A 72,089-nucleotide genomic window follows, 5' to 3' on the forward strand; every position below is an offset into this window, starting at 1 on the left:
AGATACACGAAACACAGATGTAACTCTGTGAGATGAATTAACAGAACACTAAGCAGTTTCTCAGAAAGCTTCTTTCCAGTTTTCATCTGAGGATATTTCCTTTTTCACCATAGCCCTCTAAGGGCTTCCAAATATCACTTTGCCAAGTCCACAAGAACTGTGTTAGCGAAAGTCTTCTTGAGGGGAAAGCTGTAACTCTGTGAGATGATTTAACAGAACACAAAGAAGTTTCTCAGAAAGCTTCTTTCTCTTTGTTATCGGAGGATATTTCCTTCGGCCCAATAGTCTTCAAAGGGATCCGAAATATCTGTTCTCAGATTCCACAGAAATAAGGCTAGCAAAGAGATCCACGAAATACAGATGTAACTCTTTGAGATGAATTAACAGAACACTAAGCAGCTTCTCAGAAAGCTTCTTTCCAGATTTCATCTGAGGATATTTCCTTTTTCACCATAGCCCACTAAGGGCTTCCAAATATCACTTTGACAAGTCCACAAGAACTGTGTTAGCGAAAGGCTTCTTGAGGGGAAAGCTGTAACTCTGTGAGATGATTTCACAGAACACAAAGAAGTTTCTCAGAACGCTTCTTTCTCTTTGTTATCGGAGGATATTTCCTTCGGCCCTATAGTCTTCAAAGGGATCCGAAATATCTGTTCTCAGATTCCACAGAAATAAGGCTAGCAAAGAGATCCACGAAATACAGATGTAACTCTTTGAGATGAATTAACAGAACAGTAAGCAGTTTCTCAGAAAGCTTCTTTCCAGATTTCATCTGAGGATATTTCCTTTTTCACCATAGCCCTATTTGGGCTTCCAAATATCACTTTTCCAATTCCACAAAAACTGTCTTAGCAAAAGGCTTCTTTAGGGGAAAGCTGTAACTCTGTGAGATGATTTCACAGAGCACAAAGAAGTTTCTCAGAAAGCTTCGTTCTCTTTTTTATCGGAGGATATTTCCTTTGGCCCTATAGTCTTCTAAGGCATCCGAAATATCTGTTCTCCGATCCCACAGAAATAAGGCTAGCAAAGAGATCTACCAAATACAGATGTAACTCTGTGAGATGAAATAACAGAACGCCAAGTAGTTTCTCAGAAAGCTTCTTTACAGATTTCATCTGAGGATATTTCCTTTTTCACCATAGCCCTCTATGGGCTTCCAAATATCACTTTGCCAATTCACAAGAACAGTCTTAGACAAAGGCTTCTTGACGGGAAAGCTGTAACTCTGTGAGGTGATATCAAAGAACACAAAGAAGTTTCTCAGAAAGCTTCTTTCTCTTTGTTATCGGAGGATATTTCCTTTGGCCCTATAGTCTTCTTTGGGATGGGAAATATCTGTTCTCAGATTCCACAGAAATAAGGCTAGCAAAGAGATCCACAAAATACAGATTTAACTCTGTGAGATGAATTAACAGAACACTAAACAGTTTCTCAGAAATCTTCTTTCCAGATTTCATCTGAGGATATTTCCTTTTTCACAATAGCCCTCTATGGGCTTCCAAATATCACTTTGCCAATTCCACCAGAACTGTCTTAGCGAAAGGCTTCTTGAGGGGAAAGCTGTAACTCTGTGAGATGATTTCACAGAACACAAAGAAGTTTCTCAGAAACCTTTCTCTTTGTTAACGGAGGATATTTCCTTTGGCCCTATAGTCTTGAAAGGGATCCGAAATATCTGTTCTCAGATTACACAGAAATAAGGCTAGCAAAGAGATCCACGAAATAAAGATGTAACTCTGTGAGATGAATTAACAGAACACTAAGCAGTTTCTCAGAAGGCTTCTTTCCAGATTTCATCTGAGGATATTTCCTTTTTGACCTTAGCCCTCTATGCGCTTCCAAATATCACTTTGCCAATTCCACAAGAACTGTCTTAGCGATTGGCTTCTTGAGAGGAAAGCTGTATCTCTGTGAGATGATTTCACAGAACACAAAGAAGTTTCTCAGAAACCTTTCTCTTTGTTAACGGAGGATATTTCCTTCGGCCCTACAGTCTTCTAAGGGATCCGAAATATCTGTTTTCAGATTCCACAGAAATAAGGCTAGCCAAGAGATACACGAAACACAGATGTAACTCTGTGAGATGAATTAACAGAACACTAAGCAGTTTCTCAGAAAGCTTCTTTCCAGTTTTCATCTGAGGATATTTCCTTTTTCACCATAGCCCTCTAAGGGCTTCCAAATATCACTTTGCCAATTCCACAAGAACTGTGTTAGCGAAAGGCTTCTTGAGGGGAAAGCTGTAATTCTGTGAGATGATTTCACAGAACCCAAAGAAGTTTCTCAGAAAGCTTCTTTCCCTTTGTTATCGGAGGATATTTCCTTTGGCCCTAGAGTCTTCTAAGAGATCCGAAATATCTGTTCCCCGATTCCACAGAAATAAGGCTAGCAAAGAGATCCACGAAATACAGATGTAACTCTGTGAGATGAATTAACAGAACACTAAGCAGTGTCTCAGAAAGCTTCTTTCCAGATTTCATCTGAGGATATTTACTTTTTCACCATAGCCCTCTAAGGGCTTCCAAATATCACTTTGCCAATTCCACAAGAACTGCGTTAGCGAAAGGCTTCTTGAGAGTAAAGCTGTAACTCTGTGAAATGATTTCACAGAACACAAAGAAGTTTCTCAGAAAGCTTCTTTCTCTTTTTTATCGGAGGATATTTCCTTTGGCCCTAGAGTCTTCTAAGGGATTCGAAATATCTGTTCTCCGATTCCACAGAAATAAGGCTAGCAAAGAGATCCACGAAGTACAGATGTAACTCTGTGAGATGAATAAACAGAACACTAAGCAGTTTCTCAGAAAGCTTCTTTCCAGATTTCATCTGAGGATATTTCCTTTTTCACCATAGCCCACTAAGGGCTTCCAAATATCACTTTGACAAGTCCAGAAGAACTGTGTTAGCGAAAGGCTTCTTGAGGGGAAAGCTGTAACTCTGTGAGATGATTTCACAGAACACAAAGAAGTTTCTCAGAACGCTTCTTTCTCTTTGTTATCGGAGGATATTTCCTTAGGCCCTATAGTCTTCAAAGGGATCCGAAATATCTGTTCTCAGATTCCACAGAAATAAGGCTAGCAAAGAGATCCACGAAATACAGATGTAACTCTGTGAGATGAATTAACAGAACAGTAAGCGGTTTTCAGAAAGCTTCTTTCCAGATTTCATCTGAGGATATTTCCTTTTTCACCATAGCCCTCTATGGGCTTCCAAATATCACTTTGCCAATTCACAAGAACAGTCTTAGCGAAAGGCTTCTTGAGGGGAAAGCTGTAACTCTGTGAGATGATTTCACAGAACACAAAGAAGTTTCTCAGAAAGCTTCTTTCTCTTTGTTATCGGAGGATATTTCCTTTGGCCCTATAGTCTTCTTAGTGATGCGAAATATCTGTTCTCAGATTCCACAGAAATAAGGCTAGCAAAGAGATCCACGAAATACAGATGTAACTCTGTGAGATGAATTAACAGAACACTAAGCAGTGTCTCAGAAAGCTTCTTTCCAGAATTCATCTGAAGATATTTCCTTTTTCACCATAGCCCTCTAAGGGCTTCCAAATATCACTTTGCCAATTCCACAAGAACTGTGTTAGCGAAAGGCTTCATGAGGGGGAAGCTGTAACTTTGTGAAATGATTTCACAGAACACAAAGAAGTTTCTCAGAAAGCTTCTTTCTCTTTGTTATCGGAGGATATTTCCTTTGGCCCTATAGTCTTCTAAGGGATCCGAAATATCTGTTCTCCGATCCCACAGAAATAAGGCTAGCAAAGAGATCTACCAAATACAGATGTAACTCTGTGAGATGAAATAACAGAACGTTAAGCAGTTTCTCAGAAAGCTTCTTTACAGATTTCATCTGAGGATATTTCCTTTTTCACCATAGCCCTCTATGGGCTTCCAAATATCACTTTGCCAATTCACAAGAACAGTCTTAGAGAAAGGCTTCTTGACGGGAAAGCTGTAACTCTGTGAGGTGATGTCAAAGAACACAAAGAAGTTTCTCAGAAACCTTTCTCTTTGTTAACGGAGGATATTTCCTTTGGCCCTGTAGTCTTGAAAGGGATCCGAAATATCTGTTCTCAGATTACACAGAAATAAGGCTAGCAAAGAGATCCACGAAATAAAGACGTAACTCTGTGAGATGAATTAACAGAACACTAAGCAGTTTCTCAGAAGGCTTCTTTCCAGATTTCATCGGAGGATATTTCCTTTTTCACCTTAGCCCTCTATGCGCTTCCAAATATCACTTTGCCAATTCCACAAGAACTGTCTTAGCGAAAGGCTTCTTGAGGGGAAAGCTGTATCTCTGTGAGATGATTTCACAGAACACAAAGTAGTTTCTCAGAAACCTTTCTCTTTGTTAACGGAGGATATTTCCTTCGGAACTACAGTCTTCTAAGGGATCCGAAATATCTGTTTTCAGATTCCATAGAAATAAGGCTAGCAAAGAGATCCACGAAATACAGATGTAACTCTATGAGATGAATTAACAGAACAGTAAGCAGTTTTCAGAAAGCTTCTTTCCAGATTTCATCTGAGGATATTTCCTTTTTCACCATAGCCCTCTATGCGCTTCCAAATATCACTTTGCCAATTCCACAAGAACTGTGTTAGCGAAAGGCTTCTTGAGGGGAAAGCTGTAATTCTGTGAGATGATTTCACAGAACCCAAAGAAGTTTCTCAGAAAGCTTCTTTCCCTTTGTTATCGGAGTATATTTCCTTTGGCCCTAGAGTCTTCTAAGAGATCCGAAATATCTGTTTCCCGATTCCACAGAAATAAGGCTAGCAAAGAGATCCACGAAATATAGATGTAACTCAGTGAGATGAATTAACATAACACTAAGCAGTGTCTCAGAAAGCTTCTTTCCAGATTTCATCTGAGGATATTTCCTTTTTCACCATAGCCCTCTATGGGCATCCAAATATCACTTTGCCAATTCCACAAGAACTGTCTTAGCGAAAGGCTTCTTGAGGTGAAAGCTGTAACTCTGTGAGATGATTTCACAGAACACAAAGAAGTTTCTCAGAAACCTTTCTCTTTGTTAACGGAGGATATTTCCTTTGGCCCTATAGTCTTCTAAGGGATCCGAAATATCTTTTCTCAGACACCACAGAAATAAGGCTAGCAAAGAGATCCACGAAATACAGATGTAACTCTGTGAGGGGAATTAACAGAACACTAAGAAGTTTCTCAGAAAGCTACTTTCCAGATTTCCTCTGAGGATATTTCCTTTTTCACCATAGCCCTCTATGGGCATCCAAATATCACTTTGCCAATTCCACAAGAACTCTCTTAGCGAAAGTCTTCTTGAGGGGAAAGCTGTAACTCTGTGAGATGATTTCACAGAACACAAAGAAGATTCTCAGAAAGCTTCTTTCTCTTTGTTATCAGAGGATATTTCCTTTGGCCCTATAGTCTTGAAAGGGATGCGAAATATCTGATCTCAGATTCCACAGAAATAAGGCTAGCAAAGAGATCCACGAAATACAGATGTAACTCTGTGAGATGAATTAACAGAACACTAAGCAGTTTCTCAGAAAGCTTCTTTCCAGATTTAATCTGAGTATATTTCCTTTTTCACCATAGCCCTCTATGGGCTTCCAAATATCACCGTTCCAATTCCACAAAAACTGTCTTAGCGAAAGGCTTCTTGAGGGGAAAGCTGTAACTCTGTGAGGTGATTTCACAGAACACAAAGAGGTTTCTCAGAAAGCTTCTTTCTCTTTGTTATCGGAGGATATTTCCTTTGGCCCTATAGTCTTCTAAGGGATCCGAAATATCTGTTCTCAGATTCCACAGAAATAAGGCTAGCAAAGAGATCCGCGAAATACAGATGTAACTCTGTGAGATGAATTAACAGAACACTAAACAGTTTCTCAGAAAGCTTCTTACCAGATTTCTTCTGAGGATATTTCCTTTTTCACCATAGCCCTCTATGGGCTTCCAAATATCACTTTGCCAATTCCACAAGAACTGTCTTAGCGAAAGGCTTCTTGAGGGGAAAGCTGTAACTCTGTGAGATGATTTCACAGAACACAAAGAAGTTTCTCAGAAAGCTTCTTTCTCTTTGATATCGGAGGATATTTCCTTTGGCCCTATAGTCTTCAAAGGGATCCGAAATATCTGTTCTCAGATTCCACAGAAAAAAGGCTAGCAAAGAGATCCACGAAATACAGATGTAACTCTGTGAGACGAATTAACAGAGCACTAAGCAGTTTCTCAGAAAGCTTCTTTCCAGATTTCATCTGAGAATATTTCCTTTTTCACCATAGCCCTCTATGGGCTTCCAAATATCACTTTGCCAATTCCACAAGAACTGTCTTAGCGAAAGGCTACTTGAGGGGAAAGCTGTAACTCTGTGAGGTGATTTCACAGAACACAAAGATGTTTCTCAGAAAGCTTCTTTCTCTTTGTTTTAGGAGGATATTTCCTTTGGCCCTATAGACTTCTAAGGGATCCGAAATATCAGTTCTCAGACTCCACAGAAATAAGGCTAGCAAAGAGATCCACGAAATACAGATGTAACACTGTGAGATGAATTAACAGAACACTAAGCAGTTTCTCAGAAAGCTACTTTCCAGATTTCACCTGAGGATATTTCCTTTTTCACCATAGCCCTCTATGGGCATCCAAATATCCCTTTGACAATTCCACAAGAACTGTCCTAGCGAAAGGCTTCTTGAGGGGAAAGCTGTAACTCTGTGAGATGATTTCACAGAACACAAAGAAGTTTCTCAGAAAGCTTCTTTCTCTTTGTTATCGGAGGATATTTCCTTTGGCCTTATAGACTTCTAAGGGATCCGAAATATCCGTTCTCAGATTCCACAGAAAAAAGGCTAGCAAAGAGATCCACGAAATACAGATGTAACTCTGTGAGATGAATTAACAGAGCACTAAGCAGTTTCTCACAAAGCTTCTTTCCAGATTTCATCTGAGAATATTTCCTTTTTCACCATAGCCCTCTATGGGCTTCCAAATATCACTTTGTCAATTCCACAAGAACTGTCTTAGCGAAAGGCTTCCTTAGGGGAAAGCTGTAACTCTGTGAAATGATTTCACAGAACGCAAAGAAGTTAATCAGAAAGCTTCTTTCCCTTTGTTATCGGAGGATATTTACTTTGGCCATATAGTCTTCAAAGGGATTCGAATTATCTGTTCTCAGATTCCACAGAAATAAGGCTAGCAAAGAGATCCACGAAATACAGATGCAACTGTGTGAGATGAATTAACAGAACACTAAGAAGTTTCTCAGAAAGCTTCTTTCCAGATTTCATCTGAGGATATTTCCTTTTTCACCATAGCCCTCTACGGGCTTCCAAATATCACTTTGCCAATTCCACAAGAACTGTCTTAGTGAAAGGCTTCTTGAGGGGAAAGCTGTATCTCTGTGAGATGATTTCACAGAACACAAAGAAGTTTCTCAGAAACCTTTCTCTTTGTTAACGGAGGATATTTCCTTCGGACCTACAGTCTTCTAAGGGATCCGAAATATCTGTTTTCAGATTCCATAGAAATAAGGCTAGCAAAGAGATCCACGAAATACAGATGTAACTCTATGAGATGAATTAACAGAACAGTAAGCAGTTTTCAGAAAGCTTCTTTCCAGATTTCATCTGAGGATATTTCCTTTTTCACCATAGCCCTCTATGCGCTTCCAAATATCACTTTGCCAATTCCACAAGAACTGTGTTAGCGAAAGGCTTCTTGAGGGGAAAGCTGTAATTCTGTGAGATGATTTCTCAGAACCCAAAGAAGTTTCTCAGAAAGCTTCTTTCCCTTTGTTATCGGAGTATATTTCCTTTGGCCCTAGAGTCTTCTAAGAGATCCGAAATATCTGTTCCCCGATTCCACAGAAATAAGGCTAGCAAAGAGATCCACGAAATATAGATGTAACTCAGTGAGATGAATTAACATAACACTAAGCAGTGTCTCAGAAAGCTTCTTTCCAGATTTCATCTGAGGATATTTCCTTTTTCACCATAGCCCTCTATGGGCATCCAAATATCACTTTGCCAATTCCACAAGAACTGTCTTAGCGAAAGGCTTCTTGAGGGGAAAGCTGTAACTCTGTGAGATGATTTCACAGAACACAAAGAAGTTTCTCAGAAACCTTTCTCTTTTTTAACGGAGGATATTTCCTTTGGCCCTATAGTCTTCTAAGGGATCCGAAATATCTTTTCTCAGACACCACAGAAATAAGGCTAGCAAAGAGATCCACGAAATACAGATGTAACACTGTGAGGGGAATTAACAGAACACTAAGAAGTTTCTCAGAAAGCTACTTTCCAGATTTCCTCTGAGGATATTTCCTTTTTCACCATAGCCCTCTATGGGCATCCAAATATCACTTTGCCAATTCCACAAGAACTCTCTTAGCGAAAGTCTTCTTGAGAGGAAAGCTGTAACTCTGTGAGATGATTTCACAGAACACAAAGAAGATTCTCAGAAAGCTTCTTTCTCTTTGTTATCAGAGGATATTTCCTTTGGCCCTATAGTCTTGAAAGGGATGCGAAATATCTGATCTCAGATTCCACAGAAATAAGGCTAGCAAAGAGATCCACGAAATACAGATATAACTCTGTGAGATGAATTAACAGAACACTAAGCAGTTTCTCAGAAAGCTTCTTTCCAGATTTAATCTGAGTATATTTCCTTTTTCACCATAGCCCTCTATGGGCTTCCAAATATCACCGTTCCAATTCCACAAAAACTGTCTTAGCGAAAGGCTTCTTGAGGGGACAGCTGTAACTCTGTGAGGTGATTTCACAGAACACAAAGAGGTTTCTCAGAAAGCTTCTTTCTCTTTGTTATCGGAGGATATTTCCTTTGGCCCTATAGTCTTCTAAGGGATCCGAAATATCTGTTCTCAGATTCCACAGAAATAAGGCTAGCAAAGAGATCCACGAAATACAGATGTAACTCTGTGAGATGAATTAACAGAACACTAAACAGTTTCTCAGAAAGCTTCTTACCAGATTTCTTCTGAGGATATTTCCTTTTTCACCATAGCCCTCTATGGGCTTCCAAATACCACTTTGCCAATTCCACAAGAACTGTCTTAGCGAAAGGCTTCTTGAGGGGAAAGCTGTAACTCTGTGAGATGATTTCACAGAACACAAAGAAGTTTCTCAGAAAGCTTCTTTCTCTTTGATATCGGAGGATATTTCCTTTGGCCCTATAGTCTTCAAAGGGATCCGAAATATCTGTTCTCAGATTCCACAGAAAAAAGGCTAGCAAAGAGATCCACGAAATACAGATGTAACTCTGTAAGACGAATTAAGATAGCACTAAGCAGTTTCTCAGAAAGCTTCTTTCCAGATTTCATCTTAGAATATTTCCTTTTTCACCATAGCCCTCTATGGGCTTCCAAATATAACTTTGCCAATTCCAAAAGAACTGTCTTAGCGAAAGGCTACTTGAGGGGAAAGCTGTAACTCTGTGAGGTGATTTCACAGAACACAAAGATGTTTCTCAGAAAGCTTCTTTCTCTTTGTTTTCGGAGGATATTTCCTTTGGCCCTATAGACTTCTAAGGGATCCGAAATATCTGTTCTCAGACTCCACAGAAATAAGGCTAGCAAAGAGATCCACGAAATACAGATGTAACACTGTGAGATGTATTAACAGAACACTAAGCAGTTTCTCAGAAAGCTACTTTCCAGATTTCACCTGAGGATATTTCCTTTTTCACCATAGCCCTCTAAGGGCATCCAAATATCACTTTGGCAATTCCACAAGAACTGTCTTAGCGAAAGGCTTCTTGAGGGGAAAGCTGTAACTCTTTGAGATGATTTCACAGAACACAAAGAAGATTCTCAGAAAGCTTCTTTCTCTTTGTTATCGGAGGATATTTCCTTTGGCCCTATAGTCTTGAAAGGGATCCGAAATATCTGTTCTCAGATTCCACAGAAATAAGGCTAGCAAAGAGATCCACGAAATACAGATGTAACTCTGTGAGATGAATTAACAGAACACTAAGCAGTTTCTCAGAAAGCTTCTTTCCAGATTTCATCTGAGGATATTTCCTTTTTCACCATAGCCCTCTATGGGCTTCCAAATATCACTTTTCCAATTCCACAAAAACTGTCCTAGCGAAAGGCTTCTTGAGGGGAAAGCTGTAACTCTGTGAGATGATTTCACAGAACACAAAGAAGTTTCTCAGAAAGCTTCTTTCTCTTTGTTATCGGAGGATATTTTCTTTGGCCTTATAGACTTCTAAGGGATCCGAAATATCCGTTCTCAGATTCCACAGAAAAAAGGCTAGCAAAGAGATCCACGAAATACAGATGTAACTCTGTGAGATGAATTAACAGAGCACTAAGCAGTTTCTCACAAAGCTTCTTTCCAGATTTCATCTGAGAATATTTCCTTTTTCACCATAGCCCTCTATGGGCTTCCAAATATCACTTTGCCAATTCCACAAGAACTGTCTTAGCGAAAGGCTTCCTTAGGGGAAAGCTGTAACTCTGAGAAATGATTTCACAGAACGCAAAGAAGTTAATCAGAAAGCTTCTTTCCCTTTGTTATCAGAGGATATTTACTTTGGCCATATAGTCTTCAAAGGGATTCGAATTATCTGTTCTCAGATTCCACAGAAATAAGGCTGGCAAAGAGATCCACGAAATACAGATGCAACTGTGTGAGATGAATTAACAGAACACTAAGCAGTTTCTCAGAAAGCTTCTTTCCAGATTTCATCTGAGGATATTTCCTTTTTCACCATAGCCCTCTACGGGCTTCCAAATATCACTTTGCCAATTCCACAAGAACTGTCTTAGTGAAAGTCTTCTTGAGTGGAAAGCTGTAACTCTGTGAGATGATTTCACAGAACACGTAGAAGTTTCTCAGAAACCTTTCTCTTTGTTATCGGAGGATATTTCCTTTGGCCTTATGTTCTTCTAAGGAATCCGAAATATCTGTTCTCAGATTCCACAGAAATAAGGCTAGCAAAGAGATCTGCCAAATACAGATGTAACTCTGTGTGATGAATTAACAGAACACTAAGCAGTTTCTCAGAAAGCTTCTTTCCAGTTTTCATCTGAGGATATTTCCTTTTTCACCATAGCCCTCTATGGGCTTCCAAATATCACTTTCCCAATTCCACAAGAACTGTCTTAGTGAAAGTCTTCTTGAGCGGAAAGCTGTAACTCTGTGAGATGATTTCATGGAACACAAAGAAGTTTCTCAGAAAGCTTCTTTCTTTTTGTTATCGGAGGATATTTCCTTTGGCCCTATAGTCTTCTAAGTGATCCGATATATCTGTTCTCAGATGCCACAGAAATAAGGCTAGCAAACAGATCCACGAAATACAGATGTAACACTGTGAGATGAATTAAAACAACTCTAAGTAGTTTCTCAGAAAGCTACTTTCCAGATTTCATCTGAGGATATTTCCTTTTTCACCATAGCCCTCTAAGGGCTTCCAAATATCACTTTGCCAATTCCACAAGAACTGTGTTAGTGAATGTCTTCTTGAGGGGAAAGCTGTATATCTGTGAGATGATTTCACAGAACACAAAGAAGTTTCTCAGAAAGCTTTTTTCTCTTTTTGTTATCGAAGGATATTGCCTTTGGCCCTATAGTCTTGAAAGGGATCCGAAATATCTGTTCTCAGATTCCACAGAAATAAGGCTAGCAAAGAGATCCACGAAATACAGATGTAACTCTGTGAGATGAATTAACAGAACAGTAAGCAGTTTCTCAGAAAGCTTCTTTCCAGATTTCTTCTGAGGATATTTCCTTTTTCACCATAGCTCTCTATGGGCTTCCAAATATCACTTTGCCAATTCCACAAGAACTGTGTTAGCGAAAGGCTTCTTGAGGGGAAAGCTGTAACTCTGTGAGATCATTTCACAGAACACAAAAAAAGGTTCTCAGAAAGCTTCTTTCTCTTTATTATCGGAGGATATTTCCTTTGGCCCTAGAGTCTTCTAAGGGATCCGAAATATCTGTTCTCCGATTCCACAGAAATAAGGCTAGCAAAGAGATCCACGAAATACAGATGTAACTCTGTGAGATGAATTAACAGAACACTAAGCAGTTTCTCAGAAAGCTACTTTCCAGATTTCATCTGAGGATATTTCCTTTTACACCATAGCCCTCTAAGGGCTTCCAAATATCACTTTGCCAATTCCACAAGAACTGTCTTAGCGAAAGGCTTCTTGAGGGGAAAGCTGTAACTCTGGTAGATGATTTCTCAGAACACAAAGAAGTTTCTCAGAAAGCTTCTTTCTCTTTGATATCGGAGGATATTTCCTTTCGCCCTATAGTTTTCTAAGGGATCCGAAATATCTGTTCTCAGATTCCACAGAAATAAGGCTAGCAAAGAGATCCACGAAATACAGATGGAACACTGTGAGATGAATTAACAGAACGTTAAGCAGTTTCTCAGAAAGATTCTTTCCAGATTTCATCTGAGGATATTTCCTTTTTCACCGCAGCCCACTAGGCGCTTCCAAATATCACTTTGCCAATTCCACTAGAACTGTGTTAGGGAAAGGCTTCTTGAGGGGAAAGCTGTATCTCTGTGAGATGATTTCACAGAACACAAAGAAGTTTCTCAGAAAGCTTCTTTCTCTTTGTTATCAGAGGATATTTCCTTTGGCCCTATAGTCTTCTAAGGGATCCAAAATATCTGTTCTCAGATTCCACAGAATAAAGGCTAGCAAAAAGATCCACGAAATACAGATGTAACTCTGTGAGATGAATTAACAGAGCACTAAGCAGTTTCTCAGAAAGCTTCTTTCCAGATTTCATCTGAGAATATTTCCTTTTTCACCATAGCCCTCTATGGGCTTCCAAATATCACTTTGCCAATTCCACAAGAACAGTCTTACCGAAAGGCTTCTTGAGGGGAAAGCTGTAACTCTCTGAGATGATTTCACAGAACACAAAGAAGTTTCTCAGAAAGCTTCTTTCTCTTTGTTATCGGAGGATATTTCCTTTGGCCCTAGAGTCTTCAAAGGGATCCGAAATATCTGTTCTCCGATTCCACAGCAATAAGGCTAGCAAAGAGATCCACGAAATACAGATGTAACTCTGTGAGATGTATTAACAGAACACTAAGCAGTTTCTCAGAAAGCTTCTTTCCAGATTTCATCTGAGGATATTTCCTTTTTCACCATAGCCCTCTATGGGCTTCCAAATATCACTTTCCCAATTCCACAAGAACTGTCTTAGTGAAAGTCTTCTTGAGCGGAAAGCTGTAACTCTGTGAGATGATTTCACGGAACACAAAGAGGTTTCTCAGAAAGCTTCTTTCTTTTTGTTATCGGAGGATATTTCCTTTGGCCCTATAGTCTTCTAAGTGATCCGATATATCTGTTCTCAGATGCCACAGAAATAAGGCTAGCAAACAGATCCACGAAATACAGATGTAACACTGTGGGATGAATTAACACAACTCTAAGGAGTTTCTCAGAAAGCTACTTTCCAGATTTCATCTGAGGATATTTCCTTTTTCACCATAGCCCTCTTAGCGATTCCAAATATCACTTTGACAATTCCACAAGAACTGTCTTAGCCAAAGCCTTCTTGAGGTTAAAGCTGTAACTCTGTGAAAAGATTTCACAGAACACAAAGAAGTTTCTCTGAAAGCTTCTTTCTCTTTGTTATTGGAGGATATTTCCTTTGGCCCTATAGAGTTCTAAGGGTTGTGAAATATCTGTTCTTCGATTCCACAGAAAGAAGGCAAGCAAAGAGATCCACAAAATACAGAAGTAACTCTGTGAGATGAATTAACAGAACACTAAGCAGTTTCTCAGAAAGCTTCTTTCCAGATTTCTTCTGAGGATATTTCCTTTTTCACCATAGCCCTCTATGGGCTTCCAAATATCACTTTGCCAATTCCACAAGAAGTGTCTTAGCGAAAGGCTTCTTGAGGGAAAGCTGTAACTCTGTGAGATGATTTCACAGAACACATAGAAGTTTCTCAGAAACCTTTCTCTTTGTTATCGGAGGATATTTCCTTTGGCCTTATGTTCTTCTAAGGGATCCGAAATATCTGTTCTCAGATTCCACAGAAATAAGGCTAGCAAGCAGATCTGCCAAATACAGATGTAACTCTGTGAGATGAATTAACAGAACGCTAAGCAGTTTCTCAGAAAGCTTCTTTCCAGTTGTCATCTGAGGATATTTCCTTTTTCACCATAGCCCTCTATGGGCTTCCAAATATAACTTTGCCAATTCCAAAAGAACTGTCTTAGCGAAAGGCTTCTTGAGGGGAATGCTGTAACTCAGTGAGATGATTTCTCAGAACACAAAGAAGTTTCTCAGAAAGCTTCTTTCTCTTTGATATCGGAGGATATTTCCTATCGCCCTATAGTTTTCTAAGGGATCCGAAATATCTGTTCTCAGATTCCAGAGAAATAAGGCTAGCAAAGAGATCCACGAAATACAGATGGAACACTGTGAGTTGAATTAACAGAACATTAAGCAGTTTCTCAGAGAGCTTCTTTCCAGATTTCATCTGAGGATATTTCCTTTTTCACCATAGCTCTCTATGGGCTTCCAAATATCACTTTGCCAATTCCAAAAGAACTGTCTTAGCGAAAGTCTTCTTGAGGGGAAAGCTGTAACTCTGTGAGATGATTTCACAGAACACAAAGAAGTTTCTCAGAAAGCTTCTTTCTCTTTGTTAGCGGAGGATATTTCCTTTGGCCCTATAGTCCTGAAAGGGATCCGAAATATCTGTTCTCAGATTCCACAGAAATAAGGCTAGCAAAGAGATCCATGAAATACAGTTGTAACTCTGTGAGATGAATTAACAGAACACTAAGCAGTTTCTCAGAAGGCTTCTTTCCAGATTTCATCTGAGGATATTTCCTTTTTCACCATAGCCCTCTGTGGGCTTCCAAATATCACTTTTCCAATTCCACAAAAAGTGTCTTAGCGAAAGGCTTCTCGAGGGGAAAGCTGTAACTCTGTGAGATGATTTCACAGAACACAAAGAAGTTTCTCAGAAAGCTTCTTTCTCTTTGTTATCGGAGGATATTTCCTTTGGCCCTATAGTCTTCTAAGGGGTCCTAAATATCTGTTCTCCGATTCCACAGAAATAAGGCTAGCAAAGAGATCCACGAAATACAGATGTAACTCTGTGAGATGAATTAACAGAACACTAAGGAGTTTCTCAGAAAGTTTCTTTCCAGATTTCATCTGAGGAAATTTCCTTTTTCACCATAGTCCTCTAAGGGCTTCCAAATATCACTTTGCCAATTCCACAAGAACTGTCTTAGAGAAAGTCTTCTTGAGGGGAAAGCTGTAACTCTGTGAGATGATTTCTCAGAACACAAAGAAGTTTCTCAGAAAGCTTATTTCTCTTTGATATCGTAGGATATGTCCTTTCTCCCTATAGTTTTCTAAGGGTTCCGAAATATCTGTTCTCAGATTCCAGAGAAATAAGGCTAGCAAAGAGATCCACGAAATACAGATGGAACACTGTGAGATGAATTAACAGAACATTAAGCAGTTTCTCAGAAAGCTTCTTTCCAGATTTCATCTGAGGATATTTCCTTTTTCACCGCAGCCCACTATGCGCTTCCAAATATCACTTTGCGAATTCCACTAGAACTGTGTTAGTGAAAGGCTTCTTGAGGGGAAAGCTCTATCTCTGTGAGATGATTTCACAGAACACAAAGAAGTTTCTCAGAAAGCTTCTTTCTCTTTGTAATCAGACGATATTTCCTTTGGCCCTATAGTCTTCTAAGGGATCCGAAATATCTGTTCTCAGATTCCACAGAATAAAGGCTAGCAAAAAGATCCACGAAATACAGATGTAACTCTTTGAGATGAATTAACACAGCACTAAGCAGTTTCTCAGAAAGCTTCTTTCCAGATTTCATCTGAGAATATTTCCTTTTTCACCATAGCCCTCTATGGGCTTCCAAATATCACTTTGCCAATTGCACAAGAACTGTGTTAGTGAAAGTCTTCATGAGGGGAAAGCTGTATCTCTGTGAGATGATTTCACAGAACACAAAGAAGTTTCTCAGAAAGCTTCTTTCTCTTTGTTATCGGAGGATATTTCCTTTGGCCCTATATTCTTGAAAGGGATCCGAAATATCTGTTCTCAGATTCCACAGAAATAAGGCTAGCAAAGAGATCCACGAAATACAGATGTAACTCTGTGAGATGAATTAAGAGAACACTAAACAGTTTCTCAGAAAGCTTCTTTCCAGATTTCTTCTGAGGATATTTCCTTTTTCACCATAGCCCTCTATGGGCTTCCAAATATCACTTTGCCAATTCCAAAAGAACTGTCTTAGCGAAAGGCTTCTTGAGGAGAAAGCTGTAACTCTGTGAGATGTTTTCACAGAACACAAAGAAGTTTCTCAGAAAGCTTCATTCTCTTTGCTATCGGAGGATATTTCCTTTGGCCCTAGAGTCGTCTAAGTGATCCGAAATATCTGTTCTCCGATTCCACAGAAATAAGGCTAGCAAAGAGATCCACGAAATACAGATGTAACTCTGTGAGATGAATTAACAGAGCACTAAGCAGTTTCTCAGAAAGCTTCTTTCCAGATTTCATCTGAGAATATTTCCTTTTTCACCATAGCCCTCTAAGGGCTTCCAAATATCACTTTGCCAATTCCACAAGAACAGTCTTACCGAAAGCCTTCTTGAGGGGAAAGCTGTAACTCTGTGAGATGATTTCACAGAACACAAAGAAGATTCTCAGAAACCTTCCTTCTCTTTGTTATCGGAGGATATTTCCTTTGGCCCTAGAATCTTCAAAGGGATCCGAAATATCTGTTCTCCGATTCCACAGCAATAAGGCTAGCAAAGAGATCCACGAAATACAGATGTAACTCTGTGAGATGTATTAACAGAACACTAAGCAGTTTCTCAGAAAGCTTCTTTCCAGATTTCATCTGAGGATATTTCCTTTTTCAAAATAGCCCTCTATGGGCTTCCAAATATCACTTTTCCAATTCCACAAAAACTGTCCTAGCGAAAGGCTTCTTGAGGGGAAAGCTGTAACTCTGTGAGATGATTTCACAGAACACAAAGAAGTTTCTCAGAAAGCTTCTTTCTCTTTGTTATCGGAGGATATTTCCTTTGGCCTTATAGACTTCTAAGGGATCCGAAATATCCGTTCTCAGATTCCACAGAAAAAAGGCTAGCAAAGAGATCCACGAAATACAGATGTAACTCTGTGAGATGAATTAACAGAGCACTAAGCAGTTTCTCACAAAGCTTCTTTCCAGATTTCATCTGAGAATATTTCCTTTTTCACCATAGCCCTCTATGGGCTTCCAAATATCACTTTGCCAATTCCACAAGAACTGTCTTAGCGAAAGGCTTCCTTAGGGGAAAGCTGTAACTCTGAGAAATGATTTCACAGAACGCAAAGAAGTTAATCAGAAAGCTTCTTTCCCTTTGTTATCAGAGGATATTTACTTTGGCCATATAGTCTTCAAAGGGATTCGAATTATCTGTTCTCAGATTCCACAGAAATAAGGCTGGCAAAGAGATCCACGAAATACAGATGCAACTGTGTGAGATGAATTAACAGAACACTAAGCAGTTTCTCAGAAAGCTTCTTTCCAGATTTCATCTGAGGATATTTCCTTTTTCACCATAGCCCTCTACGGGCTTCCAAATATCACTTTGCCAATTCCACAAGAACTGTCTTAGTGAAAGTCTTCTTGAGTGGAAAGCTGTAACTCTGTGAGATGATTTCACAGAACACGTAGAAGTTTCTCAGAAACCTTTCTCTTTGTTATCGGAGGATATTTCCTTTGGCCTTATGTTCTTCTAAGGAATCCGAAATATCTGTTCTCAGATTCCACAGAAATAAGGCTAGCAAAGAGATCTGCCAAATACAGATGTAACTCTGTGTGATGAATTAACAGAACACTAAGCAGTTTCTCAGAAAGCTTCTTTCCAGTTTTCATCTGAGGATATTTCCTTTTTCACCATAGCCCTCTATGGGCTTCCAAATATCACTTTCCCAATTCCACAAGAACTGTCTTAGTGAAAGTCTTCTTGAGCGGAAAGCTGTAACTCTGTGAGATGATTTCATGGAACACAAAGAAGTTTCTCAGAAAGCTTCTTTCTTTTTGTTATCGGAGGATATTTCCTTTGGCCCTATAGTCTTCTAAGTGATCCGATATATCTGTTCTCAGATGCCACAGAAATAAGGCTAGCAAACAGATCCACGAAATACAGATGTAACACTGTGAGATGAATTAAAACAACTCTAAGTAGTTTCTCAGAAAGCTACTTTCCAGATTTCATCTGAGGATATTTCCTTTTTCACCATAGCCCTCTAAGGGCTTCCAAATATCACTTTGCCAATTCCACAAGAACTGTGTTAGTGAATGTCTTCTTGAGGGGAAAGCTGTATATCTGTGAGATGATTTCACAGAACACAAAGAAGTTTCTCAGAAAGCTTTTTTCTCTTTTTGTTATCGAAGGATATTGCCTTTGGCCCTATAGTCTTGAAAGGGATCCGAAATATCTGTTCTCAGATTCCACAGAAATAAGGCTAGCAAAGAGATCCACGAAATACAGATGTAACTCTGTGAGATGAATTAACAGAACAGTAAGCAGTTTCTCAGAAAGCTTCTTTCCAGATTTCTTCTGAGGATATTTCCTTTTTCACCATAGCTCTCTATGGGCTTCCAAATATCACTTTGCCAATTCCACAAGAACTGTGTTAGCGAAAGGCTTCTTGAGGGGAAAGCTGTAACTCTGTGAGATCATTTCACAGAACACAAAAAAAGGTTCTCAGAAAGCTTCTTTCTCTTTATTATCGGAGGATATTTCCTTTGGCCCTAGAGTCTTCTAAGGGATCCGAAATATCTGTTCTCCGATTCCACAGAAATAAGGCTAGCAAAGAGATCCACGAAATACAGATGTAACTCTGTGAGATGAATTAACAGAACACTAAGCAGTTTCTCAGAAAGCTACTTTCCAGATTTCATCTGAGGATATTTCCTTTTACACCATAGCCCTCTAAGGGCTTCCAAATATCACTTTGCCAATTCCACAAGAACTGTCTTAGCGAAAGGCTTCTTGAGGGGAAAGCTGTAACTCTGGTAGATGATTTCTCAGAACACAAAGAATTTTCTCAGAAAGCTTCTTTCTCTTTGATATCGGAGGATATTTCCTTTCGCCCTATAGTTTTCTAAGGGATCCGAAATATCTGTTCTCAGATTCCACAGAAATAAGGCTAGCAAAGAGATCCACGAAATACAGATGGAACACTGTGAGATGAATTAACAGAACGTTAAGCAGTTTCTCAGAAAGATTCTTTCCAGATTTCATCTGAGGATATTTCCTTTTTCACCGCAGCCCACTAGGCGCTTCCAAATATCACTTTGCCAATTCCACTAGAACTGTGTTAGGGAAAGGCTTCTTGAGGGGAAAGCTGTATCTCTGTGAGATGATTTCACAGAACACAAAGAAGTTTCTCAGAAAGCTTCTTTCTCTTTGTTATCAGAGGATATTTCCTTTGGCCCTATAGTCTTCTAAGGGATCCAAAATATCTGTTCTCAGATTCCACAGAATAAAGGCTAGCAAAAAGATCCACGAAATACAGATGTAACTCTGTGAGATGAATTAACAGAGCACTAAGCAGTTTCTCAGAAAGCTTCTTTCCAGATTTCATCTGAGAATATTTCCTTTTTCACCATAGCCCTCTATGGGCTTCCAAATATCACTTTGCCAATTCCACAAGAACAGTCTTACCGAAAGGCTTCTTGAGGGGAAAGCTGTAACTCTCTGAGATGATTTCACAGAACACAAAGAAGTTTCTCAGAAAGCTTCTTTCTCTTTGTTATCGGAGGATATTTCCTTTGGCCCTAGAGTCTTCAAAGGGATCCGAAATATCTGTTCTCCGATTCCACAGCAATAAGGCTAGCAAAGAGATCCACGAAATACAGATGTAACTCTGTGAGATGTATTAACAGAACACTAAGCAGTTTCTCAGAAAGCTTCTTTCCAGATTTCATCTGAGGATATTTCCTTTTTCACCATAGCCCTCTATGGGCTTCCAAATATCACTTTCCCAATTCCACAAGAACTGTCTTAGTGAAAGTCTTCTTGAGCGGAAAGCTGTAACTCTGTGAGATGATTTCACGGAACACAAAGAGGTTTCTCAGAAAGCTTCTTTCTTTTTGTTATCGGAGGATATTTCCTTTGGCCCTATAGTCTTCTAAGTGATCCGATATATCTGTTCTCAGATGCCACAGAAATAAGGCTAGCAAACAGATCCACGAAATACAGATGTAACACTGTGGGATGAATTAACACAACTCTAAGGAGTTTCTCAGAAAGCTACTTTCCAGATTTCATCTGAGGATATTTCCTTTTTCACCATAGCCCTCTTAGCGATTCCAAATATCACTTTGACAATTCCACAAGAACTGTCTTAGCCAAAGCCTTCTTGAGGTTAAAGCTGTAACTCTGTGAAAAGATTTCACAGAACACAAAGAAGTTTCTCTGAAAGCTTCTTTCTCTTTGTTATTGGAGGATATTTCCTTTGGCCCTATAGAGTTCTAAGGGTTGTGAAATATCTGTTCTTCGATTCCACAGAAAGAAGGCAAGCAAAGAGATCCACAAAATACAGAAGTAACTCTGTGAGATGAATTAACAGAACACTAAGCAGTTTCTCAGAAAGCTTCTTTCCAGATTTCTTCTGAGGATATTTCCTTTTTCACCATAGCCCTCTATGGGCTTCCAAATATCACTTTGCCAATTCCACAAGAAGTGTCTTAGCGAAAGGCTTCTTGAGGGAAAGCTGTAACTCTGTGAGATGATTTCACAGAACACATAGAAGTTTCTCAGAAACCTTTCTCTTTGTTATCGGAGGATATTTCCTTTGGCCTTATGTTCTTCTAAGGGATCCGAAATATCTGTTCTCAGATTCCACAGAAATAAGGCTAGCAAGCAGATCTGCCAAATACAGATGTAACTCTGTGAGATGAATTAACAGAACGCTAAGCAGTTTCTCAGAAAGCTTCTTTCCAGTTGTCATCTGAGGATATTTCCTTTTTCACCATAGCCCTCTATGGGCTTCCAAATATAACTTTGCCAATTCCAAAAGAACTGTCTTAGCGAAAGGCTTCTTGAGGGGAATGCTGTAACTCAGTGAGATGATTTCTCAGAACACAAAGAAGTTTCTCAGAAAGCTTCTTTCTCTTTGATATCGGAGGATATTTCCTATCGCCCTATAGTTTTCTAAGGGATCCGAAATATCTGTTCTCAGATTCCAGAGAAATAAGGCTAGCAAAGAGATCCACGAAATACAGATGGAACACTGTGAGTTGAATTAACAGAACATTAAGCAGTTTCTCAGAGAGCTTCTTTCCAGATTTCATCTGAGGATATTTCCTTTTTCACCATAGTTCTCTATGGGCTTCCAAATATCACTTTGCCAATTCCAAAAGAACTGTCTTAGCGAAAGTCTTCTTGAGGGGAAAGCTGTAACTCTGTGAGATGATTTCACAGAACACAAAGAAGTTTCTCAGAAAGCTTCTTTCTCTTTGTTAGCGGAGGATATTTCCTTTGGCCCTATAGTCCTGAAAGGGATCCGAAATATCTGTTCTCAGATTCCACAGAAATAAGGCTAGCAAAGAGATCCATGAAATACAGTTGTAACTCTGTGAGATGAATTAACAGAACACTAAGCAGTTTCTCAGAAGGCTTCTTTCCAGATTTCATCTGAGGATATTTCCTTTTTCACCATAGCCCTCTGTGGGCTTCCAAATATCACTTTTCCAATTCCACAAAAAGTGTCTTAGCGAAAGGCTTCTCGAGGGGAAAGCTGTAACTCTGTGAGATGATTTCACAGAACACAAAGAAGTTTCTCAGAAAGCTTCTTTCTCTTTGTTATCGGACGATATTTCCTTTGGCCCTATAGTCTTCTAAGGGGTCCTAAATATCTGTTCTCCGATTCCACAGAAATAAGGCTAGCAAAGAGATCCACGAAATACAGATGTAACTCTGTGAGATGAATTAACAGAACACTAAGGAGTTTCTCAGAAAGTTTCTTTCCAGATTTCATCTGAGGAAATTTCCTTTTTCACCATAGTCCTCTAAGGGCTTCCAAATATCACTTTGCCAATTCCACAAGAACTGTCTTAGAGAAAGTCTTCTTGAGGGGAAAGCTGTAACTCTGTGAGATGATTTCTCAGAACACAAAGAAGTTTCTCAGAAAGCTTATTTCTCTTTGATATCGTAGGATATGTCCTTTCTCCCTATAGTTTTCTAAGGGTTCCGAAATATCTGTTCTCAGATTCCAGAGAAATAAGGCTAGCAAAGAGATCCACGAAATACAGATGGAACACTGTGAGATGAATTAACAGAACATTAAGCAGTTTCTCAGAAAGCTTCTTTCCAGATTTCATCTGAGGATATTTCCTTTTTCACCGCAGCCCACTATGCGCTTCCAAATATCACTTTGCGAATTCCACTAGAACTGTGTTAGTGAAAGGCTTCTTGAGGGGAAAGCTCTATCTCTGTGAGATGATTTCACAGAACACAAAGAAGTTTCTCAGAAAGCTTCTTTCTCTTTGTAATCAGACGATATTTCCTTTGGCCCTATAGTCTTCTAAGGGATCCGAAATATCTGTTCTCAGATTCCACAGAATAAAGGCTAGCAAAAAGATCCACGAAATACAGATGTAACTCTTTGAGATGAATTAACACAGCACTAAGCAGTTTCTCAGAAAGCTTCTTTCCAGATTTCATCTGAGAATATTTCCTTTTTCACCATAGCCCTCTATGGGCTTCCAAATATCACTTTGCCAATTGCACAAGAACTGTGTTAGTGAAAGTCTTCATGAGGGGAAAGCTGTATCTCTGTGAGATGATTTCACAGAACACAAAGAAGTTTCTCAGAAAGCTTCTTTCTCTTTGTTATCGGAGGATATTTCCTTTGGCCCTATATTCTTGAAAGGGATCCGAAATATCTGTTCTCAGATTCCACAGAAATAAGGCTAGCAAAGAGATCCACGAAATACAGATGTAACTCTGTGAGATGAATTAAGAGAACACTAAACAGTTTCTCAGAAAGCTTCTTTCCAGATTTCTTCTGAGGATATTTCCTTTTTCACCATAGCCCTCTATGGGCTTCCAAATATCACTTTGCCAATTCCAAAAGAACTGTCTTAGCGAAAGGCTTCTTGAGGAGAAAGCTGTAACTCTGTGAGATGTTTTCACAGAACACAAAGAAGTTTCTCAGAAAGCTTCATTCTCTTTGCTATCGGAGGATATTTCCTTTGGCCCTAGAGTCGTCTAAGTGATCCGAAATATCTGTTCTCCGATTCCACAGAAATAAGGCTAGCAAAGAGATCCACGAAATACAGATGTAACTCTGTGAGATGAATTAACAGAGCACTAAGCAGTTTCTCAGAAAGCTTCTTTCCAGATTTCATCTGAGAATATTTCCTTTTTCACCATAGCCCTCTAAGGGCTTCCAAATATCACTTTGCCAATTCCACAAGAACAGTCTTACCGAAAGCCTTCTTGAGGGGAAAGCTGTAACTCTGTGAGATGATTTCACAGAACACAAAGAAGATTCTCAGAAACCTTCCTTCTCTTTGTTATCGGAGGATATTTCCTTTGGCCCTAGAATCTTCAAAGGGATCCGAAATATCTGTTCTCCGATTCCACAGCAATAAGGCTAGCAAAGAGATCCACGAAATACAGATGTAACTCTGTGAGATGTATTAACAGAACACTAAGCAGTTTCTCAGAAAGCTTCTTTCCAGATTTCATCTGAGGATATTTCCTTTTTCAAAATAGCCCTCTATGGGCTTCCAAATATCACTTTCCCAATTCCACAAGAACTGTCTTAGTGAAAGTCTTCTTGAGCGGAAAGCTGTAACTCTGTGAGATGATTTCACGGAACACAAAGAAGTTTCTCAGAAAGCTTCTTTCTTTTTGTTATCGGAGGATATTTCCTTTGGCCCTATAGTCTTCTAAGTGATCCGATATATCTGTTCTCAGATGCCACAGAAATAAGGCTAGCAAACAGATCCACGAAATACAGATGTAACACTGTGGGATGAATTAACACAACTCTAAGGAGTTTCTCAGAAAGCTACTTTCCAGATTTCATCTGAGGATATTTCCTTTTTCACCATAGCCCTCTTAGCGATTGCAAATATCACTTTGACAATTCCAGAATAACTGTCTTAGCCAAAGCCTTCTTGAGATTAAAGCTGTAACTCTGTGAAAAGATTTCACAGAACACAAAGAAGTTTCCTGAAAGCTTCTTTCTCTTTGTTATTGGAGGATATTTCCTTTGGCCCTATAGAGTTCTAAGGGTTGTGAAATATCTGTTCTTCGATTCCACAGTAAGAAGGCTAGGAAAGAGATCCACAAAATACACATGTAACTCTGTGAGATGAATTAACAGAACACTAAGCAGTTTCTCAGAAAGCTTCTTTCCAGATTTCTTCTGAGGATATTTCCTTTTTCACCATAGCCCTCTATGGGCTTCCAAATATCACTTTGCCAATTACACAAGAACTGTCTTAGCGAAAGGCTTCTTGAGGGGAAAGCTGTAACTCTGTGAGATGATTTAACAGAACACAAAGAAGTTTCTCAGAAACCTTTCTCTTTGTTAACGGAGGATATTTCCTTTGGCCCTATAGTCTTCTAAGGGATCCGAAATATCTGTTCTCCGATTCCACAGAAATAAGGCTAGCAAAGAGATCCACGAAATACAGATGTAACTCTGTGAGATGAATTAACAGAACACTAAGCAGTTTCTCAGCAAGCTACTTTCCAGATTTCATCTGAGGATATTTCCTTTTTCATCATAGCCCTCTAAGGGCTTCCAAATATCACTTTGCCAATTCCACAAAAACTGTGTTAGCGAAAGGCTTCTTGAGGGGAAAGCTGTAATGCTGTGAGATGATTTCACAGAACACAAAGAAGTTTCTCAGAAAGCTTCTTTCTCTTTGTTATCCTAGGATATTTCCTTTGGCTCTATAGTCTTCTAAGGGATCGGAAATATCAGTTCTCAGATTCCACAGAAAAAAGGCTAGCAAAGAGATCCACGAAATACAGATGTAACTCTGTGAGATGAATTATCAGAACACTAAGCAGTTTCTCAGAAAGCTTCTTTCCAGATTTCATCTGAGAATATTTCCTTTTTCACCATAGCCCTCTATGGGCTTCCAAATATCACTTTGCCAATTCCACAAGAAGTGTCTTAGCGAAAGGCTTCTTGAGGGAAAGCTGTAATTCTGTGAGATGATTTCACCGAACACATAGAAGTTTCTCAGAAACCTTTCTCTTTGTTATCGGAGGATATTTCCTTTGGCCTTATGTTCTTCTAAGGGATCCGAAATATCTGTTCTCAGATTCCACAGAAATAAGGCTAGCAAAGAGATCTGCCTAATACAGATGTAACTCTGTGAGATGAATTAACAGAACGCTAAGCAGTTTCTCAGAAAGCTTCTTTCCAGTTGTCATTTGAGGATGTTTCCTTTTTCACCATAGCCCTCTATGGGCTTCCAAATATCACTTTGCCAATTACACAAGAACTGTCTTAGCGAAAGGCTTCTTGAGGGGAATGCTGTAACTCTGTGAGATGATTTAACAGAACACAAAGAAGTTTCTCAGAAACCTTTCTCTTTGTTAACGGAGGATATTTCCTTTGGCCCTATAGTCTTCTAAGGGATCCGAAATATATGTTCTCAGATTCCACAGAAATAAGGCTATCAAAGAGATCTACCAAATACACATGTAACTCTGTGAGATGAATTAACAGATCACTAAGCAGTTTCTCAGAAAGCTTCTTTCCAGATTTCATCTGAGAATATTTCCTTTTTCACCATAGCCCTCTATGGGCTTCCAAATATCACTTTGCCAATTCCAAAAGAACTGTCTTAGCGAAAGGCTTCTTGATGGGAAAGCTGTAACTCTGTGAGATGATTTCAAATAACGCAAAGAAGTTAATCAGAAAGCTTCTTTCTCTTTGTTATCGGAGGATATTTCCGTTGGCCCTAGAGTCTTCTAAGGGATCCGAAATATCTGTTCTCCGATTCCACAGAAATAAGGCTAGCAAAGAGATCCACGAAATACAGATGTAACTCTGTGAGATGAATTAACAGAACACTAAGCAGTTTCTCAGCAAGCTACTTTCCAGATTTCATCTGAGTATATTTCCTTTTTCATCATAGCCCTCTAAGGGCTTCCAAATATCACTTTGCCAATTCCACAAAAACTGTGTTAGCGAAAGGCTTCTTGAGGGGAAAGCTGTAATGCTGTGAGATGATTTCACAGAACACAAAGAAGTTTCTCAGAAAGCTTCTTTCTCTTTGTTATCCTAGGATATTTCCTTTGGCTCTATAGTCTTCTAAGGGATCGGAAATATCAGTTCTCAGATTCCACAGAAAAAAGGCTAGCAAAGAGATCCACGAAATACAGATGTAACTCTGTGAGATGAATTATCAGAACACTAAGCAGTTTCTCAGAAAGCTTCTTTCCAGATTTCATCTGAGAATATTTCCTTTTTCACCATAGCCCTCTATGGGCTTCCAAATATCACTTTGCCAATTCCACAAGAAGTGTCTTAGCGAAAGGCTTCTTGAGGGAAAGCTGTAACTCTGTGAGATGATTTCACAGAACACATAGAAGTTTCTCAGAAACCTTTCTCTTTGTTATCGGAGGATATTTCCTTTGGCCTTATGTTCTTCTAAGGGATCCGAAATATCTGTTCTCAGATTCCACAGAAATAAGGCTAGCAAAGAGATCTGCCTAATACAGATGTAACTCTGTGAGATGAATTAACAGAACGCTAAGCAGTTTCTCAGAAAGCTTCTTTCCAGTTGTCATCTGAGGATATTTCCTTTTTCACCATAGCCCTCTATGGGCTTCCAAATATAACTTTGCCAATTCCAAAAGAACTGTCTTAGCGAAAGGCTTCTTGAGGGGAATGCTGTAACTCTGTGAGATGATTTCTCAGAACACAAAGAAGTTTCTCAGAAAGCTTCTTTCTCTTTGATATCGGAGGATATTTCCTATCGCCCTATAGTTTTCTAAGGGATCCGAAATATCTGTTCTCAGATTCCAGAGAAATAAGGCTAGCAAAGAGATCCACGAAATACAGATGGAACACTGTGAGATGAATTAACAGAACATTAAGCAGTTTCTCAGAGAGCTTCTTTCCAGATTTCATCTGAGGATATTTCCTTTTTCACCATAGCCCTCTATGGGCTTCCAAATATCACTTTGCCAATTCCAAAGAACTGTCTTAGCGAAAGGCTTCTTCAGGGGAAAGCTGTAACTCTGTGAGATGATTTCACAGAACACAAAGAAGTTTCTCAGAAAGCTTCTTTCTCTTTGTTATCGGAGGATATTTCCTTTGGCCCTATAGTCCTGAAAGGGATCCGAAATATCTGTTCTCAGATTCCACAAAAATAAGGCTAGCAAAGAGATCCATGAAATACAGTTGTAACTCTGTGAGATGAATTAACAGAACACTAAGCAGTTTCTCAGAAGACTTCTTTCCAGATTTCATCTGAGGATATTTCCTTTTTCACCATAGCCCTCTGTGGGCTTCCAAATATCACTTTTCCAATTCCACAAAAAGTGTCTTAGCGAAAGGCTTCTCGAGGGGAAAGCTGTAACTCTGTGAGATGATTTCACAGAACACAAAGAAGTTTCTCAGAAAGCTTCTTTCTCTTTGTTATCGGAGGATATTTCCTTTGGCCCTATAGTCTTCTAAGGGGTCCTAAATATCTGTTCTCCGATTCCACAGAAATAAGGCTAGCAAAGAGATCCACGAAATACAGATGTAACTCTGTGAGATGAATTAACAGAACACTAAGGAGATTCTCAGAAAGTTTCTTTCCAGATTTCATCTGAGGAAATTTCCTTTTTCACCATAGCCCTCTAAGGGCTTCCAAATATCACTTTGCCAATTCCACAAGAACTGTCTTAGAGAAAGTCTTCTTGAGGGGAAAGCTGTAACTCTGTGAGATGATTTCTCAGAACACAAAGAAGTTTCTCAGAAAGCTTATTTCTCTTTGATATCGGAGGATATGTCCTTTCGCCCTATAGTTTCTTAAGGGTTCCGAAATATCTGTTCTCAGATTCCAGAGAAATAAGGCTAGCAAAGAGACCCACGAAATACAGATGGAACACTGTGAGATGAATTAACAGAACATTAAGCAGTTTCTCAGAAATCTTCTTTCCAGATTTCATCTGAGGATATTTCCTTTTTCACCGCAGCCCACTATGCGCTTCCAAATATCACTTTGCGAATTCCACTAGAACTGTGTTAGTGAAAGGCTTCTTGAGGGGAAAGCTCTATCTCTGTGAGATGATTTCACAGAACACAAAGAAGTTTCTCAGAAAGCTTCTTTCTCTTTGTAATCAGACGATATTTCCTTTGGCCCTATAGTCTTCTAAGGGATCTGAAATATCTGTTCTCAGATTCCACAGAATAAAGGCTAGCAAAAAGATCCACGAAATACAGATGTAACTCTTTGAGATGAATTAACACAGCACTAAGCAGTTTCTCAGAAAGCTTCTTTCCAGATTTCATCTGAGAATATTTCCTTTTTCACCATAGCCCTCTATGGGCTTCCAAATATCACTTTGCCAATTCCACAAGAACTGTGTTAGTGAAAGTCTTCATGAGGGGAAAGCTGTATCTCTGTGAGATGATTTCACAGAACACAAAGAAGTTTCTCAGAAAGCTTCTTTCTCTTTGTTATCGGAGGATATTTCCTTTGGCCCTATATTCTTGAAAGGGATCCGAAATATCTGTTCTCAGATTCCACAGAAATAAGGCTAGCAAAGAGATCCACGAAATACAGATGTAACTCTGTGAGATGAATTAACAGAACACTAAGCAGTTTCTCAGAAAGCTTCTTTCCAGATTTCTTCTGAGGATATTTCCTTTTTCACCATAGCCCTCTATGGGCTTCCAAATATCACTTTGCCAATTCCAAAAGAACTGTCTTAGCGAAAGGCTTCTTGAGGTGAAAGCTGTAACTCTGTGAGATGATTTCACAGAACACAAAGAAGTTTCTCAGAAAGCTTCTTTCTCTTTGTTATCGGAGGGTATTTCCTTTGGCCCTATAATCTTCTAAGGGATCCGAAATATCTGTTCTCAGATTCCACAGAAATAAGGCTAGCAAAGAGATCCACGAAATACAGATGTAACTCTGTGAGATGAATTAACAGAACACTAAGGAGTTTCTCAGAAAGCTTCTTTCCAGATTTCTTCTGAGGATATTTCCTTTTTCACCATAGCCCTCTATGGGCTTCCAAATATCACTTTACCAATTACACAAGAACTGTCTTAGCCAAAGGCTTTTTGAGGGGAAAGCTGTAACTCTGTGAGGTGATTTCACAGAACACAAAGAAGTTTCTCAGAAAGCTTCTTTCTCTTTATTATCGGAGGATATTTCCTTTGGCCCTATATTCTTCTAAGGGATCCGAAATATCGTTTCTCAGATTCCACAGAAAAAAGGTAAGCAAAGAGATACACGAAATACAAATGCAACTCTGTGAGATGAATTAACAGAGCACTAAGCAGTTTCTCAGAAAGCTTCTTTCCAGATTTCATCTGAGAATATTTCCTTTTTCAAAATAGCCCTCTATGGGCTTCCAAATATCACTTTCCCAATTCCACAAGAACTGTCTTAGTGAAAGTCTTCTTGAGCGGAAAGCTGTAACTCTGTGAGATGAATTAACAGAGCACTAAGCAGTTTCTCAGAAAGCTTCTTTCCAGATTTCATCTGAGAATATTTCCTTTTTCACCATAGCCCTCTATGGGCTTCCAAATATCACTTTGCCAATTCCACAAGAACTGTCTTAGCGAAAGGCTTCTTGAGGGGAAAGCTGTAACTCTGTGAGATGATTTCACAGAACACAAAGAAGTTTCTCAGAAAGCTTCTTTCTGTTTGTTATCGGAGGATACTTCCTTTGACCCTAGAGTCTTCTAAGGGATCCGAAATATCTGTTCTCCGATTCCACAGCAATTAGGCTAGCAAAGAGATCCACGAAATACAGATGTAACTCTGTGAGATGTATTAACAGAACACTAAGCAGTTTCTCAGAAAGCTTCTTTCCAGATTTCATCTGAGGATATTTCCTTTTTCACCATAGCCCTCTAAGGGCTTCCAAATATCACTTTGCCAATTCCACAAGAACTGTGTTAGTGAAAGTCTTCTTGAGGGGAAAGCTGTATCTCCGTGAGATGATTTCACAGAACACAAAGAAGTTTCTCAGAAAGCTTCTTTCTCTTTTTGTTATCGAAGGATATTGCCTTTGGCCCTATAGTCTTGAAAGGGATCCGAAATATCTGTTCTCAGATTCCACAGAAATAAGGCTAGCAAAGAGATCCACGAAATACAGATGTAACTCTGTGAGATGAATTAACAGAACACTAAGCAGTTTCTCAGAAAGCTTCTTTCCAGATTTCTTCTGAGGATATTTCCTTTTTCACCATAGCCCTCTATGGGCTTCCAAATATCACTATGCAAATTCCACAAGAACTGTGTTAGCGAAAGGCTTCTTGAGGGGAAAGCTGTAACTCTGTGAGATCATTTCACAGAACACAAAGAAGGTTCTCAGAAAGCTTCTTTCTCTTTGTTATCAGAGGATATTTCCTTTGGCCCTAGAGTCTTCTAAGGGATCCGAAATATCTGTTCTCCTATTCCACAGAAATAAGGCTAGCAAAGAGATCCACGAAATACAGATGTAACTCTGTGAGATGAATTAACAGAACACTAAGCAGTTTCTCAGAAAGCTTCTTTCCAGATTTCTTCTGAGGATATTTCCTTTTTCACCATAGCCCTCTATGGGCTTCCAAATATCACTTTGCCAATTCCACAAGAACTGTGTTAGCGAAAGGCTTCTTGAGGGGAAAGCTGTAACTCTGTGAGATCATTTCACAGAACACAAATAAGGTTCTCAGAAAGCTTCTTTCCTTTGTTATCAGAGGATATTTCCTTTGGCCCTAGAGTCTTCTAAGGGATCCGAAATATCTGTTCTCCTATTCCACAGAAATAAGGCTAGCAAAGAGATCCACGAAATACAGATGTAACTCTGTGAGATGAATTAACAGAACACTAAGCAGTTTCTCAGAAAGCTACTTTCCAGATTTCATCTGAGGATATTTCCTTTTTCACCATAGCCCTCTAAGGGCTTCCAAATATCACTTTGCCAATTCCACAAGAACTGTCTTAGCGAAAGGCTTCTTGAGGGGAAAGCTGTAACTCTGGTAGATGATTTCTCAGAACACAAAGAAGTTTCTCAGAAAGCTTCTTTCTCTTTGATATCGGAGGATATTTCCTTTCGCCCTATAGTTTTCTAAGGGATCCGAAATATCTGTTCTCAGATTCCACAGAAATAAGGCTAGCAAAGAGATCCACGAAATACAGATGGAACACTGTGAGATGAATTAACAGAACATTAAGCAGTTTCTCAGAAAGCCTCTTTCCAGATTTCATCTGAGGATATTTCCTTTTTCACCGCAGCCCACTATGCGCTTCCAAATATCACTTTGCGAATTCCACTAGAACTGTGTTAGTGAAAGGCTTCTTGAGGGGAAAGCTGTATCTCTGTGAGATGATTTCAGAGAACACAAAGAAGTTTCTCAGAAAGCTTCTTTCTCTTTGTTATCGGAGGATATTTCCTTTGGCCCTATAGTCTTCTAAGGGATCCAAAATATCTGTTCTCAGATTCCACAGAATAAAGGCTAGCAAAAAGATCCACGAAATACAGATGTAACTCTGTGAGATGAATTAACAGAGCACTAAGCAGTTTCTCAGAAAGCTTCTTTCCAGATTTCATCTGAGAATATTTCCTTTTTCACCATAGCCCTCTATGGGCTTCCAAATATCTCTTTGCCAATTCCACAAGAACAGTCTTACCGAAAGGCTTCTTGAGGGGAAAGCTGTAACTCTGTGAGATGATTTCACAGAACACAAAGGAGATTCTCAGAAACCTTCCTTCTCTTTGTTATCGGAGGATATTTCCTTTGGCCCTAGAGTCTTCAAAGAGATCCGAAATATCTGTTCTCCGATTCCACAGCAATAAGGCTAACAAAGAGATCCACGAAATACAGATGTAACTCTGTGAGATGTATTAACAGAACACTAAGCAGTTTCTCAGAAAGCTTCTTTCCAGATTTCATCTGAGGATATTTCCTTTTTCAAAATAGCCCTCTATGGGCTTCCAAATATCACTTTTCCAATTCCACAAGAACTGTCTTAGTGAAAGTCTTCTTGAGCGGAAAGCTGTAACTCTGTGAGATGATTTCACGGAACACAAAGAAGTTTCTCAGAAAGCTTCTTTCTTTTTGTTATCGGAGGATATTTCCTTTGGCCCTATAGTCTTCTAAGTGATCCGATATATCTGTTCTCAGATGCCACAGAAATAAGGCTAGCAAACAGATCCACGAAATACAGATGTAACACTGTGGGATGAATTAACACAACTCTAAGGAGTTTCTCAGAAAGCTACTTTCCAGATTTCATCTGAGGATATTTCTTTTTTCACCATAGCCCTCTTAGCGATTGCAAATATCACTTTGACAATTCCACAAGAACTGTCTTAGCCAAAGCCTTCTTGAGATTAAAGCTGTAACTCTGTGAAAAGATTTCACAGAACACAAAGAAGTTTCCTGAAAGCTTCTTTCTCTTTGTTATTGGAGGATATTTCCTTTGGCCCTATAGAGTTCTAAGGGTTGTGAAATATCTGTTCTTCGATTCCACAGAAAGAAGGCTAGCAAAGAGATCCACAAAATACAGATGTAACTCTGTGAGATGAATTAACAGAACACTAAGCAGTTCCTCAGAAAGCTTCTTTCCAGATTTCTTCTGAGGATATTTCCTTTTTCACCATAGCCCTCTATGGGCTTCCAAATATCACTTTGCCAATTACACAAGAACTGTCTTAGCGAAAGGCTTCTTGAGGGGAAAGCTGTAACTCTGTGAGATGATTTAACAGAACACAAAGAAGTTTCTCAGAAACCTTTCTCTTTGTTAACGGAGGATATTACCTTTGGCCCTATAGTCTTCTAAGGGATCCGAAATATCTGTTCTCAGATTCCACAGAAATAAGGCTAACAAAGAGATCTACCAAATACACATGTAACTCTGTGAGATGAATTAACAGATCACTAAGCAGTTTCTCAGAAAGCTTCTTTCCAGATTTCATCTGAGAATATTTCCGTTTTCACCATAGCCCTCTGTGGGCTTCCAAATATCACTTTGCCAATTCCAAAAGAACTGTCTTAGCGAAAGGCTTCTTGATGGGAAAGCTGTAACTCTGTGAGATGATTTCAAAGAACGCAAAGAAGTTAATCAGAAAGCTTCTTTCTCTTTGTTATCGGAGGATATTTCCGTTGGCCCTAGAGTCTTCTAAGGGATCCGAAATATCTGTTCTCCCATTCCACAGAAATAAGGCTAGCAAAGAGATCCACGAAATACAGATGTAACTCTGTGAGATGAATTAACAGAACACTAAGCAGTTTCTCAGCAAGCTACTTTTCAGATTTCATCTGAGGATATTTCCTTTTTCATCATAGCCCTCTAAGGGCTTCCAAATATCACTTTGCCAATTCCACAAAAACTGTGTTAGCGAAAGGCTTCTTGAGGGGAAAGCTGTAATGCTGTGAGATGATTTCACAGAACACAAAGAAGTTTCTCAGAAAGCTTCTTTCTCTTTGTTATCCTAGGATATTTCCTTTGGCTCTATAGTCTTCTAAGGGATCGGAAATATCAGTTCTCAGATTCCACAGAAAAAAGGCTAGCAAAGAGATCCACGAAATACAGATGTAACTCTGTGAGATGAATTATCAGAACACTAAGCAGTTTCTCAGAAAGCTTCTTTCCAGATTTCATCTGAGAATATTTCCTTTTTCACCATAGCCCTCTAGGGGCTTCCAAATATCACTTTGCCAATTCCACAAGAAGTGTCTTAGCGAAAGGCTTCTTGAGGGAAAGCTGTAACTCTGTGAGATGATTTCACAGAACACATAGAAGTTTCTCAGAAACCTTTCTCTTTGTTATCGGAGGATATTTCCTTTGGCCTTATGTTCTTCTAAGGGAACCGAAATATCTGTTCTCAGATTCCACAGAAATAAGGCTAGCAAAGAGATCTGCCTAATACAGATGTAACTCTGTGAGATGAATTAACAGAACGCTAAGGAGTTTCTCAGAAAGCTTCTTTCCAGTTGTCATCTGAGGATATTTCCTTTTTCACCATAGCCCTCTATGGGCTTCCAAATATAACTTTGCCAATTCCAAAAGAACTGTCTTAGCGAAAGGCTTCTTGAGGGGAATGCTGTAACTCTGTGAGATGATTTCTCAGAACACAAAGAAGTTTCTCAGAAAGCTTCTTTCTCTTTGATATCGGAGGATATTTCCTATCGCCCTATAGTTTTCTAAGGGATCCGAAATATCTGTTCTCAGATTCCAGAGAAATAAGGCTAGCAAAGAGATCCACGAAATACAGATGGAACACTGTGAGATGAATTAACAGAACATTAAGCAGTTTCTCAGAGAGCTTCTTTCCAGATTTCATCTGAGGATATTTCCTTTTTCACCATAGCCCTCTATGGGCTTCCAAATATCACTTTGCCAATTCCAAAGAACTGTCTTAGCGAAAGGCTTCTTCAGGGGAAAGCTGTAACTCTGTGAGATGATTTCACAGAACACAAAGAAGTTTCTCAGAAAGCTTCTTTCTCTTTGTTATCGGAGGATATTTCCTTTGGCCCTATAGTCCTGAAAGGGATCCGAAATATCTGTTCTCAGATTCCACAGAAATAAGGCTAGCAAAGAGATCCATGAAATACAGTTGTAACTCTGTGAGATGAATTAACAGAACACTAAGCAGTTTCTCAGAAGGCTTCTTTCCAGATTTCATCTGAGGATATTTCCTTTTTCACCATAGCCCTCTGTGGGCTTCCAAATATCACTTTTCCAATTCCACAAAAAGTGTCTTAGCGAAAGGCTTCTCGAGGGGAAAGCTGTAACTCTGTGAGATGATTTCACAGAACACCAAGAAGTTTCTCAGATAGCTTCTTTCTCTTTGTTATCGGAGGATATTTCCTTTGGCCCTATAGTCTTCTAAGGGGTCCTAAATATCTGTTCTCCGATTCCACAGAAATAAGGCTAGCAAAGAGATCCACGAAATACAGATGTAACTCTGTGAGATGAATTAACAGAACACTAAAGAGATTCTCAGAAAGTTTCTTTCCAGATTTCATCTGAGGAAATTTCCTTTTTCACCATAGCCCTCTAAGGGCTTCCAAATATCACTTTGCCAATTCCACAAGAACTGTCTTAGAGAAAGTCTTCTTGAGGGGAAAGCTGTAACTCTGTGAGATGATTTCTCAGAACACAAAGAAGTTTCTCAGAAAGCTTATTTCTCTTTGTTATCGGAGGGTATTTCCTTTCACCCTATAGTTTTCTAAGGGTTCCGAAATATCTGTTCTCAGATTCCAGAGAAATAAGGCTAGCAAAGAGACCCACGAAATACAGATGGAACACTGTGAGATGAATTAACAGAACATTAAGCAGTTTCTCAGAAAGCTTCTTTCCAGATTTCATCTGAGGATATTTCCTTTTTCACCGCAGCCCACTATGCGTTTCCAAATATCACTTTGCCAATTCCACTAGAACTGTGTTAGTGAAAGGCTTCTTGAGGGGAAAGCTCTATCTCTGTGAGATGATTTCACAGAACACAAAGAAGTTTCTCAGAAAGCTTCTTTCTCTTTGTAATCAGACGATATTTCCTTTGGCCCTGTAGTCTTCTAAGGGATCTGAAATATCTGTTCTCAGATTCCACAGAATAAAGGCTAGCAAAAAGATCCACGAAATACAGATGTAACTCTTTGAGATGAATTAACACAGCACTAAGCAGTTTCTCAGAAAGCTTCTTTCCAGATTTCATCTGAGAATATTTCCTTTTTCACCATAGCCCTCTAGGGGCTTCCAAATATCACTTTGCCAATTCCACAAGAACTGTGTTAGTGAAAGTCTTCATGAGGGGAAAGCTGTATCTCTGTGAGATGATTTCACAGAACACAAAGAATTTTCTCAGAAAGCTTCTTTCTCTTTGTTATCGGAGGATATTTCCTTTGGCCCTATAGTCTACAAAGGGATCCGAAATATCTGTTCTCAGATTCCACAGAAATAAGGCTAGCAAAGAGATCCACGAAATACAGATGTAACTCTGTGAGATGAATTAACAGAACACTAAGCAGTTTCTCAGAAAGCTTCTTTCCAGATTTCTTCTGAGGATATTTCCTTTTTCACCATAGCCCTCTATGGGCTTCCAAATATCACTTTGCCAATTCCAAAAGAACTGTCTTAGCGAAAGGCTTCTTGAGGTGAAAGCTGTAACTCTGTGAGATGATTTCACAGAACACAAAGAAGTTTCTCAGAAAGCTTCTTTCTCTTTGTTATCGGAGGGTATTTCCTTTGGCCCTATAGTCTTCTAAGGGATCCGAAATATCTGTTCTCAGATTCCACAGAAATAAGGCTAGCAAAGAGATCCACGAAATACAGATGTAACTCTGTGAGATGAATTAACAGAACACTAAGGAGTTTCTCAGAAAGCTTCTTTCCAGATTTCTTCTGAGGATATTTCCTTTTTCACCATAGCCCTCTATGGGCTTCCAAATATCACTTTACCAATTACACAAGAACTGTCTTAGCCAAAGGCTTTTTGAGGGGAAAGCTGTAACTCTGTGAGGTGATTTCACAGAACACAAAGAAGTTTCTCAGAAAGCTTCTTTCTCTTTATTATCGGAGGATATTTCCTTTGGCCCTATATTCTTCTAAGGGATCCGAAATATCGTTTCTCAGATTCCACAGAAAAAAGGTAAGCAAAGAGATACACGAAATACAAATGCAACTCTGTGAGATGAATTAACAGAGCACTAAGCAGTTTCTCAGAAAGCTTCTTTCCAGATTTCATCTGAGAATATTTCCTTTTTCAAAATAGCCCTCTATGGGCTTCCAAATATCACTTTCCCAATTCCACAAGAACTGTCTTAGTGAAAGTCTTCTTGAGCGGAAAGCTGTAACTCTGTGAGATGAATTAACAGAGCACTAAGCAGTTTCTCAGAAAGCTTCTTTCCAGATTTCATCTGAGAATATTTCCTTTTTCACCATAGCCCTCTATGGGCTTCCAAATATCACTTTGCCAATTCCACAAGAACTGTCTTAGCGAAAGGCTTCTTGAGGGGAAAGCTGTAACTCTGTGAGATGATTTCACAGAACACAAAGAAGTTTCTCAGAAAGCTTCTTTCTCTTTGTTATCGGAGGATACTTCCTTTGACCCTAGAGTCTTCTAAGGGATCCGAAATATCTGTTCTCCGATTCCACAGCAATTAGGCTAGCAAAGAGATCCACGAAATACAGATGTAACTCTGTGAGATGTATTAACAGAACACTAAGCAGTTTCTCAGAAAGCTTCTTTCCAGATTTCATCTGAGGATATTTCCTTTTTCACCATAGCCCTCTAAGGGCTTCCAAATATCACTTTGCCAATTCCACAAGAACTGTGTTAGTGAAAGTCTTCTTGAGGGGAAAGCTGTATCTCCGTGAGATGATTTCACAGAACACAAAGAAGTTTCTCAGAAAGCTTCTTTCTCTTTTTGTTATCGAAGGATATTGCCTTTGGCCCTATAGTCTTGAAAGGGATCCGAAATATCTGTTCTCAGATTCCACAGAAATAAGGCTAGCAAAGAGATCCACGAAATACAGATGTAACTCTGTGAGATGAATTAACAGAACACTAAGCAGTTTCTCAGAAAGCTTCTTTCCAGATTTCTTCTGAGGATATTTCCTTTTTCACCATAGCCCTCTATGGGCTTCCAAATATCACTTTGCCAATTCCACAAGAACTGTGTTAGCGAAAGGCTTCTTGAGGGGAAAGCTGTAACTCTGTGAGATCATTTCACAGAACACAAAGAAGGTTCTCAGAAAGCTTCTTTCTCTTTGTTATCAGAGGATATTTCCTTTGGCCCTAGAGTCTTCTAAGGGATCCGAAATATCTGTTCTCCTATTCCACAGAAATAAGGCTAGCAAAGAGATCCACGAAATACAGATGTAACTCTGTGAGATGAATTAACAGAACACTAAGCAGTTTCTCAGAAAGCTACTTTCCAGATTTCATCTGAGGATATTTCCTTTTTCACCATAGCCCTCTAAGGGCTTCCAAATATCACTTTGCCAATTCCACAAGAACTGTCTCAGCGAAAGGCTTCTTGAGGGGAAAGCTGTAACTCTGGTAGATGATTTCTCAGAACACAAAGAAGTTTCTCAGAAAGCTTCTTTCTCTTTGATATCGGAGGATATTTCCTTTCGCCCTATAGTTTTCTAAGGGATCCGAAATATCTGTTCTCAGATTCCACAGAAATAAGGCTACCAAAGAGATCCACGAAATACAGATGTAACTCTGTGAGATGAATTAACAGAACACTAAGCAGTTTCTCAGAAAGCTTCTTTCCAGATTTCATCTGAGGATATTTCCTTTTTCACCATAGCCCTCTAAGGGCTTCCAAATATCACTTTGCCAATTCCACAAGAACTGTCTTAGAGAAAGTCTTCTTGAGGGGAAAGCTGTAACTCTGTGAGATGATTTCTCAGAACACAAAGAAGTTTCTCAGAAAGCTTATTTCTCTTTGTTATCGGAGGGTATTTCCTTTCACCCTATAGTTTTCTAAGGGTTCCGAAATATCTGTTCTCAGATTCCAGAGAAATAAGGCTAGCAAAGAGACCCACGAAATACAGATGGAACACTGTGAGATGAATTAACAGAACATTAAGCAGTTTCTCAGAAAGCTTCTTTCCAGATTTCATCTGAGGATATTTCCTTTTTCACCGCAGCCCACTATGCGTTTCCAAATATCACTTTGCCAATTCCACTAGAACTGTGTTAGTGAAAGGCTTCTTGAGGGGAAAGCTCTATCTCTGTGAGATGATTTCACAGAACACAAAGAAGTTTCTCAGAAAGCTTCTTTCTCTTTGTAATCAGACGATATTTCCTTTGGCCCTATAGTCTTCTAAGGGATCTGAAATATCTGTTCTCAGATTCCACAGAATAAAGGCTAGCAAAAAGATCCACGAAATACAGATGTAACTCTTTGAGATGAATTAACACAGCACTAAGCAGTTTCTCAGAAAGCTTCTTTCCAGATTTCATCTGAGAATATTTCCTTTTTCACCATAGCCCTCTAGGGGCTTCCAAATATCACTTTGCCAATTCCACAAGAACTGTGTTAGTGAAAGTCTTCATGAGGGGAAAGCTGTATCTCTGTGAGATGATTTCACAGAACACAAAGAATTTTCTCAGAAAGCTTCTTTCTCTTTGTTATCGGAATATATTTCCTTTGGCCCTATAGTCTACAAAGGGATCCGAAATATCTGTTCTCAGATTCCACAGAAATAAGGCTAGCAAAGAGATCCACGAAATACAGATGTAACTCTGTGAGATGAATTAACAGAACACTAAGCAGTTTCTCAGAAAGCTTCTTTCCAGATTTCTTCTGAGGATATTTCCTTTTTCACCATAGCCCTCTATGGGCTTCCAAATATCACTTTGCCAATTCCAAAAGAACTGTCTTAGCGAAAGGCTTCTTGAGGTGAAAGCTGTAACTCTGTGAGATGATTTCACAGAACACAAAGAAGTTTCTCAGAAAGCTTCTTTCTCTTTGTTATCGGAGGGTATTTCCTTTGGCCCTATAGTCTTCTAAGGGATCCGAAATATCTGTTCTCAGATTCCACAGAAATAAGGCTAGCAAAGAGATCCACGAAATACAGATGTAACTCTGTGAGATGAATTAACAGAACACTAAGGAGTTTCTCAGAAAGCTTCTTTCCAGATTTCTTCTGAGGATATTTCCTTTTTCACCATAGCCCTCTATGGGCTTCCAAATATCACTTTACCAATTACACAAGAACTGTCTTAGCCAAAGGCTTTTTGAGGGGAAAGCTGTAACTCTGTGAGGTGATTTCACAGAACACAAAGAAGTTTCTCAGAAAGCTTCTTTCTCTTTATTATCGGAGGATATTTCCTTTGGCCCTATATTCTTCTAAGGGATCCGAAATATCGTTTCTCAGATTCCACAGAAAAAAGGTAAGCAAAGAGATACACGAAATACAAATGCAACTCTGTGAGATGAATTAACAGAGCACTAAGCAGTTTCTCAGAAAGCTTCTTTCCAGATTTCATCTGAGAATATTTCCTTTTTCAAAATAGCCCTCTATGGGCTTCCAAATATCACTTTCCCAATTCCACAAGAACTGTCTTAGTGAAAGTCTTCTTGAGCGGAAAGCTGTAACTCTGTGAGATGAATTAACAGAGCACTAAGCAGTTTCTCAGAAAGCTTCTTTCCAGATTTCATCTGAGAATATTTCCTTTTTCACCATAGCCCTCTATGGGCTTCCAAATATCACTTTGCCAATTCCACAAGAACTGTCTTAGCGAAAGGCTTCTTGAGGGGAAAGCTGTAACTCTGTGAGATGATTTCACAGAACACAAAGAAGTTTCTCAGAAAGCTTCTTTCTCTTTGTTATCGGAGGATACTTCCTTTGACCCTAGAGTCTTCTAAGGGATCCGAAATATCTGTTCTCCGATTCCACAGCAATTAGGCTAGCAAAGAGATCCACGAAATACAGATGTAACTCTGTGAGATGTATTAACAGAACACTAAGCAGTTTCTCAGAAAGCTTCTTTCCAGATTTCATCTGAGGATATTTCCTTTTTCACCATAGCCCTCTAAGGGCTTCCAAATATCACTTTGCCAATTCCACAAGAACTGTGTTAGTGAAAGTCTTCTTGAGGGGAAAGCTGTATCTCCGTGAGATGATTTCACAGAACACAAAGAAGTTTCTCAGAAAGCTTCTTTCTCTTTTTGTTATCGAAGGATATTGCCTTTGGCCCTATAGTCTTGAAAGGGATCCGAAATATCTGTTCTCAGATTCCACAGAAATAAGGCTAGCAAAGAGATCCACGAAATACAGATGTAACTCTGTGAGATGAATTAACAGAACACTAAGCAGTTTCTCAGAAAGCTTCTTTCCAGATTTCTTCTGAGGATATTTCCTTTTTCACCATAGCCCTCTATGGGCTTCCAAATATCACTTTGCCAATTCCACAAGAACTGTGTTAGCGAAAGGCTTCTTGAGGGGAAAGCTGTAACTCTGTGAGATCATTTCACAGAACACAAAGAAGGTTCTCAGAAAGCTTCTTTCTCTTTGTTATCAGAGGATATTTCCTTTGGCCCTAGAGTCTTCTAAGGGATCCGAAATATCTGTTCTCCTATTCCACAGAAATAATGCTAGCAAAGAGATCCACGAAATACAGATGTAACTCTGTGAGATGAATTAACAGAACACTAAGCAGTTTCTCAGAAAGCTACTTTCCAGATTTCATCTGAGGATATTTCCTTTTTCACCATAGCCCTCTAAGGGCTTCCAAATATCACTTTGCCAATTCCACAAGAACTGTCTCAGCGAAAGGCTTCTTGAGGGGAAAGCTGTAACTCTGGTAGATGATTTCTCAGAACACAAAGAAGTTTCTCAGAAAGCTTCTTTCTCTTTGATATCGGAGGATATTTCCTTTCGCCCTATAGTTTTCTAAGGGATCCGAAATATCTGTTCTCAGATTCCACAGAAATAAGGCTACCAAAGAGATCCACGAAATACAGATGTAACTCTGTGAGATGAATTAACAGAACACTAAGCAGTTTCTCAGAAAGCTTCTTTCCAGATTTCATCTGAGGATATTTCCTTTTTCACCATAGCCCTCTAAGGGCTTCCAAATATCACTTTGCCAATTCCACAAGAACTGTCTTAGAGAAAGTCTTCTTGAGGGGAAAGCTGTAACTCTGTGAGATGATTTCTCAGAACACAAAGAAGTTTCTCAGAAAGCTTATTTCTCTTTGTTATCGGAGGGTATTTCCTTTCACCCTATAGTTTTCTAAGGGTTCCGAAATATCTGTTCTCAGATTCCAGAGAAATAAGGCTAGCAAAGAGACCCACGAAATACAGATGGAACACTGTGAGATGAATTAACAGAACATTAAGCAGTTTCTCAGAAAGCTTCTTTCCAGATTTCATCTGAGGATATTTCCTTTTTCACCGCAGCCCACTATGCGTTTCCAAATATCACTTTGCCAATTCCACTAGAACTGTGTTAGTGAAAGGCTTCTTGAGGGGAAAGCTCTATCTCTGTGAGATGATTTCACAGAACACAAAGAAGTTTCTCAGAAAGCTTCTTTCTCTTTGTAATCAGACGATATTTCCTTTGGCCCTATAGTCTTCTAAGGGATCTGAAATATCTGTTCTCAGATTCCACAGAATAAAGGCTAGCAAAAAGATCCACGAAATACAGATGTAACTCTTTGAGATGAATTAACACAGCACTAAGCAGTTTCTCAGAAAGCTTCTTTCCAGATTTCATCTGAGAATATTTCCTTTTTCACCATTGCCCTCTAGGGGCTTCCAAATATCACTTTGCCAATTCCACAAGAACTGTGTTAGTGAAAGTCTTCATGAGGGGAAAGCTGTATCTCTGTGAGATGATTTCACAGAACACAAAGAATTTTCTCAGAAAGCTTCTTTCTCTTTGTTATCGGAGGATATTTCCTTTGGCCCTATAGTCTACAAAGGGATCCGAAATATCTGTTCTCAGATTCCACAGAAATAAGGCTAGCAAAGAGATCCACGAAATACAGATGTAACTCTGTGAGATGAATTAACAGAACACTAAGCAGTTTCTCAGAAAGCTTCTTTCCAGATTTCTTCTGAGGATATTTCCTTTTTCACCATAGCCCTCTATGGGCTTCCAAATATCACTTTGCCAATTCCAAAAGAACTGTCTTAGCGAAAGGCTTCTTGAGGTGAAAGCTGTAACTCTGTGAGATGATTTCACAGAACACAAAGAAGTTTCTCAGAAAGCTTCTTTCTCTTTGTTATCGGAGGGTATTTCCTTTGGCCCTATAGTCTTCTAAGGGATCCGAAATATCTGTTCTCAGATTCCACAGAAATAAGGCTAGCAAAGAGATCCACGAAATACAGATGTAACTCTGTGAGATGAATTAACAGAACACTAAGGAGTTTCTCAGAAAGCTTCTTTCCAGATTTCTTCTGAGGATATTTCCTTTTTCACCATAGCCCTCTATGGGCTTCCAAATATCACTTTACCAATTACACAAGAACTGTCTTAGCCAAAGGCTTTTTGAGGGGAAAGCTGTAACTCTGTGAGGTGATTTCACAGAACACAAAGAAGTTTCTCAGAAAGCTTCTTTCTCTTTATTATCGGAGGATATTTCCTTTGGCCCTATATTCTTCTAAGGGATCCGAAATATCGTTTCTCAGATTCCACAGAAAAAAGGTAAGCAAAGAGATACACGAAATACAAATGCAACTCTGTGAGATGAATTAACAGAGCACTAAGCAGTTTCTCAGAAAGCTTCTTTCCAGATTTCATCTGAGAATATTTCCTTTTTCAAAATAGCCCTCTATGGGCTTCCAAATATCACTTTGCCAATTCCACAAGAACTGTCTTAGCGAAAGGCTTCTTGAGGGGAAAGCTGTAACTCTGTGAGATGATTTCACAGAACACAAAGAAGTTTCTCAGAAAGCTTCTTTCTCTTTGTTATCGGAGGATACTTCCTTTGACCCTAGAGTCTTCTAAGGGATCCGAAATATCTGTTCTCCGATTCCACAGCAATTAGGCTAGCAAAGAGATCCACGAAATACAGATGTAACTCTGTGAGATGTATTAACAGAACACTAAGCAGTTTCTCAGAAAGCTTCTTTCCAGATTTCATCTGAGGATATTTCCTTTTTCACCATAGCCCTCTAAGGGCTTCCAAATATCACTTTGCCAATTCCACAAGAACTGTGTTAGTGAAAGTCTTCTTGAGGGGAAAGCTGTATCTCCGTGAGATGATTTCACAGAACACAAAGAAGTTTCTCAGAAAGCTTCTTTCTCTTTTTGTTATCGAAGGATATTGCCTTTGGCGCTATAGTCTTGAAAGGGATCCGAAATATCTGTTCTCAGATACCACAGAAATAAGGCTAGCAAAGAGATCCACGAAATACAGATGTAACTCTGTGAGATGAATTAACAGAACACTAAGCAGTTTCTCAGAAAGCTTCTTTCCAGATTTCTTCTGAGGATATTTCCTTTTTCACCATAGCCCTCTATGGGCTTCCAAATATCACTTTGCCAATTCCACAAGAACTGTGTTAGCGAAAGGCTTCTTGAGGGGAAAGCTGTAACTCTGTGAGATCATTTCACAGAACACAAAGAAGGTTCTCAGAAAGCTTCTTTCTCTTTGTTATCAGAGGATATTTCCTTTGGCCCTAGAGTCTTCTAAGGGATCCGAAATATCTGTTCTCCTATTCCACAGAAATAAGGCTAGCAAAGAGATCCACGAAATACAGATGTAACTCTGTGAGATGAATTAACAGAACACTAAGCAGTTTCTCAGAAAGCTACTTTCCAGATTTCATCTGAGGATATTTCCTTTTTCACCATAGCCCTCTAAGGGCTTCCAAATATCACTTTGCCAATTCCACAAGAACTGTCTCAGCGAAAGGCTTCTTGAGGGGAAAGCTGTAACTCTGGTAGATGATTTCTCAGAACACAAAGAAGTTTCTCAGAAAGCTTCTTTCTCTTTGATATCGGAGGATATTTCCTTTCGCCCTATAGTTTTCTAAGGGATCCGAAATATCTGTTCTCAGATTCCACAGAAATAAGGCTAGCAAAGAGATCCACGAAATACAGATGGAACACTGTGAGATGAATTAACAGAACATTAAGCAGTTTCTCAGAAAGCCTCTTTCCAGATTTCATCTGAGGATATTTCCTTTTTCACCGCAGCCCACTATGCGCTTCCAAATATCACTTTTCGAATTCCACTAGAACTGTGTTAGTGAAAGGCTTCTTGAGGGGAAAGCTGTATCTCTGTGAGATGATTTCACAGAACACAAAGAAGTTTCTCAGAAAGCTTCTTTCTCTTTGTTATCGGAGGATATTTCCTTTGGCCCTATAGTCTTCTAAGGGATCCAAAATATCTGTTCTCAGATTCCACAGAATAAAGGCTAGCAAAAAGATCCACGAAATACAGATGTAACTCTGTGAGATGAATTAACAGAGCACTAAGCAGTTTCTCAGAAAGCTTCTTTCCAGATTTCATCTGAGAATATTTCCTTTTTCACCATAGCCCTCTATGGGCTTCCAAATATCACTTTGCCAATTCCACAAGAACAGTCTTACCGAAAGGCTTCTTGAGGGGAAAGCTGTAACTCTGTGAGATGATTTCACAGAACACAAAGAAGATTCTCAGAAACCTTCCTTCTCTTTGTTATCGGAGGATATTTCCTTTGGCCCTAGAGTCTTCAAAGGGATCCGAAATATCTGTTCTCCGATTCCACAGCAATAAGGCTAGCAAAGAGATCCACGAAATACAGATGTAACTCTGTGAGATGTATTAACAGAACACTAAGCAGTTTCTCAGAAAGCTTCTTTCCAGATTTCATCTGAGGATATTTCCTTTTTCAAAATAGCCCTCTATGGGCTTCCAAATATCACTTTCCAAATTCCACAAGAACTGTCTTAGTGAAAGTCTTCTTGAGCGGAAAGCTGTAACTCTGTGAGATGATTTCACGGAACACAAAGAAGTTTCTCAGAAAGCTTCTTTCTTTTTGTTATCGGAGGATATTTCCTTTGGCCCTATAGTCTTCTAAGTGATCCGATATATCTGTTCTCAGATGCCACAGAAATAAGGCTAGCAAAGAGATCCACGAAATACAGATGTAACACTGTGGGATGAATTAACGCAACTCTAAGGAGTTTCTCAGAAAGCTACTTTCCAGATTTCATCTGAGGATATTTCTTTTTTCACCATAGCCCTCTTAGCGATTGCAAATATCACTTTGACAATTCCACAAGAACTGTCTTAGCCAAAGCCTTCTTGAGATTAAAGCTGTAACTCTGTGAAAAGATTTCACAGAACACAAAGAAGTTTCCTGAAAGCTTCTTTCTCTTTGTTATTGGAGGATATTTCCTTTGGCCCTATAGAGTTCTAAGGGTTGTGAAATATCTGTTCTTCGATTCCACAGAAAGAAGGCTAGCAAAGAGATCCACAAAATACAGATGTAACTCTGTGAGATGAATTAACAGAACACTAAGCAGTTTCTCAGAAAGCTTCTTTCCAGATTTCTTCTGAGGATATTTCCTTTTTCACCTTAGCCCTCTATGGGCTTCCAAATATCACTTTGCCAGTTACACAAGAACTGTCTTAGCGAAAGGCTTCTTGAGGGGAAAGCTGTAACTCTGTGAGATGATTTAACAGAACACAAAGAAGTTTCTCAGAAACCTTTCTCTTTGTTAACGGAGGATATTTCCTTTGGCCCTATAGTCTTCTAAGGGATCCGAAATATCTGTTCTCAGATTCCACAGAAATAAGGCTAACAAAGAGATCTACCAAATACACATGTAACTCTGTGAGATGAATTAACAGATCACTAAGCAGTTTCTCAGAAAGCTTCTTTCCAGATTTCATCTGAGAATATTTCCTTTTTCACCATAGCCCTCTATGGGCTTCCAAATATCACTTTGCCAATTCCAAAAGAACTGTCTTAGCGAAAGGCTTCTTGATGGGAAAGCTGTAACTCTGTGAGATGATTTCAAAGAACGCAAAGAAGTTAATCAGAAAGCTTCTTTCTCTTTGTTATCGGAGGATATTTCCGTTGGCCCTAGAGTCTTCTAAGGGATCCGAAATATCTGTTCTCCGATTCCACAGAAATAAGGCTAGCAAAGAGATCCACGAAATACAGATGTAACTCTGTGAGATGAATTAACAGAACACTAAGCAGTTTCTCAGCAAGCTACTTTCCAGATTTCATCTGAGGATATTTCCTTTTTCACCATAGCCCTCTAAGGGCTTCCAAATATCACTTTGCCAATTCCACAAAAACTGTGTTAGCGAAAGGCTTCTTGAGGGGAAAGCTGTAATGCTGTGAGATGATTTCACAGAACACAAAGAAGTTTCTCAGAAAGCTTCTTTCTCTTTGTTATCCTAGGATATTTCCTTTGGCTCTATAGTCTTCTAAGGGATCGGAAATATCAGTTCTCAGATTCCACAGAAAAAAGGCTAGCAAAGAGATCCACGAAATACAGATGTAACTCTCTGACATGAATTATCAGAACACTAAGCAGTTTCTCAGAAAGCTTCTTTCCAGATTTCATCTGAGAATATTTCCTTTTTCACCATAGCCCTCTATGGGCTTCCAAATATCACTTTGCCAATTCCACAAGAAGTGTCTTAGCGAAAGGCTTCTTGAGGGAAAGCTGTAACTCTGTGAGATGATTTCACAGAACACACAGAAGTTTCTCAGAAACCTTTCTCTTTGTTATCGGAGGATATTTCCTTTGGCCTTATGTTCTTCTAAGGGATCCGAAATATCTGTTCTCAGATTCCACAGAAATAAGGCTAGCAAAGAGATCTGCCTAATACAGATGTAACTCTGTGAGATGAATTAACAGAACGCTAAGCAGTTTCTCAGAAAGCTTCTTTCCAGTTGTCGTCTGAGGATATTTCCTTTTTCACCATAGCCCTCTATGGGCTTCCAAATATAACTTTGCCAATTCCAAAAGAACTGTCTTAGCGAAAGGCTTCTTGAGGGGAATGCTGTAACTCTGTGAGATGATTTCTCAGAACACAAAGAAGTTTATCAGAAAGCTTCTTTCTCTTTGATATCGGAGGATATTTCCTATCGCCCTATAGTTTTCTAAGGGATCCGAAATATCTGTTCTCAGATTCCAGAGAAATAAGGCTAGCAAAGAGATCCACGAAATACAGATGGAACACTGTGAGATGAATTAACAGAACATTAAGCAGTTTCTCAGAGAGCTTCTTTCCAGATTTCATCTGAGGATATTTCCTTTTTCACCATAGCCCTCTATGGGCTTCCAAATATCACTTTGCCAATTCCAAAGAACTGTCTTAGCGAAAGGCTTCTTCAGGGGAAAGCTGTAACTCTGTGAGATGATTTCACAGAACACAAAGAAGTTTCTCAGAAAGCTTCTTTCTCTTTGTTATCGGAGGATATTTCCTTTGGCCCTATAGTCCTGAAAGGGATCCAAAATATCTGTTCTCAGATTCCACAGAAATAAGGCTAGCAAAGAGATCCATGAAATACAGTTGTAACTCTGTGAGATGAATTAACAGAACACTAAGCAGTTTCTCAGAAGGCTTCTTTCCAGATTTCTTCTGAGGATATTTCCTTTTTCACCATAGCCCTCTGTGGGCTTCCAAATATCACTTTTCCAATTCCACAAAAAGTGTCTTAGCGAAAGGCTTCTCGAGGGGAAAGCTGTAACTCTGTGAGATGATTTCACAGAACACAAAGAAGTTTCTCAGAAAGCTTCTTTCTCTTTGTTATCGGAGGATATTTCCTTTGGCCCTATAGTCTTCTAAGGGGTCCTAAATATCTGTTCTCCGATTCCACAGAAATAAGGCTAGCAAAGAGATCCACGAAATACAGATGTAACTCTGTGAGATGAATTAACAGAACACTAAGGAGATTCTCAGAAACTTTCTTTCCAGATTTCATCTGAGGAAATTTCCTTTTTCACCATAGCCCTCTAAGGGCTTCCAAATATCACTTTGCCAATTCCACAAGAACTGTCTTAGAGAAAGTCTTCTTGAGGGGAAAGCTGTAACTCTGTGAGATGATTTCTCAGAACACAAAGAAGTTTCTCAGAAAGCTTATTTCTCTTTGATATCGGAGGATATGTCCTTTCGCTCTATAGTTTTCTAAGGGTTCCGAAATATCTGTTCTCAGATTCCAGAGAAATAAGGCTAGCAAAGAGAACCACGAAATACAGATGGAACACTGTGAGATGAATTAACAGAACATTAAGCAGTTTCTCAGAAAGCTTCTTTCCAGATTTCATCTGAGGATATTTCCTTTTTCACCGCAGCCCACTATGCGCTTCCAAATATCACTTTGCCAATTCCACTAGAACTGTGTTAGTGAAAGGCTTCTTGAGGGGAAAGCTCTATCTCTGTGAGATGATTTCACAGAACACAAAGAAGTTTCTCAGAAAGCTTCTTTCTCTTTGTAATCAGACGATATTTCCTTTGGCCCTATAGTCTTCTAAGGGATCTGAAATATCTGTTCTCAGATTCCACAGAATAAAAGCTAGCAAAAAGATCCACGAAATACAGATGTAACTCTTTGAGATGAATTAACACAGCACTAAGCAGTTTCTCAGAAAGCTTCTTTCCAGATTTCATCTGAGAATATTTCCTTTTTCACCATAGCCCTCTATGGGCTTCCAAATATCACTTTGCCAATTCCACAAGAACTGTGTTAGTGAAAGTCTTCATGAGGGGAAAGCTGTATCTCTGTGAGATGATTTCACAGAACACAAAGAAGTTTCTCAGAAAGCTTCTTTCTCTTTGTTATCAGAGGATATTTCCTTTGGCCCTATTGTCTTCAAAGGGATCCGAAATATCTGTTCTCAGATTCCACAGAAATAAGGCTAGCAAAGAGATCCACGAAATACAGATGTAACTCTGTGAGATGAATTAAGAGAACACTAAGCAGTTTCTCAGAAAGCTTCTTTCCAGATTTCTTCTGAGGATATTTCCTTTTTCACCATAGCCCTCTATGGGCTTCCAAATATCACTTTGCCAATTCCAAAAGAACTGTCTTAGCGAAAGGCTTCTTGAGGTGAAAGCTGTAACTCTGTGAGATGATTTCACAGAACACAAAGAAGTTTCTCAGAAAGCTTCATTCTCTTTGCTATCGGAGGATATTTCCTTTGGCCCTAGAGTCGTCTAAGTGATCCGAAATATCTGTTCTCCGATTCCACAGAAATAAGGCTAGCAAAGAGATCCACGAAATACAGATGTAACTCTGTGAGATGAATTAACAGAACACTAAGCAGTTTCTCAGAAAGCTTCTTTCCAGATTTCATCTGAGGATATTTCCTTTTTCACCATAGCCCTCTAAGGGCTTCCAAATATCACTTTGCCAATTCTAAAAGAACTGTCTTAGGGAAAGACTTCTTGAGGGGAAAGCTGTAACTCTGTGAGATCATTTCACAGAACACAAAGAAGTTTCTCAGAAAGCTTCTTTCTCTTTGTTATCGGAGGATATTTCCTTTGGCCCTATAGTCTTCTAAGGGATCCGAAATATCTGTTCTCAGATTCCACAGAAATAAGGCTAGCAAAGAGATCCACGAAATACAGATGTAACTCTGTGAGATGAATTAACAGAACACTAAGCAGTTACTCAGAAAGCTTCTTTCCAGATTTCTTCTGAGGATATTTCCTTTTTCACCATAGCCCTCTATTGGCTTCCAAATATCACTTTACCAATTACACAAGAACTGTCTTAGCCAACGGCTTTTTGAGGGGAAAGCTGTAACTCTGTGAGGTGATTTCACAGAACACAAAGAAGTTTCTCAGAAAGCTTCTTTCTCTTTATTATCGGAGGATATTTCCTTTGGCCCTATATTCTTCTAAGGGATCCGAAATATCGGTTCTCAGATTCCACAGAAAAAAGGTAAGCAAAGAGATACACGAAATACAAATGCAACTCTGTGAGATGAATTAACAGAGCTCTAAGCAGTTTCTCAGAAAGCTTCTTTCCAGATTTCATCTGAGAATATTTCCTTTTTCACCATAGCCCTCTATGGGCTTCAAAATATCACTTTGCCAATTCCACAAGAACTGTCTTAGCGAAAGGCTTCTTGAGGGGAAAGCTGTAACTCTGTGAGTTGATTTCACAGAACGCAAAGGAGTTAATCAGAAAGCTTCTTTCTCTTTGTTATCGGAGGATATTTCCTTTGGCACTGGAGTCTTCTAAGGGATCCGAAATATCTGTTCTCAGATTCCACAGAAATAAGGCTAGCAAAGAGATCCACGAAATACAGATGTAACTCTGTGAGATGAATTAACAGAACAGTAAGCAGTTTCTCAGAAAGCTTCTTTCCAGATTTCATCTGAGAATATTTCCTTTTTCACCATAGCCCTCTTAGCGATTCCAAATATCACTTTGCCAATTTCACAAGAACTGTCTTAGCCGAAGGCTTCTTGAGGTTAAAGCTGTAACTCTCTGAAAAGATTTCACAGAACACAAAGAAGTTTCTCTGAAAGCTTCTTTCTCTTTGTTATCGGAGGATATTTCCTTTGGCCTTATAGACTTCTAAGGGTTGTGAAATATCTGTTCTAAGATTCCACAGAAAGAAGGCAAGCAAAGAGATCCAAGAAATACAGATGTAATTCTGTGAGATGAATTAACAGAACACTAAGCAGTTTCTCAGAAAGCTTCTTTCCAGATTTCATCTGAGAATATTTCCTTTTTCACCATAGCCCTCTATGGGCTTCCAAATATCACTTTGCCAATTCCACAAGAACTGTGTTAGTGAAAGTCTTCATGAGGGGAAAGCTGTATCTCTGTGAGATGATTTCACAGAACACAAAGAAGTTTCTCAGAAAGCTTCTTTCTCTTTGTTATCGGAGGATATTTCCTTTGGCCCTATATTCTTGAAAGGGATCCGAAATATCTGTTCTCAGATTCCACAGAAATAAGGCTAGCAAAGAGATCCACGAAATACAGATGTAACCCTGTGAGATGAATTAAGAGAACACTAAGCAGTTTCTCAGAAAGCTTCTTTCCAGATTTCTTCTGAGGATATTTCCTTTTTCACCATAGCTCTCTATGGGCTTCCAAATATCACTTTGCCAATTCCAAAAGAACTGTCTTCGCGAAAGGCTTCTTGAGGAGAAAGCTGTAACTCTGTGAGATGATTTCACAGAACACAAAGAAGTTTCTCAGAAAGCTTCATTCTCTTTGCTATCGGAGGATATTTCCTTTGGCCCTAGAGTCGTCTAAGTGATCCGAAATATCTGTTCTCCGATTCCACAGAAATAAGGCTAGCAAAGAGATCCACGAAATACAGATGTAACTCTGTGAGACGAATTAACAGAACACTAAGCAGTTTCTCAGAAAGCTTCTTTCCAGATTTCATCTGAGGATATTTCCTTTTTCACCATAGCCCTCTAAGGGCTTCCAAATATCACATTGCCAATTCTAAAAGAACTGTCTTAGGGAAAGACTTCTTGAGGGGAAAGCTGTAACTCTGTGAGATCATTTCACAGAACACAAAGAAGTTTCTCAGAAAGCTTCTTTCTCTTTGTTATCGGAGGATATTTCCTTTGGCCCTATATTCTTCTAAGGGATCCGAAATATCTGTTCTCAGATTCCACAGAAATAAGGCTAGCAAAGAGATCCACGAAATACAGATGTAATTCTGTGAGATGAATTAACAGAACAGTAAGCAGTTTCTCAGAAAGCTTCTTTCCAGATTTCATCTGAGGATATTTCCTTTTTCACCATAGCCCTCTTAGCGATTCCAAATATCACTTTGCCAATTTCACAAGAACTGTCTTAGCCGAAGGCTTCTTGAGGTTAAAGCTGTAACTCTGTGAAAAGATTTCACAGAACACAAAGAAGTTTCTCTGAAAGCTTCTTTCTCTTTGTTATCGGAGGATATTTCCTTTGGCCTTATAGACTTCTAAGGGTTGTGAAATATCTGTTCTTCGATTCCACAGAAAGAAGGCAAGCAAAGAGATCCACGAAATACAGATGTAATTCTGTGAGATGAATTAACAGAACACTAAGCAGTTTCTCAGAAAGCTTCTTTCCAGATTTCTTCTGAGGATATTTCCTTTTTCACCATAGCCCTCTACCGGCTTCCAAATATCACTTTGCCAATTACACAAGAACTGTCCTAGCGAAAGGCTTCTTGAGGGGAAAGCTGTAACTCTGTGAGATGATTTCACAGAACACAAAGAAGTTTCTCAGAAACCTTTCTCTTTGTTAACGGAGGATATTTCCTTTGGCCCTATAGTCTTCTAAGGGATCCGAAATGTCTGTTCTCAGATTCCACAGAAATAAGGCTAGCAAAGAGATCTACCAAATACAGATGTAACTCTGTGAGATGAATTAACAGATCACTAAGCAGTTTCTCAGAAAGCTTCTTTCCAGATTTCATCTGAGAATATTTCCTTTTTCACCATAGCCTTCTATGGGCTTCCAAATATCACTTTGCCAATTCCAAAATAACTGTCTTAGCGAAAGGCTTCTTGAGGGGAAAGCTGTAACTCTGTGAGATGATTTCACAGAACACAAAGAAGTTAATCAGAAAGCTTCTTTCTCTTTGTTATCGGAGGATATTTCCGTTGGCCCTATAGTCTACTTAGGGATGCGAAATATCTGTTCTCCGATTCTACAGAAATAAGGCTAGCAAAGAGACCCACGAAATACAGATGTAACTCTGAGAGATGAATTAACAGAACACTAAGCAGTTTCTCAGAAAGCTACTTTCCAGATTTCATCTGAAGATATTTCCTTTTTCATCATATCCCTCTAAGGGCTTCCAAATATCACTTTGCCTATTCCACAAAAACTGTAGTAGCGAAAGGGTTCTTGAGGGGAAAGCTGTAACGCTGTGAGATGATTTCACAGAACACAAAGAAGTTTCTCAGAAAGCTTCTTTCTCTTTCTTATCCTAGGATATTTCCTTTGGCTCTATAGTCTTCTAAGGGATCGGAAATATCTGTTCTCAGATTCCACAGAAAAAAGGCTAGCAAAGAGATCCACGAAATACAGATGTAACTCTGTGAGATGAATAATCAGAACACTAAGCAGTTTCTCAGAAAGCTTCTTTCCAGATTTCATCTGAGAATATTTCCTTTTTCACCATAGCCCTCTATGGGCTTCCAAATATCACTTTGCCAATTCCAAAAGAACTGTCGTAGCGAAAGGCTTCTTGAGGGGAAAGCTGTAACTCTGTGAGATGATTTCACAGAACACATAGAAGTTTCTCAGAAATCTTTCTCTTTGTTATCAGAGGATATTTCCTTTGTCCTTATGTTCTTCTAAATGATCCGAAATATCTGTTCTCAGATTCCACAGAAATAAGGCTAGCAAAGAGATCTGCCAAATACAGATGTAACTCTGTGAGATGAATTAACAGAACGCTAAGCAGTTTCTCAGAAAGCTTCTTTCCAGTTTTCATCTGAGGATATTTCCTTTTTCACCATAGCCCTCTATGGGCTTCCAAATATAACTTTGCCAATTCCAAAAGAACTGTCTTAGCGAAAGGCTTCTTGAGGGGAAAGCTGTAACTCTGTGAGATGATTTCTCAGAACACAAAGAAGTTTCTCAGAAAGCTTCTTTCTCTTTGATATCGGAGGATATTTCCTTTCGCCCTATAGTTTTCTAAGGGATCCGAAATATCTGTTCTCAGATTCCAGAGAAATAAGGCTAGCAAAGAGATCCACGAAATACAGATGGAACACTGTGAGATGAATTAACAGAACATTAAGCAGTTTCTCAGAAAGCTTCTTTCCAGATTTCATCTGAGGATATTTCCTTTTTCACCGCAGCCCACTATGCACTTCCAAATATCACTTTGCCAATTCCACTAGAACTGAGTTAGCGAAAGGCTTGTTGAGGGGAAAGCTGTATCTCTGTGAGATGATTTCACAGAACACAAAGAAGTTTCTCAGAAAGCTTCTTTCTCTTTGTTATCGGAGGATATTTCCTTTGGCCCTATAGTCTTCTAAGGGATCCGAAATATCTGTTCTCAGATTCCACAGAATAAAGGCTAGCAAAAAGATCCACGAAATACAAATGTAACTCTGTGAGATGAATTAACAGAGCACTATGCAGTTTCTCAGAAAGCTTCTTTCCAGATTTCATCTGAGAATATTTCCTTTTTCACCATAGCCCTCTAAGGGCTTCCAAATATCACTTTGCCAATTCCACAAGAACTGTGTTAGAGAAAGTCTTCTTGAGGGGAAAGCTGTATCTCTGTGAGATGATTTCACAGAACACAAAGAAGTTTCTCAGAAAACTTCTTTCTCTTTGTTATCGAAGGATATTTCCTTTGGCCCTGTAATCTTGAAAGGGATTCGAAATATCTGTTCTCAGATTCCAAAGAAATAAGGCTAGCAAAGAGATCCACGAAATACAGATGTAACTCTGTGAGATGAATTAACAGAACAGTAAGCAGTTTCTCAGAAAGCTTCTTTCTAGATTTCTTCTGAGGATATTTCTTTTTTCACCATAGCCCTCTATGGGCTTCCAAATATCACTTTGCCAATTCCACAAGAACTGTCTTAGCGAAAGGCTTCTTGAGGGGAAAGCTGTAACCCTGTGAGATGATTTCACGGAACACAAAGAAGTTTCTCAGAAAGCTTCTTTCTCTTTTTTATTGGAGGATATTTCCTTTGGCCCTATAGTCTTCTAAGGGATCCGAAATATCTGTTCTCCGAAACCAAAGAAATAAGGCTAGCAAAGAGATCTACGAAATACAGATGTAACTCTGTGAGATGAATCATCAGAACACTAAGCAGTTTCTCAGAAAGCTTCTTTCCAGATTTCATCTGAGAATATTTCCTTTTTCACCATAGCCCTCTATGGGCTTCCAAATATCACTTTGCCAATTCCACAAGAAGTGTCTTAGCGAAAGGCTTCTTGAGGGAAAGCTGTAACTCTGTGAGATGATTTCACAGAACACATAGAAGTTTCTCAGAAACTTTCTCTTTGTTATCGGAGGATATTTCCTTTGGCGTTATGTTCTTCTAAGGGATCCGAAATATCTCTTCTCAGATTCCACAGAAATAAGGCTAGCAAAGAGATCTGCCAAATACAGATGTAACTCTGTGAGATGAATTAACAGAACGCTAAGCAGTTTCTCAGAAAGCTTCTTTCCAGTTTTCATCTGAGGATATTTCCTTTTTCACCATAGCCCTCTATGGGCTTCCAAATATAACTTTGCCAATTCCAAAAGAATTGTCTTAGCGAAAGGCTTCTTGAGGAGAAAGCTGTAACTCTGTGAGATGATTTCTCACAACACAAAGAAGTTTATCAGAAAGCTTCTTTCTCTTTGATATCGGAGGATATTTCCTTTCGCCCTATAGTTTTCTAAGGGATCCGAAATATCTGTTCTCAGATTCCAGAGAAATAAGGCTAGCAAAGAGATCCACGAAATACAGATGGAACACTGTGAGATGAATTAACAGAACATTAAGCAGTTTCTCAGAAAGCTTCTTTCCAGATTTCATCTGAGGATATTTTCTTTTTCACCGCAGCCCACTATGCGCTTCAAAATATCACTTTGCCAATTCCACTAGAACTGTGTTAGTGAAAGGCTTCTTGAGGGGAAAGCTGTATCTCTGTGAGATGATTTCACAGAACACAAAGAAGTTTCTCAGAAAGCTTCTTTCTCTTTGTTATCAGAGGATATTTCCTTTGGCCCTATAGTCTTCTAAGGGATCCGAAATATCTGTTCTCAGACTCCAGAGAAATAAGGGTAGCAAAGAGATCCACGAAATACAGATGTAACTCTGTGAGATGAATTTACACAGCACTAAGCAGTTTCTCAGAAAGCTTCTTTCCAGATTTCATCTGAGAATATTTCCTTTTTCACCATAGCCCTCTATGGGCTTCCAAATATCACTTTGCCAATTCCACAAGAACTGTCTTACCGAAAGGCTTCTTGAGGGGAAAGCTGTAACTCTGTGAGATGATTTCACAGAACACAAAGAAGTTTCTCAGAAAGCTTCTTTCTCTTTGTTATCGGAGGATATTTCCTTTGGCCCTATAGTCTTCTAAGGGATCGGAAATATCTGTTCTCAGATTCCACAGAAAAAAGGCTAGCAAAGAGACCCACGAAATACAGATGTAACTCTGTGAGATGAATTAAAAGAGCACTAAGCAGTTTCTCAGAAAGCTTCTTTCCAGATTTCATCTGAGAATATTTCCTTTTTCACCATAGCCCTCTATGGGCTTCCAAATATCACTTTGCCAATTCCAAAAGAACTGTCGTAGCGAAAGGCTTCTTGAGGGGAAAGCTGTAACTCTGTGAGATGATTTCACAGAACACATAGAAGTTTCTCAGAAATCTTTCTCTTTGTTATCAGAGGATATTTCCTTTGTCCTTATGTTCTTCTAAATGATCCGAAATATCTGTTCTCAGATTCCACAGAAATAAGGCTAGCAAAGAGATCTGCCAAATACAGATGTAACTCTGTGAGATGAATTAACAGAACGCTAAGCAGTTTCTCAGAAAGCTTCTTTACAGTTTTCATCTGAGGATATTTCCTTTTTCAACATAGCCCTCTATGGGCTTCCAAATATAACTTTGCCAATTCCAAAAGAACTGTCTTAGCGAAAGGCTTCTTGAGGGGAAAGCTGTAACTCTGTGAGATGATTTCTCAGAACACAAAGAAGTTTCTCAGAAAGCTTCTTTCTCTTTGATATCGGAGGATATTTCCTTTCGCCCTATAGTTTTCTAAGGGATCCGAAATATCTGTTCTCAGATTCCAGAGAAATAAGGCTAGCAAAGAGATCCACGAAATACAGATGGAACACTGTGAGATGAATTAACAGAACATTAAGCAGTTTCTCAGAAAGCTTCTTTCCAGATTTCATCTGAGGATATTTCCTTTTTCACCGCAGCCCACTATGCACTTCCAAATATCACTTTGCCAATTCCACTAGAACTGAGTTAGCGAAAGGCTTGTTGAGGGGAAAGCTGTATCTCTGTGAGATGATTTCACAGAACACAAAGAAGTTTCTCAGAAAGCTTCTTTCTCTTTGATATCGGAGGATATTTCCTTTGGACCTATAGTCTTCTAAGGGATCCGAAATATCTGTTCTCAGATTCCACAGAATAAAGGCTAGCAAAAAGATCCACGAAATACAAATGTAACTCTGTGAGATGAATTAACAGAGCACTATGCAGTTTCTCAGAAAGCTTCTTTCCAGATTTCATCTGAGAATATTTCCTTTTTCACCATAGCCCTCTAAGGGCTTCCAAATATCACTTTGCCAATTCCACAAGAACTGTCTTACCAAAGGCTTCTTGAGGGGAAAGCTGTAACTCTGTGAGATGATTTCACAGAACACAAAGAAGTTTCTCAGAAAGCTTCTTTGTCTTTGTTATCGGAGGATATTTCCTTTGGCCCTAGAGTCTTCTAAGGGATCCGAAATATCTGTTCTCCGATTCCACAGCAATAAGGCTAGCAAAGAGATCCACGAAATACAGATGTAACTCTGTGAGATGTATTAACAGAACACTAAGCAGTTTCTCAGAAAGCTTCTTTCCAGATTTCATCTGAGGATATTTCCTTTTTCACCATAGCCCTCTAAGGGCTTCCAAATATCACTTTGCCAATTCCACAAGAACTGTGTTAGAGAAAGTCTTCTTGAGGGGAAAGCTGTATCTCTGTGAGATGATTTCACAGAACACAAAGAAGTTTCTCAGAAAACTTCTTTCTCTTTGTTATCGAAGGATATTTCCTTTGGCCCTGTAATCTTGAAAGGGATTCGAAATATCTGTTCTCAGATTCCAAAGAAATAAGGCTAGCAAAGAGATCCACGAAATACAGATGTAACTCTGTGAGATGAATTAACAGAACAGTAAGCAGTTTCTCAGAAAGCTTCTTTCTAGATTTCTTCTGAGGATATTTCTTTTTTCACCATAGCCCTCTAAGGGCTTCCAAATATCACTTTGCCAATTCCACAAGAACTGTGTTAGAGAAAGTCTTCTTGAGGGGAAAGCTGTAACTCTGTGAGATGATTTCACAGAACACAAAGAAGTTTCTCAGAAAGCTTCTTTCTCTTTTTTATTGGAGGATATTTCCTTTGGCCCTATAGTCTTCTAAGGGATCGGAAATATCTGTTCTCCGAATCCAAAGAAATAAGGCTAGCAAAGAGATCCACGAAATACAGATGTAACTCTGTGAGATGAATCATCAGAACACTAAGCAGTTTCTCAGAAAGCTTCTTTCCAGATTTCATCTGAGAATATTTCCTTTTTCACCATAGCCCTCTATTGGCTTCCAAATATCACTTTGCCAATTCCACAAGAAGTGTCTTAGCGAAAGGCTTCTTGAGGGGAAAGCTGTAACTCTGTGAGATGATTTCACAGAACACAAAGAAGTTTCTCAGAAAGCTTCTTTCTCTTTTTTATTGGAGGATATTTCCTTTGGCCCTATAGTCTTCTAAGGGATCCGAAATATCTGTTCTCCGAATCCAAAGAAATAAGGCTAGCAAAGAGATCCACGAAATACAGATGTAACTCTGTGAGATGAATCATCAGAACACTAAGCAGTTTCTCAGAAAGCTTCTTTCCAGATTTCATCTGAGAATATTTCCTTTTTCACCATAGCCCTCTATGGGCTTCCAAATATCACTTTGCCAATTCCACAAGAAGTGTCTTAGCGAAAGGCTTCTTGAGGGAAAGCTGTAACTCTGTGAGATGATTTCACAGAACACATAGAAGTTTCTCAGAAACTTTCTCTTTGTTATCGGAGGATATTTCCTTTGGCGTTATGTTCTTCTAAGGGATCCGAAATATCTCTTCTCAGATTCCACAGAAATAAGGCTAGCAAAGAGATCTGCCAAATACAGATGTAACTCTGTGAGATGAATTAACAGAACGCTAAGCAGTTTCTCAGAAAGCTTCTTTCCAGTTTTCATCTGAGGATATTTCCTTTTTCACCATAGCCTTCTATGGGCCTCCAAATATAACTTTGCCAATTCCAAAAGAATTGTCTTAGCGAAAGGCTTTTTGAGGAGAAAGCTGTAACTCTGTGAGATGATTTCTCACAACACAAAGAAGTTTATCAGAAAGCTTCTTTCTCTTTGATATCGGAGGATATTTCCTTTCGCCCTATAGTTTTCTAAGGGATCCGAAATATCTGTTCTCAGATTCCAGAGAAAAAAGGCTAGCAAAGAGATCCACGAAATACAGATGGAACACTGTGAGATGAATTAACAGAACATTAAGCAGTTTCTCAGAAAGCTTCTTTCCAGATTTCATCTGAGGATATTTTCTTTTTCACCGCAGCCCACTATGCGCTTCAAAATATCACTTTGCCAATTCCACTAGAACTGTGTTAGTGAAAGGCTTCTTGAGGGGAAAGCTGTATCTCTGTGAGAGGATTTCACAGAACACAAAGAAGTTTCTCAGAAAGCTTCTTTCTCTTTGTTATCAGAGGATATTTCCTTTGGCCCTATAGCCTTCTAAGGGATCCGAAATATCTGTTCTCAGACGCCAGAGAAATAAGGGTAGCAAAGAGATCCACGAAATACAGATGTAACTCTGTGAGATGAATTTACACAGCACTAAGCAGTTTCTCAGAAAGCTTCTTTCCAGATTTCATCTGAGAATATTTCCTTTTTCACCATAGCCCTCTATGGGCTTCCAAATATCACTTTGCCAATTCCACAAGAACTATATTAGTGAAAGTCTTCATGAGGGGGAAGCTGTATCTCTGTGAGATGATTTCACAGAACACAAAGAAGTTTCTCAGAAAGCTTCTTTCTCTTTGTTATCGGAGGATATTTCCTTTGGCCCTATAGTCTTGAAAGGGATCCGAAATATCTGTTCTCAGATTCCACAGAAATAAGGCTAGCAAAGAGATCCACGAAATACAGATGCAACTCTGTTAGATGAATTAACAGAACACTAAGCAGTTTCTCAGAAAGCTTCTTTCCAGATTTCTTCTGAGGATATTTCCTTTTTCACCGTAGCCCTCTATGGGCTTCCAAATATCACTTTGCCAATTCCAAAAGAACTGTCTTAGCTAAAGGCTTCTTGAGGGGAAAGCTGAAACTCTGTGAGATGATTTCACAGAACACAAAGAAGTTTGTAAGAAAGCTTCCTTCTCTTTGTTATCGGAGGATATTTCCTTTGGCCCTATAGTCTTCTAAGGGATCCGAAATATCTGTTCTCAGATTCCACAGAAAAAAGGCTAGCAAAGAGACCCACGAAATACAGATGTAACTCTGTGAGATGAATTAAAAGAGCACTAAGCAGTTTCTCAGAAAGCTTCTTTCCAGATTTCATCTGAGAATATTTCCCTTTTCACCATTGCCCTATAAGGGCTTCCAAATATCACTTTGCCAATTCCAAAAGAATTGTCTTAGTGAAAGGCTTCTTGAGGGGAAAGCTGTAACTCTGTGAGATGATTTCACAGAACACAAAGAAGTTTGTAAGAAAGCTTCTTTCTCTTTGTTATCGGAGGATATTTCCTTTGGCCCTATAGTCTTCTAAGGGATCCGAAATATCTGTTCTCAGATTCCACAGAAATATGGCTAGCAAAGAGATACACCAAATACAGATGTAACCCTGTGAGATGAATTAACAGAACAGTAAGCAGTTTCTCAGAAAGCTTCTTTCTAGATTTCTTCTGAGGATATTTCCTTTTTCACCATAGCCCTCTATGGGCTTCCAAATATCACTTTACCAATTACACAAGAACTGTCTTAGCCAAAGGCTTTTTGAGGGGAAAGCTGTAACTCTGTGAGGTGATTTCACAGAACACAAAGAAGTTTCTCAGAAAGCTTCTTTCTCTTTATTATCGGAGGATATTTCCTTTGGCCCTATATTCTTCTAAGGGATCCGAAATATCGGTTCTCAGATTCCACAGAAAAAAGGCTAGCAAAGAGATACACGAAATACAAATGTAACTCTGTGAGATAAATTAACAGAGCACTAAGCAGTTTCTCAGAAAGCTTCTTTCCCGATTTCATCTGAGTATATTTCCTTTTTCACCATAGCCCTCTATGGGCTTCCAAATATCACTTTGCCAATTCCAAAAGAACTGTCTTAGCGAAAGGCTTCTTGAGGGGAAAGCTGTAACTCTCTGAGATGATTTCACAGAACGCAAAGAAGTTAATCAGAAAGCTTCATACTCTTTGTTATCGGAGGATATTTCCTTTGGCCCTATAGTCTTCAAAGGGATCCGAAATATCTCTTCTCAGATTCCACAGAAATAAGGCTAGCAAAGAGATCCACAAAATACAGATGTAACTCTGTGAGATGAATTAACAGAACAGTAAGCAGTTTCTCAGATAGCTTCTTTCTAGATTTCATCTGAGCATATTTCCTTTTTCACCATAGCCCTCTAAGGGCTTCCAAATATCACTTTTCCAATTCCACAAAAACTGGCTTAGCGAAAGGCTTCTTGAGGGGAAAGCTGAAACTCTGTGAGATGATTTCACAGAACACAAAGAAGTTTCTCAGAAAGCTTCTTTCTCTTTGTTATCGGAGGATATTTCCTTTGGCCCTAGAATCTTCTAAGGGATCCGAAATATCTGTTCTCCGAGTCCACAGAAATAAGGCCAGCAAAGAGATCCACGAAATACAGATGTAACTCTGTGAGATGAATTAACAGAACACTAAGCAGTTTCTCAGAAAGCTACTTTCCAGATTTCATCTGAAGATATTTCCTTTTTCATCATAGACCTCTAAGGGCTTCCAAATATCATTTTGCCAATTCCAAAAGAACTGTCTTAGCGAAAGGCTTCTTGAGGGGAAAGCTGTAACTCTGTGAGATGATTTCACAGAACAGATAGAAGTTTCTCAGAAATCTTTCTCTTTGTTATCGAAGGATATTTCCTTTGGCCTTATGTTCTTCTAAGGGATCCGAAATATCTCTTCTCAGATTCCACAGAAATAAGGCTAGCAAAGAGATCTGCCAAATACAGATGTAACTCTGTGAGATGAATTGACAGAACGCTAAGCAGTTTCTCAGAAAGCTTCTTTCCAGTTTTCATCTGAGGATATTTCCTTTTTCACCATAGCCCTCTATGGGCTTCCAAATATAACTTTGCCAATTCCAAAAGAACTGTCTTAGCGAAAGGCTTCTTGAGGGGAAAGCTGTAACTCTGTGAGATGATTTCTCAGAACACAAAGAAGTTTCTCAGAAAGCTTCTTTCTCTTTGATATCGGAGGATATTTCCTTTCGCCCTAAGGTTTTCTAAGGGATGCGAAATATCTGTTCTCAGATTCCAGAGAAATAAGGCTAGCAAAGAGATCCACGAAATACAGATGGAACACTGTGAGATGAATTAACAGAACATTAAGCAGTTTCTCAGAAAGCTTCTTTCCAGATTTCATCTGAGGATATTTCCTTTTTCACCAAGCCCACTATGCACTTCCAAATATCACTTTGCCAATTCCACTAGAACTGAGTCAGCGAAAGGCTTCTTGAGTGGAAAGCTGTATCTCTGTGAGATGATTTCACAGAACACAAAGAAGTTTCTCAGAAAGCTTCTTTCACTTTGTTATCGGAGGATATTTCCTTTGGCCCTAGAGTCTTCAAAGGGATCCGAAATATCTGTTCTCACATTCCACAGAAATAAGGCTAGCAAAAAGATCCACGAAATACAGATGTAACTCTGTGAGATGAATTAACAGAGCACTAAGCAGTTTCTCAGAAAGCTTCTTTAGAGATTTCATCTGAGAATATTTCCTTTTTCACCATAGCCCTCTATGGGCTTCCAATTATCACTTTGCCTATTCCACAAGAACTGTCTTACCGAAAGACTTCTTGAGGGGAAAGCTTTAACTCTGTGAGATGATTTCACAGAACACAAAGAAGTTTCTCATAAAGCTTCTTTCTCTTTGTTATCGGAGGATATTTCCTTGGCCCTAGAGTCTTCAAAGGGATCCGAAATATCTGTTCTCAGATTCCACAGCAATAAGGCTAGCAAAGAGATCCACGAAATACAGATGTAACTCTGTGAGGTGTATTAACAGAACACTAAGCAGTTTCTCAGAAAGCTTCTTTCCAGATTTCATCTGAGGATATTTCCTTTTTCACCATAGCCCTCTGAGGGCTTCCAAATATCACTTTGCCAATTCTAAAAGAACTGTCTTAGGGAAAGACTTCTGGAGGGGAAAGCTGTAACTCTGTGAGATCATTTCACAGAACACAAAGAACTTTCTCAGAAAGCTTCTTTCTCTTTGTTATCGGAGGATATTTCCTTTGGCCCTATAGTCTTCTAAGGGATCCGAAATATCGGTTCTCAGATTCCACAGAAAAAAGGTAAGCAAAGAGATACACGAAATACAAATGCAACTCTGTGAGATGAATTAACAGAGCACTAAGCAGTTTCTCAGAAAGCTTCTTTCCAGATTTCATCTGAGAATATTTCCTTTTTCACCATAGCCCTCTATGGGCTTCCAAATATCACTTTGCCAATTCCACAAGAACTGTCTTAGCGAAAGGCTTCTTGAGGGGAAAGCTGTAACTCTGTGAGTTGATTTCACAGAACGCAAAGGAGTTAATCAGAAAGCTTCTTTCTCTTTGTTATCGGAGGATATTTCCTTTGGCACTGGAGCCTTATAAGGGATCCGAAATATCTGTTCTCAGATTCCACAGAAATAAGGCTAGCAAAGAGATCCACGAAATACAGATGTAACTCTGTGAGATGAATTAACAGAACAGTAAGCAGTTTCTCAGAAAGCTTCTTTCCAGTTTCATCTGAGGATATTTCCTTTTTCACCATAGCCCTCTTAGCGATTCCAAATATCACTTTGCCATTTTCACAAGAACTGTCTTAGCCGAAGGCTTCTTGAGGTTAAAGCTGTAACTCTGTGAAAAGATTTCACAGAACACAAAGAAGTTTCTCTGAAAGCTTCTTTCTCTTTGTTATCGGAGGATATTTCCTTTGGCCTTATAGACTTCTAAGGGTTGTGAAATATCTGTTCTTCGATTCCACAGAAAGAAGGCAAGCAAAGAGATCCACGAAATACAGATGTAATTCTGTGAGATGAATTAACAGAACACTAAGCAGTTTCTCAGAAAGCTTCTTTCCAGATTTCTTCTGAGGGTATTTCCTTTTTCACCATAGCCCTCTACGGGCTTCCAAATATCACTTTGCCAATTGCACAAGAACTGTCTTAGCGAAAGGCTTCTTGAGGGGAAAGCTGTAACTCTGTGAGATGATTTCACAGAACACAAAGAAGTTTCTCAGAAACCTTTCTCTTTGTTAACGGAGGATATTTCCTTTGGCCCTGTAGTCTTCAAAGGGATCGGAAATATCTGTTCTCAGATTCCACAGAAATAAGGCTAGCAAAGAGATCCACGAAATACAGATGTAACTCTGTGAGATGAATTAACAGAACACTAAGCAGTTTCTCAGAAAGCTTCTTTCCAGATTTCATCTGAGGATATTTCCTTTTTCACCATTGCCCTCTATGGGCTTCCAAATATCACTTTGCCAATTCCACAAGAACTGTCTTAGCGAAAGGCTTCTTGAGGGGAAAGCTGTAACTCTGTGAGATGATTTCACAGAACACAAAGAAGTTTCTCAGAAAGCTTCTTTCTCATTGTTATCGGAGTTTATATCCTTTGGCCCTATAGTCTTCAAAGGGATCCGAAATATCTGTTCTCAGATTCCATAGAAATAAGGCTAGCAAAGAGATCCGCGAAATACAGATGTAACTCTGTGAGATGAATTAACAGAACACTAAGCAGTTTCTCAGAAAGCTTCTTTCCAGATTTCATCTGAGGATATTTCCTTTTTCACCATAGCCCTCTATGGGCTTCAAAATATCACTTTGCCAATTCCACAAGAACTGTCTTAGCGAAAGACTTCTTGTGGGGAAAGCTGTAACTCTGTGAGATGATTTCACAGAACACAAAGAAGTTTCTCAGAAAGTTTCTTTCTCTTTGTTATCGGAGTTTATTTCCTTTGGCCCTATAGTCTTTAAGATATCCGAAATATCGGTTCTCAGATTCCACAGAAATAAGGCTAGCAAAGAGATCCGCGAAATACAGATGTAACTCTGTGAGATGAATTAACAGAACACTAAGCAGTTTTTCAGAAAGCTTCTTTCCAGATTTCATCTGAGGATATTTCCTTTTTCACCGTAGCCCTCTATGCTCTTCCAAATATCACTTTCCCAATTCCACAATAAATGTCTTAGCGAAAGACTTCTTGTGGGGAAAGCTGTAACTCTGTGAGATGATTTCACAGAACACAAAGAAGTTTCTCAGAAAGTTTCTTTCTCTTTGTTATCGGAGTTTATTTCCTTTGGCCCTATAGTCTTTAAAGGGATCCGAAATACCTGTTCTCAGATTCCACAGAAATAAGGCTAGCAAAGAGATCCACGAAATACAGATGTAACTCTGTGAGATGAATTAACAGAACACTAAGCAGTTTCTCAGAAAGCTTCTTTCCAGATTTCATCTGAGGATATTTCCTTTTTCACCATAGCTCCCTATGCGCTTCCAAATATCACTTTGCCAATTCCACAATAAATGTCTTAGCGAAAGACTTCTTGTGGGGAAAGCTGTAACTCTGTGAGATGATTTCACAGAACACAAAGAAGTTTCTCAGAAAGTTCCTTTCTCTTTGTTATCGGAGTTTATTTCCTTTGGCCCTATAGTCTTTAAAGGGATCCGAAATATCTCTTCTCAGATTCCACAGAAATAAGGCTAGCAAAGAGATCCGCGAAATACAGATGTAACTCTGTGAGATGAATTAACAGAACACTAAGCAGTTTCTCAGAAAGCTTCTTTCCAGATTTCATCTGAGGATATTTCCTTTTTCACCATAGCCCTCTATGGGCTTCCAAATATCACTTTGCCAATTCCACAAGAACTGTCTTAGCGAAAGGCTTCTTGAGGGGAAAGCTGTAACTCTGTGAGATGATTTCACAGAACACAAAGAAGTTTCTCAGAAAGCTTCTTTCTCATTGTTATCGGAGTTTATATCCTTTGGCCCTATAGACTTCAAAGGGATCCGAAATATCTGTTCTCAGATTCCACAGAAATAAGGCTAGCAAAGAGATCCGCGAAATACAGATGTAACTCTGTGAGATGAATTAACAGAACACTAAGCAGTTTCTCAGAAAGCTTCTTTCCAGATTTCATCTGAGGATATTTCCTTTTTCACCATAGCCCTCTATGCGCTTCCAAATATCACTTTGCCAATTCCACAATAAATGTCTTAGCGAAAGACTTCTTGTGGGGAAAGCTGTAACTCTGTGAGATGATTTCACAGAACACAAAGAAGTTTCTCAGAAAGTTTCTTTCTCTTTGTTATCGGAGTTTATTTCCTTTGGCCCTATAGTCTTTAAAGGGATCCGAAATATCTGTTCTCAGATTCCACAGAAATAAGGCTAGCAAAGAGATCCACGAAATACAGATGTAACTCTGTGAGATGAATTAACAGAACACTAAGCAGTTTCTCAGAAAGCTTCTTTCAAGATTTCATCTGAGGATATTTCCTTTTTCACCATAGCCCTCTATGCGCTTCCAAATATCACTTTGCCAATTCCACAATAAATGTCTTAGCGAAAGACTTCTTGTGGGGAAAGCTGTAACTCTGTAAGGTGATTTCACAGAACACAAAGAAGTTTCTCAGAAAGTTTCTTTCTCATTGTTATCGGAGTTTATTTCCTTTGGCCCTATAGTCTTTAAATGGATCCGAAATATCTGTTCTCAGATTCCACAGAAATAAGGCTAGCAAAGAGATCCACGAAATACAGATGTAACTCTGTGAGATGAATTAACAGAACACTAAGCAGTTTCTCAGAAAGCTTCTTTCCAGATTTCATCTGAGGATATTTCCTTTTTCACCATTGCCCTCTACGGGCTTCCAAATATCACTTTGCCAATTCCACAAGAACTGTCTTAGCGAAAGGCTTCTTGAGGGGAAAGCTGTAACTCTGTGAGATGATTTCAGAGAACACAAAGAAGTTTCTCAGAAAGCTTCTTTCTCGTTGTTTTCGGAGTTTATATCCTTTGGCCGTATAGTCTTCAAAGGGATCCGAAATATCTGTTCTCAGATTCCACAGAAATAAGGCTAGCAAAGAGATCCACGAAATACAGATGTAACTCTGAGATGAATTAACAGAACACTAAGCAGTTTCTCAGAAAGCTTCTTTCCAGATTTCATCTGAGGATATTTCCTTTTTCACCATAGACCTCTATGTGCTTCCAAATATCACCTTGCCAATTCCACAATAAATGTCTTAGCGAAAGACTTCTTGTGGGGAAAGCTGTAACTCTGTGAGATGATTTCACAGAACACAAAGAAGTTTCTCAGAAAGTTTCTTTCTCTTTGTTATCTGAGTTTATTTCCTTTGGCCCTATAGTCTTTAAAGGGATCCGAAATATCTGTTCTCAGATTCCACAGAAATAAGGCTAGCAAAGAGATCCGCGAAATACAGATGTAACTCTGTGAGATGAATTAACAGAACACTAAGCAGTTTCTCAGAAAGCTTCTTTCCAGATTTCATCTGAGGATATTTCCTTTTTCACCATAGCCCTCTATGCGCTTCCAAATATCACTTTGCCAATTCCACAATAAATGTCTTAGCGAAAGACTTCTTCTGGGGAAAGCTGTAACTCTGTGAGATGATTTCACAGAACACAAAGAAGTTTCTCAGAAAGTTTCTTTCTCTTTGTTATCGGAGTTTATTTCATTTGGCCCTATAGTCTTTAAAGATATCCGAAATATCGGTTCTCAGATTCCACAGAAATAAGGCTAGCAAAGAGATCCGCGAAATACAGATGTAACTCTGTGAGATGAATTAACAGAACACTAAGCAGTTTTTCAGAAAGCTTCTTTCCATATTTCATCTGAGGATATTTCCTTTTTCACCGTAGCCCTCTATGCTCTTCCAAATATCACTTTGCCAATTCCACAATAAATGTCTTAGCGAAAGACTTCTTGTGGGGAAAGCTGTAACTCTGTGAGATGATTTCACAGAACACAAAGAAGTTTCTCAGAAAGTTTCTTTCTCTTTGTTATCGGAGTTTATTTCCTTTGGCCCTATAGTCTTTAAAGGGATCCGAAATACCTGTTCTCAGATTCCACAGAAATAAGGCTAGCAAAGAGATCCACGAAATACCGATGTAACTCTGTGAGATGAATTAACAGAACACTAAGCAGTTTCTCAGAAAGCTTCTTTCCAGATTTCATCCGAGGATATTTCCTTTTTCACCATAGCTCCCTATGCGCTTCCAAATATCACTTTGCCAATTCCACAATAAATGTCTTAGCGAAAGACTTCTTGAGGGGAAAGCTGTAACTCTGTGAGATGATTTCACAGAACACAAAGAAGTTTCTCAGAAAGTTTCTTTCTCTTTGTTATCGGAGTTTATTTCCTTTGGCCCTAGAGTCTTTAAAGGGATCCGAAAAATCTGTTCTCAGATTCCACAGAAATAAGGCTAGCAACGAGATCCACGAAATACAGATGTAACTCTGTGAGATGAATTAACAGAACACTAAGCAGTTTCTCAGAAAACTTCTTTCCAGATTTCATCTGAGGATATTTCCTTTTTCACCATAGCCCTCTATGCGCTTCCAAATATCACTTTGCCAATTCCACAATAAATGTCTTAGCGAAAGACTTCTTGTGGGGAAAGCTGTAACTCTGTGAGATGATTTCACAGAACACAAAGAAGTTTCTCAGAAAGTTCCTTTCTCTTTGTTATCGGAGTTTATTTCCTTTGGCCCTATAGTCTTTAAAGGGATCCGAAATATCTCTTCTCAAATTCCACAGAAATAAGGCTAGCAAAGAGATCCGCGAAATACAGATGTAACTCTGTGAGATGAATTAACAGAACACTAAGCAGTTTCTCAGAAAGCTTCTTTCCAGATTTCATCTGAGGATATTTCCTTTTTCACCATTGCCCTCTAAGGGCTTCCAAATATCACTTTGCCAATTCCACAAGAACTGTCTTAGCGAAAGGCTTCTTGAGGGGAAAGCTGTAACTCTGTGAGATGATTTCACAGAACACAAAGAAGTTTCTCAGAAAGCTTCTTTCTCATTGTTATCGGAGTTTATATCCTTTGGCCCTATAGTCTTCAAAGGGATCCGAAATATCTGTTCTCAGATTCCACAGAAATAAGGCTAGCAAAGAGATCCGCGAAATACAGATGTAACTCTGTGAGATGAATTAACAGAACACTAAGCAGTTTCTCAGAAAGCTTCTTTCCAGATTTCATCTGAGGATATTTCCTTTTTCACCATAGCCCTCTATGCGCTTCCAAATATCACTTTGCCAATTCCACAATAAATGTCTTAGCGAAAGACTTCTTGTGGGGAAAGCTGTAACTCTGTGAGATGATTTCACAGAACACAAAGAAGTTTCTCAGAAAGTTTCTTTCTCTTTGTTATCGGAGTTTATTTCCTTTGGCCCCATAGTCTTTAAAGGGATCCGAAATATCTGTTCTCAGATTCCACAGAAATAAGGCTAGCAAAGAGATCCGCGAAATACAGATGTAACTCTATGAGATGAATTAACAGAACACTAAGCAGTTTCTCAGAAAGCTTCTTTCCAGATTTCATCTGAGGATATTTCCTTTTTCACCATAGCCCTCTATGCGCTTCCAAATATCACTTTGCCAATTCCACAATAAATGTCTTAGCGAAAGACTTCTTGTGGGGAAAGCTGTAACTCTGTGAGATGATTTCACAGAACACAAAGAAGTTTCTCAGAAAGTTTCTTTCTCTTTGTTTTCGGAGTTTATTTCCTTTGGCCCTATAGTCTTTAAAGGGATCCGAAATATCTGTTCTCAGATTCCACAGAAATAAGGCTAGCAAAGAGATCCACGAAATACAGATGTAACTCTGTGAGATGAATTAACAGAACACTAAGCAGTTTCTCAGAAAGCTTCTTTCCAGATTTCATCTGAGGATATTTCCTTTTTCACCATTGCCCTCTACGGGCTTCCAAATATCACTTTGCCAATTCCACAAGAACTGTCTTAACGAAAGGCTTCTTGAGGGGAAAGCTGTAACTCTGTGAGATGGTTTCAGAGAACACAAAGAAGTTTCTCAGAAAGCTTCTTTCTCGTTGTTTTCGGAGTTTATATCCTTTGGCCGCATAGTCTTCAAAGGGATCCGAAATATCTGTTCTCAGATTCCACAGAAATAAGGCTAGCAAAGAGATCCACGAAATACAGATGTAACTCTGTGAGATGAATTAACAGAACATTAAGCAGTTTCTCAGAAAGCTTCTTTCCAGATTTCATCTGAGGATATTTCCTTTTTCACCATAGCCCTCTAAGCGCTTCCAAATATCACTTTGCCAATTCCACAATAAATGTCTTAGCGAAAGACTTCTTGTGGGGAAAGCTGAAACTCTGTGAGATGATTTCACAGAACACAAAGAAGTTTCTGAGAAAGTTTCTTTCTCTTTGTTATCTGAGTTTATTTCCTTTGGCCCTATAGTCTTTAAAGGGATCCGAAATATCTGTTCTCAGATTCCACAGAAATAAGGCTAGCAAAGAGATCCGCGAAATACAGATGTAACTCTGTGAGATGAATTAACAGAACACTAAGCAGTTTCTCAGAAAGCTTCTTTCCAGATTTCATCTGAGGATATTTCCTTTTTCACCATAGCCCTCTATGCGCTACCGAATATCACTTTGCCAATTCCACAATAAATGTCTTAGCGAAAGACTTCTTGTGGGGAAAGCTGTAACTCTGTGAGATGATTTCACAGAACACAAAGAAGTTTCTCAGAAAGTTTCTTTCTCTTTGTTATCGGAGTTTATTTCCTTTGGCCCTATAGTCTTTAAAGGGATCCGAAATATCTGTTCTCAGATTCCACAGAAATAAGGCTAGCAAAGAGATCCGCGAAATACAGATGTAACTCTGTGAGATGAATTAACAGAACACTAAGCAGTTTCTCAGAAATCTTCTTTCCAGATTTCATCTGAGGATATTTCCTTTTTCACCATTGCCCTCTATGGGCTTCCAAATATCACTTTGCCAATTCCACAAGAACTGTCTTAGCGAAAGGCTTCTTGAGGGGAAAGCTATAACTCTGTGAGATGATTTCACAGAACACAAAGAAGTTTCTCAGAAAGCTTCCTTCTCTTTCTTATCGGAGTTTATTTCCTTTGGCCCTATATTCATCAAAGGGATCCGAAATATCTCTTCTCAGATTCCACAGAAATAAGGCTAGCAAAGAGATCCAAGAAATACAGATGTAACTCCGTGAGATGAATTAACAGAACACTAAGCAGTTTCTCAGAAAGCTTCTTTCCAGATTTCATCTGAGGATATTTCCTTTTTCACCATAGCTCTCTATGCGCTTCCAAATGTCACTTTGCCAATTCCACAATAAACGTCTTAGCGAAAGACTTCTTGAGGGAAAAGCTGTAACTCTGTGAGATGATTTCACAGAACACAAAGAAGTTTCTCAGAAAGTTTGTTTCTCTTTGTTATCGGAGTTTATTTCCTTTGGCCCTAGAGTCTTTAAAGGGATCCGAAATATCTGTTCTCAGATTCCA

This window comes from Macaca nemestrina, chromosome 19 (assembly GCF_043159975.1).
Source record: "Macaca nemestrina isolate mMacNem1 chromosome 19, mMacNem.hap1, whole genome shotgun sequence".
In the NCBI taxonomy this organism is placed as follows: domain Eukaryota; kingdom Metazoa; phylum Chordata; class Mammalia; order Primates; family Cercopithecidae; genus Macaca; species Macaca nemestrina.